This window comes from Macrotis lagotis, chromosome 1 (assembly GCF_037893015.1).
Source record: "Macrotis lagotis isolate mMagLag1 chromosome 1, bilby.v1.9.chrom.fasta, whole genome shotgun sequence".
NCBI lineage: Eukaryota > Metazoa > Chordata > Mammalia > Peramelemorphia > Peramelidae > Macrotis > Macrotis lagotis.
The window spans coordinates 492370528-492442616 of NC_133658.1; the positions used below are offsets into that span (position 1 = coordinate 492370528).

Sequence of the window (72089 nt, forward strand, 5' to 3'; positions counted from 1 at the left end):
GGATGTATAGGAATTAAGTGGCAGTAGTTTTGATGATTTTTAAGAGATAGAAAAGGAAAGGAAAAGGGAATATAAATAAAAGTTATAGTTTTTTAAAAATTACTGAAAAGGGAATATAATGACAGAAATTAGGGGAAATGTATATTGGGTAGAGATTTTACTATATTTCATAATTAGGAAAAAGTCTATTAAAATAGAGTAAAGGGTGGAGCAGACATTACATGAACCTCACTTTTATCTGAAGCAGAAAATGAACAGTTGAACATGTACACACATCTACATATATCATATATACACATATATATCAGATAAACACACATATATAGACACATAAAGTTTGATGTGCTAATACATTCATATATATGATTAGAATAAGAATATTGCTTACAAAGAAATAAGAAAAAATCTTTTAATGTAAATCTATTGCATAAGAATGAGAAGTAGGTTGTGCTCAAGACAAATATTTTAAGAACTAATTTTAATTTTACAGACTTGGGAGATACTTTCTCATAAAACATATTAAGAATTATGATATGGGGAGCAGCTAAGTGGCGCAGTAGATAGAGCACCTGACCTGGAGTCAGGAGGACCTGAGTTCAAATCTGGTCTCAGACACTTAATAATTACCTAGCTGTGTGACCTTGGGCAAGTCACTTAACCCCATTGCCTTGTCCAAAAAAAAACAAGCAAAGATACTGGAGTGATTTGCTGCCATTTCTTTTTCCAGTTCATTTTACAGATGGCAGAACTGAAACAAACAAAATGAAGTGATTTGCCCAGGGGTACATAGCTAGTAAATTTCTGAGGCCAGTTTTAAACTCAGGTCTTCTTGACTCCTCATGACTCTTATTTCAACCTACCACCATATATTCCCTGTGGATACATCAATAAGGAGCAAAAAACAAAAACCTAAACACTCAAATATTCAAATTGATCCATGACCTCACTGAATCTTTCATTGATGATACAGCTCACCTCTCATCCCTGCCTGTCCATCCCACGCAACTCTTCTCCATGGTTATCTCCCATAAATTTGCCACAAGAGGTTAGTCTAATGTGCTGGCAACATTCTTTGCTTTTTCCTGTCAGGAGGTCCAAGGAGATCAGTGGAGCAGGATACAAGTTCTTACTTTTACCCCCAGTCCTCTTTTTTTCCTTATCATAAATTTCTTTAATATTGTCCTTTTGCCTTATTCTGTTTTTGGAAGAGTTGTCCTATTTGTAGGTCCCTTCATATGTATGTAAAAGAGAGATTAGAAATATGATTTCTCTACATGTGTTTCTGCTTAGTTCAATTATCTGCCTGTGAAGAATCACTTTTGACCTAGGAATGCAGGGGTAAAAGAAAATAAAGATTTCTCAAATGAAGTTACAACACATAAGAAAGTGATAGGAAAGTTAAGAAGAGTCTAAGGTAAAACTGCAGAGAGAGAGAGAGAGAGTGAGAGAGAGAGAGAGAGAGAGAGAGAGAGAGAGAGAGAGAGAAGAGAAGAAAGTTTTTACCTAGGTCAACCCAGGCCAACATTTGACTAAAAATGTGTTATTTTAGTTCCTCTTATTTTACATTTATTCTTTCTTACTCCTTAAAGAAGAAGCATTAGCCAAGGTTACATCACTATGAGTTTTGAAAGCCTAGGAGACAGAGAATTAACAACTTCTGTTGAGAGAGAGGTTATAACAGATTTTGAAGATAGCTGAGCAAGATAAGAAGCAAAGTCCTAGCAACCTGTTTGACCAAGCAAAGAAGTGGATCAGAGGCAGTCAAGAGGATGTAGAAGTAATTCATCCATGAGCTGATAATGTTTTGTCCCTTTTGTTGGGGGGAGGGTGTCGCAAGGCAGAAGGGGTTAAGTGGCTTGCCCACGGCCACATAGCTAGGTAATTATTAAGTGTCTGAGGTCGGATTTGAACTTAGGTACTCCTGACTCCAGGGCCAGTGCTCTATCCACTGCGCCACCTAGCTACCCTGTCCTTTGTTTTAGAAAAAGACCAGGACATTAGGGAGGTGATGCTGTGACAAGCACACAAATTGTATTTGAATGAGGGATACCTTACTTTCTCTTCCAGAGTCATCTGAGTTCCAGTGACCAGATATGGATCAAGACAACTGGAGGTGATCCTGGATGAGAGGCAATCAGGGTTAAGTGACTTGCCCGAGGTCACACAGCTAACAAGTGTCTGGTATTAGATTTGAACTCAGGTCTTCTGACTTCAAGACTGGCATTCTATCTTCTGCCATCTAGCTGCCCTTAATAGTAGCATCTCCCTGATGTAATGATCTTCAAAAACCAAGGACCAACATCATCATCATCATTATCCATGAACTTTGATTAATTCAAAAGTGAACTTGGTAAATCAAATGTTTTGCCTTAACTACCTTAAAGAGAGAGAGAATAGAAGCAAGGGCAGGCAGCCATGAGGCTTGGGTTAACCAGGCCTACATGGTAAAGCCCATGGAGCTCCACATGAATTAAGGAAGAGCATTAAGGCAGAATCAACTACCCAGCAAAACTGAACATCCTCTTCCAGGGGAAAAGATGGACTTTCAGTGAACCAGGGGAATTTCAAATGTTCCTGTTGAAACAACCAGAGCTGAACAGAAAGTTTGATCTTCAAATACAGGACTCAGGTGAAGCATAGAGAGCAGAGGAGAAGGGTAAAATATGAGGGACTTATTGATGATGAACTGCATGTATTCTTGCGTGGAAAAATGATACTGATTATACTCATATGAAACTTCTCATTTAATAGAGCAGGTAGAAGGAGTTTTTTATAGATGAAGCACAGGAGAGAGCTGAATTTAAAGATATAATATATTGTCAAAAATGGAGTCAATGACTAAAAGGGAAATGCACTGGAGTAAGAGAAAGGAGAGGTGGAATAGGCTAAGATATTTAGTATAAATATAAATATTTTACAATGAGCTTTTGCAATGATATGGGGGGGGGGAAGGCCAGGGGGGATGAGGGAACCTTCACTCTCATCAGAAATGGCTCAAAGAGGAAAGAGCATACACACTCAATAGGGTATAGACATCTAGAGTAAAAAGGAGAGAAGGGGGAAAGGGGGAAGGGGGGATGTGGGTGATAGAGGAGAGGGTAGATTATAGGAGAGAATAGTCAGATATAACACATTTTCTTTTTTACTTCTTGCAAGGGGCTGGGATTGGGTGGCCTGTCCAAGACCATAGGGTCAGGTGGTTGCTGGCTATCAGGTGTGGTATGTGGGCCAAGGGCCACTCAACTATCCTACAGCATGTTTTAGAAGAGGGACAGAGTGAAAAGAAAGAGAAAATATAATATATGGTAGTGGGGAGGAATGGATGGAGGGAGGGAATTATAATCAGCAACAGCAACAGTGAAAAAATATGGAAGCAACTTTTATGGTGGACTTATCATAAAGAATGTGATCAAGGCAGCTAGGTGGTGCAGTGGATAAAACACCGGCCCTGGAGTCAGGAGTACCTGGGTTTAAATCTGGTCTCAGACACTTAATAATTACCTAGCTGTGTGGCCTTGGGCAAGCCACTTAACCCCATTTGCCTTGCAAAAAAAAAAATCCTAAAAAAAAAATTTTTAAAAATTAAATAAAGAATGTGATCCACCCAAGACAGAGCTGCTGGTATCAGAACACAGACTGAAACACATTTTTTTTTTCACTTTCCTTTATTTATTTATTTTTTTTAGGTTTTTGCTTTTTAGGTTTAGCAGTTCTGTTCATGGTGGCAAAGAATTGGAAATCAAGTAAATGTCCTTCAATTGGGGAATGGCTTAGCAAACTGTGGTATATGTATGTAATGGAACACTATTGTTCTATTAGAAGCCAGGAGGGATGGAAATTCAAGGAAACCCAGACCGATTTGCATGAACTGATGCTGAGTGAGATGAGCAGAACCAGAGGAACATTGTGCACCCTATCAGCAACATGGGGGTGATGACCAACCTTGATGGACTTGCTCATTCCATTAGTGCAACAATCAGACACAATACTTTATTTTTCTTCCTTAGGGATATGATTTTCTCTCATCCCATTCAAATCAGATCAATGTATACCATGGAAACAATGTAAAGACTAACAGACTGCCCTCTGTGGCCAGGAAGGGAGAGAGAAGCAAGATTAGGGGAAAAAATTGTAAAAATTCAAAAGAATAAAGAAAAAAATACCCCTTCATTTTAGGTTTTACAGAGGATGGTGCTTGGGAGTGGTCTTTTACACCTTAGAGCAGGTAACTTCCCATGGCAATCTACTGCTCATCCTTCCTGTCTCAAGTACTTGATATCCAATTTTAACAGGTCATTTCCTACCTGCCAGTGTCCAGGCCATGGTTAGGTGAAGGGGAAAATGGGGAATAAGATACAAAAAAAACAAGGTCAAGAGGACACAGGATACAATCAACAGTGTCCAAGGCGGGGAGAATCTCAAGAGTGGGAACCTCCAGCCATGACAGATTTTGTTTCTGTTAATTCACAATTCTCCACATCACAATGTGCGTTCCCTAGTTCACTTCTCCCAATAATAATATATACATCTATGCGTACTCCATGTTTGTGAAGAAATGTTCTATTGTGCCTTTTTCCTATTGTATTTTATTATTTTGCTTTGAATCATGACTCTCAGTAGAGTGCCTAGAACCTAGAGATTTGTGTTTGAATAGGGTGCTAGATGAAGGGAGCGTGCAGGTGCTAATTTAATAATGACTTCAGTTCTTTTGTATACCACACACAAACCCAGGGACCCCTTCCCCTCCCACAATGAACTCCTATGCTGATTGAATAAACCAACACTCTGGAGTTCCAGGGAAAATCTCCACAACAAAGCTGTGACTCAAGCCTAGAGCTTCCCTAACATAGATTAATAGAGTTCCTTCTAATAATATTATTCAATCTACAAAGTAATTATTTGGAATTAAAACCTTTTCAACACCACAAACACAAACATGAAAGACTTATTGCTTAACACATGCATTTTAAAAACCCATAAAACAATAATCCATAACTTATTCAACTGTATCTTAGGGTGAAGACACTTTGTTGGACTTCTGTGCAGATATTTTACCTTCATCTCTGACCTACATTGTCTATAAGACTCACAAGCTCAGATCTCCTGGCAAGTTAGGGCATGGCATTAGATTTCTTAACAGTCAGCAAGAGCAGCTTCCTGCCAGTTTCTCCTGGAAGCATTTTCTCCGTAGAAAAGCTGTTTAATTATAAGAAGCAACTTCTACTGGACAACCAGCACTGACTAAGGAATTCCTGACTTCTTGAATTCAGGGGAATAAACATTCATTTTATTTTACTTAGATCTATGTAGAAGGGAAGAATTTATGAAAGGACAATTTTGATGAAATGAAATTTAAAAGAGTTTACACAAACAAAATTAATGCAACCAAAATTAGAAGGAAAGTAGGAAATTGAGGGAAAATTTACAGCAAATTTTTCTCACAAAGGTCTCACTTCTCAATTGTATAGAGAACTGAGTCAAAATTATAAGAAAATAATTCATTCCCCAACTTTAAAATGGTCAAAGGCTATGAATAGGCAATTTTCAGAAGAAACCAACATTATCCATAGTTATATTTAAAAAATGCTCTAACTCACTGTTAATAAGAGAAATGCAAATTAAACTAACCCTGAGATCCTACCTCACACCTCTTAGACTGGCTAAAATATAGAAGGGAAAAAAAATGACAAATGTTGAAGGGGAAAATCAGGACACAAAGGCACTGTTGATGGAGCTGTAAACTGATCAACTATTCTGGAGATCATTTTTTAAAAAAATATTTTATCAGGGGTGGCTAGGTGACGCAGTGGATAGAGCACTGGCCCTGGAGTCAGGAGTATCTGAGTTCAAATGTGATCTCAGACATTTAATAATTACCAAGCTGTGGCCTTGGGCAAGCCACTTAACCCCATTTGCCTTGCAAAAACCTAAAAGAAAAAAAAATTATTAGGGGCAGTTAGATGGTCCCTGGAATCAGGAGGAACTAAGTTCAAATTCAGTCTCAGAAACTTAATAGCTGCCTAGCTGTGGGACCTTGGGCAAGTCACTTAAATTTTTTAAAAATTTGCCCTAAATTTAAAAAAAAATTTAAAGAATTGACAATAGATGCGGGGGCAGCTAGGTGGCACAGTGGATAAGGCACAGGCCTTGGAGTCAGGAGTACCTGGGTTCAAATCCGGTCTCAGACACTTAATAATTACCTAGCCGTGTGGCCTTGGGCAAGCCACTTAACCCCATTTGCCTTGTCAAAAACCTAAAAAAAAAAATTGATGCTGAAAAAAGCTTTTAGAAATATTTTATTTATTTTTCATGCAACAATTGTTTTCAACAATCTTTTTTTTGCAAAGTTTTGAGTTTTACATTTTTCTCCCTCCATCTCTCCCTCCCTCCCCCTCCTCAACAGCAATCTAATATTAATCAAATCTAAATGGAAGGAAAAAAAAACATAAGACAACTTTTAAAAATTGAAGATAGTAAGCTTCGGTCTGCATTTTAACTCTACAGTTTCTTCATTGGATATGAATGTATTTTCCATCACAAGTCTTTTGGTATTGTTTTTGATTATCATACTGCTGAAAAGAACAAGTCCATCACAGTTGATCATCACCTAATATTGTTGTTAATGTGTATATTAATCTTCTGGTTCTGTTCATTTCACTCAGCTCATTTCACTTAACAAGTCTTTCCAGGCTTTTCTAAAATCCTGTCCCTCATGATTTTTTTTTTTAGGTTTTTGCAAGGCAATGGTTAAGTGGTTTGCCCAAGGCCACAGGGCTAGGTAATTATTAAGTGTCTGAGACCCGATTTGAACCCAGGTACTCCTGACTCCAGGGCCAGTGCTTTATCGACTGCGCCACCTAGCCGCCCCTCCTCATGATTTCTTATAGAACAATAGTGTTCCATCACATACATAGACCATAATATGCTCAATCATTCCCCATTTGATGGGCATCTCCTCAATTTCCAGTTCTTTGCCACTACAAAAAGAGCTGCTATGAATATTTTTGTACAAGTGGGTTTTAACCTATTTTCATGATTTCTTTGGGTAGTGGTATTGCTGGATCAAAGGGTATGCACAGTTTTATTGCCCTTGGGGCATAATTCCAAATTGCTATCTGGAGAGCATTTTTGAACTATTCCCAAAGGCCAAACTGTGCAAATCCTTAATGCATACCAGTCATACCACTACTGGTTCTATGTCCTAAAGAGATTTTTAAAAAGGGGAGTTGGGAAGGAACTAATTGTGCAAAAGTATTTGCAGCAGTTCTTCCTAGTGGCAAAGAATTGGAAATTGAATAGATGTTCATCAATTAGGAAATGGTAAAGGAAAAATAGAAATAAATCCTAATCATCACCTCAAAGAAATTCTAAGATAAAACATATAGAACTTTCAGCCAGATTAATCCCAGATTAAGGAGAAAATATTGCAAGCAACAAAAACAAAATGACTATTCAAATACAACAGAGCTGCAATCAGGAGTACATAAGACCTAGTAGCTCCATACTATAAGAAGACTGATCTAGGAACATTATATTTTGAATAGCAAAAAAAACTGGGGTTGGAATAAAAAATATATCTTACCAAACAAACTTGTGTATAATCCTGAACCAAAAAAAGGATATTTAACAAATTAAAAGAACTTAAGTATCTGAGTAGGGAAAGATTGTACAATCTTCCACTGTTGAAGGATATTAAGGACAGCTGTATTGACCTGACCTATTCCTTGGTTCTGGTTGTGGGGGAGAAGGAGCTAGCAGTGGTAGCAGAGGGGCTCAGAAAATAACAGTAGAGGCATTTAAAGCTAGAGGCATCATTCTCCACATCTCAGGACTAGAAGTTGAGGTGTGATCTGAACCATCACTTCTGGCTTGCCCCTGCCCCTAGGGACAAGACAAGGCCCTAGCAAGGAAAAGCAAAGCAAAACAACGGATCCTGGTCCTAGCCTGAAAGGATTAAGTCTTTGAACTACTGCTCTCCATTTACATAGCCCTTATTACCTCAACTCAGCTCTATGAGCTACCCATTCATCTACACATACCCCTATAAAACCTTATCATCTCATTTGGGTTGCTTGTCTTCCTTTGTGAAACTAGCCCTCTCTTCTGGAGTGTGATCCTCCAACTAGATTCTCTTGCCTCTTGCTGTTGCTGCTGTTGTGGCTGTTCCTGATGCTGCTAATCTCTCCCTCTCTTAGTTTGTGCTAACCAGAACAATACTTAAATAAACCTTTTTTTGTCCCTAAATGCATATGGGTCAGAGCTGGTACTTTTGTGAATTTGTCACACTTGAACCAGAAACTAAAACACCCTAAAACATTTTCCAAAAATATTTTCAAATCTCATATTTAATTTTCTTCAGTTGGTTCCCTCTTTATGATCTGAGACTCTGGTGTTCTATAGGTACATCTGAGAGAATCTGAGTAGCATTTTGCTGATGCCATTGACTTAAACTCACATTATTCTGATGTGTTCTCCGAAATTAAAATCACAGTTAACAGTATTTCTTTTATGTCATTGATACTCTAGGGATTGGTGCTCCATTGTCATTCAAACAATTAAAGAATTATTCCCTTTTTCAAAGGTATATTTAAGAACACTATATAGTAAGAAGTTTTTCCAATATTTGAAAACAAACTCCAATACCTGCCTGGATCCTAGGGAAAGTGAGCTCAACCTTAAATCAGTTGATACAAAGTATTTGCTCAATCAAGATCACTTCTGAAAGCCAAATAGCTGCCACTCCCACTTGTCTACCTTAGAATCCCTGCTCTTCTAAATCAGGATAGTTAGGTGGCACAGTGGCTAGAACACTAGCCCTGGAGTCAAGGACCTGAGTTCAAATTTGACCCAGATACTAACTGTGAGACCTTGGGCAAGTCACTTAACTCCAAATACTTCTTATCCAGAGCCATCTCCAGTTGTCCAGATCCAGTCACTGCACCCAGTGAACTCATAGGAGAAAGTGAGGCTAATAACTTTGCACAGCCCCTCTCACTCCAATTCATGTGCTTGTCATGTTATCACCTCCCTGATGTCATGGTCTTCTTCAAGAATAACATCTCACTGGACTTGCCCATCTATAACATGTCAGGGAACTCCAATTCCCAGATGGCTTACTCTCCCAACTTGTCAAAACTCATAAGCTTTTAAATTAGGTCAATACCTCTACTATTAAAAGAAAAAAAACAAATAGTAGCATAGAAGAAAGGCCAAAATTCAAGGTTCCAGGCTGTAAAGATCTTTAGGCATATCCAAACTCAAAGTATCAGAGCATCCTCCTCCTCAAACCCCTTGTACAGTTGCTCTTTTGTCAGTCTTTCAGTGTAGTTTAGCAGCCAACCCAAACTGGTCTGGTTATTAGAGCAGAACTAATATCAACACATACTCCAAAGTCCACAAGGGGAATTGTGTTTGGCTGAGCATTCTCGTTAACAGCCAATTGTTATGAGAAACAAAAAGATTCAGCAACTTAACTATATACCAGTAGGGTAAGAAAAAATAAAAAGTTGAGGGTGACCCAGTAAAGCAATTGCTACTTTGAATAGAGAAGAGGGACTATTGATGAGCTTACAAGTTTCCATACAGCAACCTATTTCACATTTCAAGAAATAAAATTTCTGCAGAGAATATATTAAGCAGTGGGTATGATAAAATCTAAGAAATCTAAGAAAAACTCAGGAGAGAAAGGGGAGTTCAGTCAATCAATAAACATGTATTAAACAACTACTATGTAAGTGCCATCCCTGTAGTAAGCACAGAAAATTCAAAGAAAGGTAAAATTTAATCTCAAGGGATGGACAACATGAAAACAACTATGTACAAACAAGCCATACACAGGATTACATAGGAAATAAGCAACATAGGGAATATGCTAAAAATAAGACAGATTGTAAAAGGCTTCCCATAGAATAAGGTGAAATTTAAACTGTGGATTGAAAAAAGCCAGGAAAGTCAGGAGACAGAGATGAGGAGGGAGGGCATTCCAGGGATGGTCACATCCAGGAAAAAAAGGTTGGAGTATCAAGAACAGCAGAGTCTGTACAAAGTCACCAATCTCACTTTCTGCTCCAGAGCCCTCTGATTCCAGTGGCCAGATATGAATCAAGATACTGGAGATGACCCTAGATGGTCTTTCAAAGATACATCTTTCCCAGGTCACAGTTTGACTTAGGCAATGTCCATCCAATCATTAAGGTTAGGTAAGAGAGAGATGAGGAAAAGAGGGTAAAGACCCTCAGGGTTTCTCGGTGATTAAGGCAGGTCAGAAAACAAAAAGAAAAAAGGGTCTCTTTTGCACGATTCAAAAGAAAAATAATCTGGGAAAGTTAGACCCTTAGGATTTCTGTCCAGAACAGAAACAATTGCTATTTACATTCACTTTGAACCAATTAGGGCTCAAAAAATGACCAAGTAGGCCCATTATTGGCCAATCAAGGAGAACCAAAGGAATGTGCCATCCTTAGGGCTATGGCTATGAAGACTTGTAAACCCCAAGAAATCCTGTCAAACTTTGGGTAGAGCACTCACAAATAGGGTGGGGAAAGAAGAAAATGAAGAGATCAAAGGACAAACATCATCAGCAAAGCCGCCAATGTGACCCAATCAAAGAATATATAGGGAAGAGAGAAAGTACAAAAAAAATTTGAAGACCATGGAATATGTTACTTAGTAGACTTATGGATAAGAGAATAACTTCTGAATAAACATGAGATAGAGAGCAGAAAGAGGTGAGATTACATTTAATTTACATTACACTATACTTCAATTACATCAAATTAAAAAAAGGTTTGTCCAAATAAGGGCAGTCAAGATCAGAAGGAAAGCAGAAAATTTGGGGATAATTTTTATAGATAGTTTCTCAGTTAAAGGCCTCATGTCAAATACTAAAGAACTTTGTCAAATCTAAAAGAAAATGAATCACTACCCAAGTGATAAATAGTCAAATAAGAATCCTATGAAAATGCTCAAAATCATTATTGAATGGAGAAATGCAAATTAAAACTTTGAGATATAATTTTATACTTAGATTGACTAAAATGATAGGAGAAAGTGATAAATATTGAAGGGGATGTGGAAAAATTGTGACATTAATTCACTAATTTGTCTCCCTTTCTTAAGTCTATCACTACTCCAGTCTACCCTCTACTCAATTGCATAAGCTATTTTCCTAATGCTCAGGTTATAACAAGAGAGCAGAGATGAGGTAATTAGGGATATATAGATGAGATAGATAGCTTAAAGACTGGAGCAGTGATCCATTGTTTTGCTTTGGGTTTTTTTTTTGGGGGGGGGTTAGTTTTTTGCAAGGCTTGACCAAGGCCACATAGCTAGGTCATTAGTAAGTGTCTGAGGCCGAATTTGAACTCAGGTTCTCCTGACTCCGGGGCTGGTGCTCTATCCACTAGCTGCCCCATTGTTTTGTTGATAGGGGTTTGTCTTGTGGCTGGGGGTAGAGATTTACTGAGTACTTCAGTGAGGGGCAAAGTATTTTACTAAAATTTTGTTGATCTCATAGCTTGGAGAGTAGGATAGCGGAGGGAGGGTGAGTGTTAATGTAAGGTATGTACCATGCAGAGGAAACAGATTAATTATTGATCATATTTCTCTTAACATTTCTACTACTTCAGAAATATGTATAGAATAATTTTACACATGTATACTTATTTGTGTCTAATGGTGGCCATTTTTACAGGAGTTGGGGGGAAGAGGAAAGAAAAAAGGAAAAAGAAAAAAAATTACATGATGTCTTTTTTTTAGAAAGGCAATGGGGTTAAATAACTTGCCCTCTATCCACTGTGCCACCTAGCCACCCCAATATCTTTTCTTTTTAATTTTTATTTTTTCCCAATATCTTTATTAAATATATCTCTTTGTGTCTAATGGTAGCCTTCTCTAGGGTGAGGAAGAGGGGAAGGTAGAAATAAGGGGGGGGAAGAAAAAATTTACATGATAACCTTATTATATATATTTAAAAGGAAGAGTAATAATGGATTTGCAATTTTATATGAAATCTTTTTTAATTATACTGTTATCCCCTTGCTTGTTTTATCCTATAAAAAAATAAAAATTTAAAAACTCTTTTACAGTATGTCTTTCTGTGTCTTTTTCCTTCCCTTCCCAATTCTAAGTGACTTCTTTCCAAGATTTTTGCCATATATATTTAAATTTATATATTCTTACATATATGTTCTTTTTCCCTTCAGAATGTGAGCTCTTTGAGGGCAGGAAAGATGTTTTTGCTTTTTTGGGGGTGTATATATTCAGTGTTTAGCAAAGTGCTTTGCTTAATAAAACTTAATAAATATATTTTGTGTACTTGATAGCAGAGGAATTTTCTCATAGGAAAGGATTACTAATCACAGCACTTTTAACCGATGTAAGTACAGTTTCAGGTGCTCTGAGTATTTTGAAACCAGAGGAAGCAAATAAAAGTCCTTTGTCAGAGGAAGTTGGAAGAGCTAGCTGTTGAAAGTTTCTTTAATCATAGTGTTCTCTCTGAATGGGAGCATTTGGGTTTTTAGTTGGTAAAAAAAAATTGTAACCAGTTTCCGTAGTGGACCTTGTTTCAGAGGACCCTGTAAATAGAGCTGATGACTAACTGGCATGTAAAAAAAGTGTTTTTCAGAAAACAAATCCTGTGGGGAACTGGTCTGGGTATTGGCAGCATGAAGTCTTTGTAGAAGAAGTTTTTGCAGAGTCAGAGGTGTGAGTTACCTTTCCAATATATGTCATTATGTCATTCCCATCACATATTCTCTCTGTGTGCATCCTGGTAAATACAGGTGCCTTGGACACATTTGCAAATAGGGGGCATCAACCCCATAATATTAATTCCTGTGGATGTCCACTCCTCTCATTTATTCATGGAGGTAATGCCTCTCTTACAAATTATTTATTGTTAAGGCTGACTGGAAAAAGTAAATCTTTGTTGAGGTGGGGAGAGTTGAAAGCTATGGTTTGTAAAAAATTCTCACCCTCCCAAACCCAAATATCTAGATCTTGAGATGGCTAACTAGGAGCTTAAAATAATAAAGATCCTGTGGGTCACATATGGATCATAAATTTAGAACTGGAAGGAAGGAACCTTAGTGTGTGTGTGTGTGTGTACATATATATATACATATATATATATATATATAATCTCTATATTCTACAGAATACAAAACAATCTCAGTGAAATTGGAAACTTGGTAAGGTTGTTACTGTTGAGTCAGCTTTTGAAACCAAATCTTCTTGACTCATTCCATGGAATAAGTTACTACACACTATTTTAACTTTGTTGTAGTTGAAAATAGGTAGCCTTCCTGTGAGCCAGACTGAAGGAAAACTATTTAAGAGACCTCCCCTAAATTAACGGGGGGCGGGATTCAGCAATTGGGAAAATTAAATATAATCACTCATCCAACACCTTTTAACCACTCAAAGTGTTATATAGTGCTTACATTGTATCGCTATGTATTTTGTTAAGAGAAAGCTGCCTATCCTCCCCCCCCCCCCCCCATCTGCGTCTTTAATAAAGACAACCTGTTTTGTTTAAATTACTGAGTCCGGATCTTGGTAAAGGATTAAGAAAATCCTTTTTCTTTCCATTCCCTCCTCTTTGGTTGAAATTTAAGGCGATTTCTTTCTTCTTCCCAGGGGAACCATGGAGAGCAGTGCTCTCCTTTTAATTACGCTTTGTCTGGTCTTTGGAAGACCAGAGGGTCCTGTAAAAAGAAATGTGAATGCGTTTGTGGGTAAGAGCAGAGAGAAAAATGTATCCTATCTCTGCGGGACAGCTCCCAGACTTTGCTCAGACAAGGTGGCTCTCTTAGTCAAAAGGGGTGGAGATCTAGAGGGTGCAACACCTTTCTTTTTTTTTTTTAATGGTAATTTTAAAGGAAAGGCTCTTCAGTAAGGGCGGTGACCCGAGCTTGGAGATTCCAATTTTCCCGAAACACCGCCCGGGGCGAGCGCACAGGCACGCGTGTCTCTCCACTCCACCTTGGTCTCCAACCCCCCCGGGGGTGGTTTCGGGGCGTGGGCGCGGGGGCTGGGGCAGAAGCGTGAGAAAGGTTCGGAGCCGGGCCGGACCTTGCCCCCGGGCACCAGCGCGGGGTGCAACTCCCCTGGGCAGCGGGAGCGGAAGTGACGCCAGCTTCACCTGCCGGCCCTGGGGAGGGCTGGGAGAGGGAGAGGGAGAGGGAGAGGGCAGCGGCACCGAGGTGTCGGGGAGCCGGGCTGGGAGCGGGGCCGAAGCGAGCCGGGCCGGGCTGGGGCGCGGAGAGCCCTGGCCATGGAGCTGCTGCTGGCGCTGGTGCTCCTGGGCTGGGCCACTGGTGAGTGGGGCCGAGGACGGCTCGCGGGGAATTCCTGCGGTCGGGGAGGCACCCCGCCTGGGTACAATGGGGCCAGAGACAAAGGAGTGGGGCTGCGCCCCCGGGGAGGCTGCTGGAGGGGCTTTTCCCAAGGGGACTGTGGACACTTGGCGCGGTGCCTGGGGACATCTCGGGGAGGTGGTCATAGTGGACCCCGAAACCTGGTTGGGTCCCGGTGGGAGAGTTAAGAGGCCCCGAGGGAGCCATGGAACAAAGACTTGTTCGAAATCCTCCCTTAGAAAGAGTTCAGGATTGACCCCCTCATGCAGAAGCGCAATTACTTTCTCCTTTTGGAAGCCTTTGGACCGATCCCCACCCCGACCCCCTTTCTAGGACGGGTTCCCCAAAATGGGTGTTGTGCGTGATGCGTTTGGCTGTCCTGGGGAAACTTGGCGTGGAGGGAGGGGCGCATTATCTCTCTAGCTGGGAAGCTCCATGTTCCGGCACTAGCAAAGGCTGCTTTCCTTCCGTGAGTCTCCCGGCCAATTTACTCCTTTCTCTCTTTTTTTTTTTAACTTCAGTGGCATCGTTGCGTTTCCACTGGTTTTCAGTTTCTCTGGCCCACTTTTGTTTGTCACTTTATCGTTTCGGTCTGAGTCACCTGTGTTTTAGGCCCTGGAAAGGTAAAATTGCAGATTAATTACGCTTGCCATTTTAAAAAAGATCTCTATGACCTGCTGGCACCTGCGATCCAACAACTGTTTTAGAGAAAGGTACTGAGTAAAAAATTAGCAGGAATTAGATTAGGAAAGATCTGAGCGGGAATCTTTTCTAATAAAAAATACAGAGATACTTGAATAATGGTTTAATTCTGAAGAAATGAAAGGGAAATTACTTACAAAAGGATTGGTTTCTCTAGGGGGGAGGGTTAAGGTATCGATGTAGTAGAAAGAGGATTTGAGTTGTTTTATTTCTTAATTTCTAAATAGAGTTCTTTGTAGATAAAATACCCTGTGGGGTTTTAGAATTCCCCTTAACAATTTATGCAGAACTTTCTTTGCGGAGGGAAGCATAATATTTACATGTTATTTTATACGCATATATAAATACTTAGTGGTTTTTGTTGCCAACTCTTTTGAAAATAAAATAGTAAAATGGTTCAGTTTTATTTTGTCTGACTTCCATACTTCTACGCTTTTATGATTTGTGTTTTGCCGAACACCTGGAAGATTAAATGTTAGGAATATTTTCCTGAAGAATTGGGATGTCACTTTTTTGTTTCCTGTTGCAATGTGAAATCTATTGTTGCTTTCATGACTATGAATATTACTCATGGCATGAAAATTCTATTTGGAAAGCAATCACTGGCTTAAATTTTACTGTCTATTTTTTACCTAAAGTTGACTTAAATTAGTTGTTAAAACTAGGGGTTACCTTGTACATTAGAAAACTACTCATTTTTGAAATAACTTTATTTTTCATTCTTTTCAGTATTTCTTTGAAGAATCTTTAGGTGAAAAGCAGTCATATTTCAAGAATTGAAATGGGAAAAATGGCAGATCATTTAGAATGTTCAGTCCTTATGAAATGTTTTCATTAAGTTTAGCCAGTTGATTGTCTTATTGTAGATATATTCCTAAAATTCAACATTTTGCTACTCCTATTTTGTATTATATATATTAAAATTCACATTCTTTTTCTTGGAATTGGAAACCTCAACATTTCATACAGCAATATGAAATTGTCATTGTTTAAGGAAGAGACCTTAGATCATCTAACCCTTCTTTATAGATGAGGAAACCTGTTGTAATTTATCAGGTTTCAAAGGCAGTAAGTGGAAGGAGAGTAATTCAAACTCATGTCTTCTGACTAAAATCTAAAGTCCTTTCCATCAGACCAACCCTGCCCTTTTTTTTTTCAGTTTCCTGGTGGCAAATTTAGAAATTCCCTGGTGAATCATATATATCCAACGTAAACACTATTTTGCCTAGGTAAAACTATAACCACTAGAAAGTGGTTCATAGATTAAACTTAATCAAAGGACTTGTTCACATCTCCTTTGTGCAGCATTTCTAAGAACTCTTTCTTTCTCTTCCCTTGGATTCTATGACACTATTCTTTTGAGTTCTCCTACCTTTCTAAGCAAAGAAATGATATCTTGGTACCTTGGAAAGAGCACTGACTTTGTTGCCAGTTTAATTGGCAGCTATGTGGCACAGTGGATAGAAAACTGAATCTGAAGTCTGGAAAACAGATATAGCCTCAGACACTATGTATCCCATATGATTCTGGAGAAGCCACTTTACTTCTTAAGAAGTAACCTAAGCTTCATTTTCCTCCACTATAAAATGAGAGAATAATAATAATAGGACCTACCTTTTAGCACATAGTATGTAAATACTTAATCCCTCCCCCCCAATCCTTCAGAATACCTGTTTTCATATTTTGCCTTCACCTCTATCTTCAATTATCATAGATTTCAATTTTCTCATCTGAAAAATGCAGGTGATCAACTGGATTTCAATTGCCTAACTGAGGTCCTTTCTAGCTCTAAATTTTATTGCTAAGTTATTCTCTCACATCATCTTAATTAGACATTGTCTCCTTTTTGAATCCACTTTTATAGCTTTAGTGATCATTTCTGGATGATTCTCTTATCTATATTTAGCTGATATCTCTCCCTGAGATTTAGTTCTCCATTTCTCCTTGTCTACTGCATATCTCAAGTGAATTGCACAAATATTTATTTAAGGATCTAATATGTATACATACTTAGTCCCAGGGAAGGATGAGAAGATTACATATATCTCTCCTTCATGTATTTCATCATCTATTGGTAGGATCTGACATAAACATAAAGAATGAATACAAAATAGTAGTTATAAAAAAAATGGATGAATACACTGTGCCAAGATGCAAATGTAAAAGAAATGATCATTTTGATGTCAAGGAGCTTACATTTTAATGGAGGAGATAACACACATAGCAGAGTGATAGCCAGGGGAAAGTTGCATAGATAGGGGCCAGCTAACTTTTTCCTGTAAAAGACCAGATAGCAACTATTTTAAGTTTTGTGAGCCAAAAGACAATCAAGGATGTTATATAGGTACTTAGAACAAAAGAGAACAAATTTCCACAATTTTTTATTGATTAAATTCAAAATATTATAATAGAGTGCAACTTTTTTTAATAATACTGGTCTATAAATAAAAAGAATGGAATTCTTTTGATAAGAATAATACTTAATTGAGCTTCAGTAACTGTTTATCATAAAAATCAATAAAAATAATTAAATATTTGCCCTCAAAGAAGGGAAACAACATGCAAATATATATATATATATATATATATATATATATATATAAAGCAAGGTATATTCAAGATAAATAGGAATAATTTTATATATTTGTGTATATATATAAGTAAATTATGTTCAGGATAAATAGGAATAATAAACAAAGGACTAGAATTAAGAAGAGTTGGAAAAGGCTTTTTAATTAAGAGCTATTTTAATTGGAACTTAGAAGAAATCAGAAAAACCAGTAAGTAGTGGGTAGAGATGAAGTGGAGGATTCCAGCCTCAGGGGACAGGCAAAGGAAATGCTGGGAGCCAAGAGATGAGTATCTTATTCATGGACCAGCAAGGATCCCAGTGTCATTGGAGTGAAGTTTATGATGTAGGAAAAAGATTTAAGAAGACTGGAGATTTCTTAGGAGACTAGGTTATAAAGGCTTTCAATTCCAGATAGTATTTTGCATTTGATATTAATCAAGAGGCAATATTGGGAGTCTCCTGGAAGAGGTGTTATGCACTTTAGGAAAATCACTTTGATGTCTGAATATATGATGATAAGTGAAGAAAGACTTAAGGCAGGCAGACCCACCATCATGCTGTTGTAGACTCAAGTCATCCATGAGGTCTTACACTAGAGAAGTTTTAGTTTTAGAGGAGAAAGGTCTTACACTAGAGAAGTGGTAATTTATTTTTGTTTTTGTCTGAGGTTTTTGCCAGGCAATGGGGTTAAGTGGCTTGCTCAAGGCCACACAGCTAGGTAATTCTTAAGTGTCTGAGGTCGGATTTGAACTCAGGTACTCCTGACTCCAGGGTCAGTGCCACCTAGCTGCCCTGAGAAGTGGTAATTTAAAAGGAGAGAATGGAACCATATTGAAGAGATGTTACAAAGTGAAATCTATAGTCTTGACAGGTTGGACATGGGGTTGAGAGACAGTGTATAGTCAAAAATTGACACCTATGTTGCAAGCTGAGGGACTGGAACCAAAGGTGTATTACCCTCTACAATAATAGGGAAGTGGGGGGAGGGAAGGGCATGGAGAGAAGATAATGAATTTGGTTTTGGACTTACTGAATTTTAGATGTCTTGACCATTCAGTTTTAGATGTTCTGAAAAGCAATGAAGAGCAGAAGAGTGGATGGGGTAGAGCAGAGAGGATGGGTAGATTTAAAAATTATCAATATACTGATAGATACTGATAGATGGTAATTAAATCTATGAAAGCTAATTGGATTGCCAAGTAAAGTGGTATAGAGGGAAAACAGAAGGTCTATGTATAACCTGCAACAACACAATTGAAATGGAAATTGAACTTTCCAAACCTTTAAAGTATTGGGGGGAAAATGAGTGGTAGTAGTTATTTTAACTGAATTTTGGAGGATGATGGGAAAGTTTCATAGAATAATATTTGAATAGTACTTTAAAATCAGGGACATTCCAGGTATAGAAAATAACATATAAAATCATATAAAGTACATAAAAATATAAAGTCATGTATGCTCGAAGAGTAGACTAAAAGAGCAATGATAAGGTTATATTTATATTAGAATGGTAGGAAGTCTTCTAGGGCAGAATGCTTGTTGCATATCAACAAATTAAAATTTTATTGGGATATGTGTAACACTACGTGAAAAATAAAACAGAATACAAACTATATCAATATGTGACTTTCTAAGTCATTTTGCAGGCCATATAGAACTTTATGAAATGTAGTAACCCCTAGCTTTTAATTCACTGATCCAGGTCTTTAAATGCTAGGATAAGAAGTTTGAATTACAATTCCAGTAGGGCTTGGTTTAATTCAGGAAACATTAAGAACTACTGTTTAAAGCACTCTGCTAGGTAATGGCATAGTCTATGCCAGCTAGGAGTTCACATTCTATTAGAAAATTTGGTATGTATACAAATAAGTAGAAAATAATAGATCATTTGTGCAGGGCAGGGGTAATGGGTGGAGAGGCAGAGGATAATAACTGGAAGGAATTAATGGGAGTATAGCTTCTTATCATAAGATAAAGTTTCAGAGACATGGGTTGAATGACTACACTACATGGAAAGCTTCAATCAGTACAAGACTAGATTTGTGTATAAATCTAGTAGAAATGACAAGATTTAGCAAGCCCAGGAAGGTAGTAGTAATGAGTGGGTCACTGGAATTATGGAGAAAGGTAAAAGGGTTGTAGTAAGATGTTAGCTTATTAAGATCTGCAAACATTTCACTGAAACTTAGCAGGGTATCACTCTATTAAATTGATAGAACAAACTACCTCTCTCAGAGCATCTAACCCAAAAATCCACAGAAAGACCCCTGAAGTCCTGAAGAGATCCTGGAACAGAGAAGTTTTGGACAAAGTAGAGGACTGGAGTTCAGCTAGCATTTGACCTAGAACTTTGAGAATAGTTCCAGTACTTCTTACCTCTCAGCCCCAGGACCCCAGGGAATGCTTGTGGACCTTTGAGGTTTTCACCACAATCTTTCCTGACACTCCCAGTGCAACCTGATGGTTTGGCTGCCTGAGACCTGGGAAATGAGTCCCAAAAGAGCCCAAACCCAGTCAGTCCTAACCTAGCAGAGAGTAGTCTTAGGACATTCCAGGCAAGGTTCAGTACAAAACCAGGGAGCTGAGCCCCATTTCTGGAGAAGAGTCCTAGGCAAAAGCTAGCCAGGCCAATCCCTGAAGCCTGTGAGGGAACAGAAAGGACCCAGAATCCTGTGACAAGGAAGCCCTAAGCATAGCCCAGCAATGAGCCAACCATTGGAGCAATTCTTTCCAGTTAATAGTTCATTTTCGTTCCCTCCTTCCCTCCCTCCTCTTTCTCTTTCTCTCCCCCCCACCCTGTTTTCTCCCTCCACCCTTCCTCCACCAAAAAAGTATCTAATTATTATCTTCTATTTATTTGTAACCCAACATTAGAACAATTTTTAAATTACAGTTAATTCCTTCCCAGTTTTAGTGTGTGTGTGTGTGTGTTTTCATCTTTCTTTTTCTTTCCTCTTTCTTTTCTCTCATTTCTCTCTTCTCTTCCCTCCCTTCCTCTCCCAATAAATTAATTATTATCATCTATTTACTTATTTGTGTATATACTGTACACACTACCTAGCTTAGCACAGTTCCTTAAACATAGTAGGTTCTTAATTTTTGCTGAATTAAACTTTTTTTTTAGGTTTTTTTGTTAGGCAAACAGGGTTAAGTGGCTTGCTTAAGGCCACACAGCTAGGTAATTACTAAGTGTCTGAGACTGGATTTGAACCCAGGTACTCCTGACTCCAGGGCTAGTGCTTTATCCACTATACCACCTAGCCTCCCCCTGCTGAATTAAACTTAACCCTACTGAATTATAATTCAAACTTCCTATCTTCATATTTAAGACCCTAGACAAATTGGTACCATTTTACCATTAACACTGGATTATTCATATTCATTATTACTATTCTATTCTTCAAGCAGACCAACATGCCTTTCTGAGTTTATTCATGCTATTCCAGAACTATGCCTGAAATGTACCCCACCCTTCCTCTGCTGTTTCTGTTTGTGCTTAAAATTTCCCCTAAAATATCAATCACCTTGGAACAAATTTACATTCTCAAAATAAGTGTCATAACAGAACTTATGCTATAGAGGGAATTCTTATTCCATATATGTATAAATATATGTATATTTATATGTATGTATTTATGTATGTATATATGTATGTATTCCCTATGACTAGGTGGTCTCTTGGAGCTCTTTGCAATTATGTAATTCTGATCCCTGTTTATGAAAAGTAAAAGGAGTGGTATGTTGAAGGGTTCTGGCCTAAATGGTAGGGGTTTGTGGGGGAAGTGTTTGTGTGAGAGCCTTTATTTTCACTGAGATCAGGTCAGCAGTTTAGGAGTTTAGCTGCAAAATTTCTATTTAACCTCTTTTTAGGGAAATGTTAAAGAGAAATAATTTTATGTTACATTAATATGTTCTTATCCTAGTAAAGAACTGTTTATAAAAAAGAATTTCAAATAGAAAAGTGAAGATCATAGATTTAGAACTGGATGGAATGATTTGGAGTTACTTGTTTTCATCATATCTTGTAGCCAAGATCTGGAAATGAATTCCATCTCTATGACCCTCCACCATGCCTTTCTAAACATTAAAGCAGGAGTTTTAAACCTCTTTTTTACATTTCATGAATTATTTAGACAGTTTGATGACCCCTATTCTTAGAATGTTTAAATTCACAATGGATGAAAATGCTTAACTTCCTTATTGAAAATGTAATTTTTCCTCCAAACCTAAGTCAAGAATTTATATGAACCTTTGGCTTAATATCTCTGAAACTGTATTTTACTGAGTCAGACATCAATAAATCAGTAAATATTTAAGCCCCTACCATGTGCCAGACACTTGCTAGGTTCTGGGGCTTCAAAGAGGCAATCCCTAGTTCTTGCCCTCAGGGAACTTTTACACTCTAATAGGGGATGCAACATACATAATAATAAGCTTTATAGAGGAAATAGGAAATAATTAACAGAAGAAAGGCACTGGAGAAGGGTTTCTGTAAAAAGTGGGATTTTAATTGAGATTTAAAGGAGGCCCGGGAGGTTAGTAAATAAGAGAGTGGGAGGAGGAGGTTCCCAGTAAGGGGGATTGGGAGCTCTCCCTTATGTAAGGGAGAGGTTTAACCTACAAATTTCACCCTAACTTACTCTTTCAATGGCAACCTCAGAAGTAATATCTGTAGATGCCAGTTTGAAGGTCCCTCATTAGTTCAGTAGTGCTCTTTGGAGCATTTTAAAAACATACTGAAATCTATTTCACAGACTTCCAAGTAGATTTTCTTCTCAATGGTTTGGCGATTTTAATCCCTATGGCTTTTTCACAATATCAATTTGTACAACAGTACAAAGATGAACTATGCTTTGTTTTTTTCCCCAGTTATATTTTGTGAAAATTTTAGCATTCATGTTTACAAGATTTTGAGTTCCAAATTTTTCTTCTTCCTCCCCTCTTCTGAAAATGGTAGGTGGTTTGATATGGTTGATACATGGACAATAATGTAAATCATTTCCATATTAAGTCTCAGTTGTGGCAAAAGAAACAGATCTGAAGGAAAAATAATAAAAGTAATTGAAAAAATTTGGAGTCTACCAGTTCTTTATCTGGATATGGATAGCATTTTCTTTTATGAATCTGTTATACTTTATCTTTTATCATTTTGCTGAGTAGAGCTGGGTCATTCACATTTGATCATCACAGTGTCACTGATACTTTGTAGATGGTTTTTTCTGGTTCTGCTTATTTCACTTTGCATCAATTCATACAAGTCTTTCCAGGTTTTTCTGAAAATTTCCAATTCATCATTTCTTATAGCACAACATACTATTTTCATTATTTTCATAAATCACAGCTTGTTTAGCCATTCCCCAGTTAATGACCATTCCCTCAATTTCTAAAATTTTGCTACCACAAAAAAGGATTGCTATAAATACTTTATATATGTAGGTCTTCTCTTTTTTATGATTACTTTGGGATATAGACCTAGTAGTGGTATTGTTAAATTGAAGGGCATGGAGTTTGGTTTCTCTGGGTACAGTTTCATATTGCTCTCCAGAATAGTTGGATCAGCTCACAACTCTACCACCAGTGCATAAGTGTCCCAATTTTCCCACATTTTCTCCAGCATAAATCATCTTCCTTTTTTGTTACATTAACCATTCTGATAAATTGTGAGATGTCATCTCAGAGTTCTTTTAATTTGCATTCCTCTAAAGTGATTTGGAACACTTCTTCATATGCCTATAGATGGCATCTGAAAACTAATTATTGGCCTTTGACCATTCGGGGATGATTTGTGTTGTGCTTTATTATTTTTACTGTCTCAACTTTATATTTTTATAGATGAAGTGATTAAAAAGGCATTGGAATTTATTAAATAACTTATAATTTATGCCACTGGGAAAGGAAATAATTTTCTGTACAGCAAAATAAGTACACATTTATTCATTGATTCAATACTAATCCCAAACCAATAATCCAGTCAACAATCAGTATTTGAATACCCAAAGGCAATACTTAAGAACAAATAACAGCCACTTAACCCCATTGCCTTGCAAAAAAAAAAAAAACCTAACTTAAAAAAAAGCCCTTGAAAGTGAATTTGGATTTAAGTGAGGGTGCTGTGCAAAGTAAACAATCTCACTTTCTACTCTGGAGCACTAATGTAGAGCAAAGGAAGATGGAGCCAAGGGAGGGAAAAGCATAAATAAAAAAATTGTTATAACATACTCTTCATGCCCACAAGTAAAGGATTAGCTTTGATACTAGGTCTTCAGAGATGCATGTTTTAAATTTCATTAAGGGGAACACTTTTATTTCAAACCACTATATGTATCTTGTTTCATTTATCAATTTATTTGACTTTAATAATTACATAATTTGTACAATAATAAAATATGCAAAATAAATAGAAAATTACTGTCAGATTCTAAGGGACATGGCAAGTAACAATCATTTCATTTAGAACAGAAATATTGTATTCCAAGGACAATCAAATTACAATAATATCGAACTAATATAAAATCTAATTCTTTTAGCATCCCCTTTTTTCTCTAGTTTATTTTTGAAATTATGAGTAATTCCAGTTTTCCTGCAGATATATATACTCTGCATGTCATTCCATGTAATTTACAATTAAACTGAATGTCATTTCCTTGAAAAGTAGAACGATTACAAAATTCAAACATCCAGGAGGTTTTGTTTACTAATTGTTTATATACCATAAATATTTTGCAGTCTTTCATCTTTGTTTAAAACAACATTGAACAGAATCTGAACTTAATCTCTAAAAGTAAATTCAGATCATTAAATAAGTAAACTTTGAAAAGCAATCATGACTTGTCTTAAGCTTTTTATGAGAAACCTTTTTTTTATTTCATGAATTGTGCTTTGTCACAAAGGACAATTTAATTTGTTGATTTATTTCCATAGTAAGATAGAAAATTAAGTTCATAACTTTTGTTTGTATTCTATTTGAATGTCATATATTCATAGTATATGCTTTTTATATCAATATTATGTATCAGGAATTTTATCTTAATTCTTGAGGCCTGGTCTACCATGATTGTTGATTGTTGGTCTTCTTCTCTAAATAAATTTAAGTGAGGGGGATTATGCAAAATTTCACTTACTCCTCAGGAGTCACATGGATCTTGGCCTTTTTGAACTGATCTTTAACTGGTCTTGATTTGACTGACTCAAAGGTTAGCTAAGAAAGAGATGAGGCTAGGAATAACCACTTTTACCTAGCCAAAAAGGGGGGGGGGGGGCAAAATAGAAGGGGAAGACTCTCAGAGTCCCTTAGTGATTAAAGCAGATTTTGGAGGAATCCAATTTCTTTCAGTTCCTCAAGTACCATCTTCTAGATGAAATCTTTTCTGATTCTTCCCCAGCTCCTTGTGTGGTATCACCTCTCCCAAATGCCATATATTTGTTTTGTGGCTATAATCTGTCTGTTGGTCCCATTCAGAGGCTAGCTGACTAGTGGACTTTGTATAAACCTATATATTTACTTGTCTCTCCTTAGTAGTATGAAAGCATCTTGAGGGAAGGAATAAATTTCATTTTTGTTGTATCCCCAGGGTTTAGCATTGTACTAAGCACTGTTGTTGCTATTAAAAGCAAAGAATGAATGACCTCTTGTGCATGTCAAAAAAAAAAAGATCTATCTGTTTGGGGAAGAAACTCAGGGTTTCTGGCCAAAACTGAAACACTATATTCACTCTGAGTTCCTCAGGGCCCAAACTGGGACTTAATGAGACTTGATCTTGGACCTTTTGTTGGCCACCCTCTAGATATCTGAGATCAAAATCATGCACCTGCAGGGATGGGAAGGAAAGGAAGGAAGGTCCAGCACTCTGCAGTCCTTCTGGCCTGTGGTGGGGGCCACTCCTACTACTTATGAAACTGTTTGACTTTTGCATCCAGGAAGTAATGCCCTTACTTGAAAGTGAATTTGGATTTAAGTGAGGGTGCTGTGCAAAGTCAACATTCTACTCTGGAACTCTAATGTAGAGCAAAGGAAGATGGAGCCAAAGGAGGGAAAAACATAAGTTCAAAAGATATTACATAGGAAAAGACTATTCAGTCAAGGAGAATTTTAAGGAAAGAATTGTTTTAGCTATATGAGAGCCCCCCCCCATTATCTTTTGACTTTGTCTTAAGGATATAGGCTAATTAATGAAATTGCCTTTTAGATAACAGGAATTAAAATGTTACCATTTTTTTCCAAGCACTTCTAAAAACATTTATCTATCCATCTATCTATCTATCATCTTTATTTATTTATTTAGAACATTACAATTTTACCCTCTAATCTCGATTCCCTCCCCCTACATTGATCTAAGTTGAATGTGATAAGAAAGAAATCATATCCTTAAGGGAAGAAAAATAAAGAGATAGCAAAATTATATAATAAGATAATGGTTTTTTTAAATTAATGGTAACAGTCTTTGGTCTTTGTTCAAATGTTACTAACATTTTTAAACACCTAACATAGGTATTAGCTTGAGTTTGAAGATTGCTACTGTCTTTTCAAGGTCTTGGAATCCTTTTTTCTTTACTTGATTTTAAATTTATATCAGATTCAAATTTTACCTTCTCTGAGTTTTAATTATTTTAGCTATGTTTAATAAAATAAAGTCTAAGATCAATTTCCTCTGACTATTCTTTCTAATTTTAAAATTATGCTTTACTATTATTTTATAGAATTTTCATTCTATTTAGGATACAATGCAGTTTTACATTCTTTAAAAGGAAACTTCTAAACATTTGAAACAACAGTAAATTCATATTGTTAAAACAGAAAATACAAGACTCACAAAAAAAATCATTGCCTCAGCCTGAGAGGAAGTAGAGGGAAGTCTATAATTTGTTTATAGTAAACACTTACACAAATCAAACTAATAAAATGGTATTATGCTTTCTATTTTAATAAGTCATTTAACATAGTGGAACAGACTTCATGCTTCCACTGTGAACAAAAATACTTTGCATATCCTGGGGCAACATGGAAAAGTAAATAAATGTCTATTACTTAGAAAGTAATTAAATTGGTGGTAATTTTTGTAAGTGTAATAATAAACTGTCAGAAAATATATCAAAATATTGAGTACTGATATTTAACCTTCTCACCCCTTCTGCCAGTTTAACTGGCAAAATCAATTTCTCTTTTATAACTTTGAAATATTTTACACATTTTGTAAACGAGTCAGTTGTTTTAATTTGGATTTTTTTTCCTTGTGGTGCAAATCTTGTCATTTGCTAAATGCCATAATGTTTCAGAAAAGTTAAGGATAAGAAAAATCTTCTTGAATTTGACTGTTTTCTTAATCCTTTGCATAGCTAAATCCAGAGTTAAAAGCTCCTTGGAATTGGGCTTAAAAATTTAAATGTTTAGGAAATTTAGAATATCATCTTGCAGAAAACTGTTACTCTAACAATTGATTCGTTGTTGTCATTGTCTTGTCTAACTCTTTGTGATCTATGGATCATACTATCCATGGGATTTTCTTTTTAATTGAAATTTTATTTTAGTCATGTTGAGAAAAAGGAATTAAAACTAAGAGGGAAAAACCATCAGAAAGAAAGGAAAAAAAACATACAAGATGTTTCTCTGCATTCAAAATCCATAGTTTTTTTTTTCTCTGAACATGGATGTTATTTTGCTTTTTTTTAATTTAAAGGCAATAGGGTCAATGCTCAAGGTTACACAGCTAGGTAATTAAGTGTCTGAGACTGAATTTGAACTCAGGTCCTCCTAACTCTTAACAGTTTTCTCAGGATTGTCTCTGATCACTGAACTACTGAGAATGACTGCATCCATCATAATTGATCATCTCACAATATTGTAGTTAATGTATACAGTGTTCTTTTAATTCTGCTCTCTTCAAGCAGCATCAACTCATGCTCATGTTTCCATGCTTCTTTAAAGTTCAGCCACTTATGATTTTTTACAGAACAATAATACTCCATAACATTCTTATACCATAACTTGTCCAGCTATTCCCCAATTGATGGGCATCTCCCTAGTTTACATTTCTTTGCCACTACAAAAAGAGCTGCTATAAATGTTTTTTAATATATCAATGGGATTTTCTTGGCAAAGATTCTGGAGTAGTTTGCCATTTCTTTCCCCAGTGGATTAAAGCAACAGAGGTTAAGGGACTTGCCCAGGATCACATAATGAGTGTCTAAAACTGGATTAGAACTCAGATCTTCCTTACTCCATGCCCAACAGTTTATCCACTGATACACCTAGCTACCTCCTCTAAAACTGATTACTGCTAAGCTAATTGATATTTATAAGTATTATCAGCAAGAATGGGCAAAAAATACAGCACACTTTAAAATATTTTCCTACTCCAGTAAAAATGATGTTTGTCAATATGGCACTCAACTAGAATACAAATGAAGTTATGAACTTGATTTGCTATCTTACTATGGAAATAAATCATCAAATTAAATTATCCTTTGTGCTAAAGTACAATTCATGAAATAAACCAAAGGGCTACTCATAGAAAACTTAAGATAAGTCATGATTGCTTTTTTTTTTCATGATTGCTTTTCAAAGTCTACTTATTTAAAGACCTGCATTTACTTTTAGAGATTAAGTTCAGGTTCTGTTCAATTTTTTTTTAAACAAAGATGAAGGACTGCAAAATAATTATAATATATAAACAATTAGTAAACAAAACCACCTGGATGTTTGAATTTTATAATTGTTCTACTACCTTTCAAGGAAATGACATTCAGTTTAATTGTAAATTACATGGAATGATGTGCAGAGTATATATCTGCAGGAAAATTGGAATTACTCATTTCAAAAATAGACTAGAAAAAAAAAGAGGATGCTAAAAGAATTTTGGGTTTTACATTCAATATTTTCCTAAGATTACAGGGTGTTCTCATTGCATTTGATTTTGAATAAATACTTTTTATGATTTAAAAAAAATGTTTATCTATGCTTTATAAGGATTTTTGGCATAAATGATGTGCTTTATTAAACTTTCAAAATCTGTTGGAGAAAATCATGTGGGTTGAGAATTTTCTTTTAATATTATTATAAGTTTATTTTCTTAATTTTTAATTATTCTTGCATCCCTGTGTCTTAATTTTGAATTGTGAGGTTTTGTACATTCAAATAAAAGAGTATGTTAACAATCTCCCTTAACTGATAAGTTACTTTGCCTGTAGAAAAGGCCTTTGGTACCTGAGATTAATAATTGTAACCCTGCTATTGGAGGAAAGAAAGGGATCATCCATTAAGACATGAAATTTCTGATCTATCCCTTTCGTTCTACATTCATTCCCTAAATCAAGACATTAAAATGTAGGTGAGGATACAGAGATCTGCAGTCTGACTTGTAAGTATAAGGGGAACTGTGCAAGATGGGAATAGACAGAAAGTGAAAGCAAAGGTATGGTATGCTCCCAGAAGGAAGGAAAACAGTCTCTTGAGGTCTTGAATGGATTTAAGTGCTCAGCACAGATGAAGTAGGGTGAGTTTAAATGGGTTTATTTATCTGGGTTAAATAGGAGCAGGCTCTGGGGGCAAGGAGCTAGGAGTTTGGATCTGGGGTCAAAGTTTGGTATTGGTTCTGACTCATGCTCATGCTGGGGAAACACCTGGACTAGTGACAGCTGGTTTATAAACTTCCTACACATGGGTGTGTCTCACTTGGACAAGGTGACTACAGTATCTACTTGGCTATTAGAAATATATATATTAGAAACACAAGGAGTTTGATAAAATGTTTCTTCTGTTGAAAATCATTTGTATAGTTTGTTGGTTATTCATTAAATATCCTTAGTCTTTTCAAGTAACCAGCTACTATTGTTTTCTCAGTTCTATTTTTTTGTTTCCAATTTATGTATTTTCTGGTTCCCAAGATTTCCTCTGTTATACTTGTTTTGATTTGTTTAGTTTCTAATTTTTAAAAATGTATATTTACTTCACTAATTTTTATTTTGTTAATGTTTTTAGCAACATTTTTTTAAGACTGCTTTAACTGTATTCCTTTTTAGGATCTGATTGCTAAGAAACTCTGATTTCCCTGATTTAGGATGTTGAATCAGGATTAAAAGTGTGATCAACCAATCAGTCAGTAAATATTTATTTAGCAGCTCCTCTGTCAGTGCAATTAGAAATAAAAACAATCTCCCTCAGATTAATGGAGGAAGGCAATCCACAAAAAGAAGCTGAGAAGGCTGAGTAGAGGGATAGAGGAGGAAGAAAATACCTAATGTGATTTGTGGGAAGTGGTGAGAAAAAATATACTGAGCCCCCTCTCTCAATAGAGACCCTGGGGGTATGACCCTCTACATTATAGAGTCCAATCAGAAGGGCAGAGGGTATTAATGAGATGTGAATATCAGGCAAATTTACTCTGCTAGCATGATTAGATTTTCCAATAATGAGTTACCTGGGAAAGGGAAGGCATGGAGAGTTCCAGAGAAATTCAAAAGCAGTGAATCTGATGGGACTTGGGAGTAACTTGGTCCCATTCTTTCAACTGACTTGAGACTTGCTCTTTTCTTTCCCCTTGTTTCAACATTTGCTTTTGCCTTCTATTTATTAGGGATAGGAAAAGAAGCAAAGGCAGCCCTTGACCTCCAGGAACTCCCAATCTAATGGGGGAGACAACAAACAAATATGTTCAAACAAGCTATATTAAACAGTTCTTGACATCCACTCCCCCATCTACAAGTGCCTTTCCCCCCTCAAAATTACATTGTATTTATTGTGTATGTGTAAACATACATGTATTCACATACATGTTGTCTTACTCAATAAAATGGGAAGCCCTCAGGGTCAAGGGCAAGGACTCTCATGGTATTTAATAAATGGTTGGTCAGTTGCTTCAATCATTGAAGGTACTGAGGATATTTAGTCTGGTGAAGACTCATGGGGGACAGGAACACTATCATGTGAAAGATTTGGATTCATACTGCAGAACTGAGGAGCAATAGGTGAAAGCTACAAGGGGCAAATTTAGGTTTGTTGTCATGAAACAGCTTTCTAATAGTTATACATATATCTTGATAAGTGGTGGGTTCTAAAGACTTTTACTAAAGACTTTCCAACAGAAGGTAGAGGTCTACTTTTATAGTCAGGCTTCCTTTTTGTGCATAGATTAGATGCTTTGGTCCCTTTCAATTAAAAAATTTTCTGATTACCATTGCATTTAATCTAATAATAAATAGGAATAAATGTAGCCTTATGTTGGGGGTTTGAAATAGCATCATAAATACTAGTTTGGGGTGGCATATGGGTAAATAGCGATTGTTTCGTACTTCAGACTTGATAAGATTTAACAATTTGATATGAAATGACAGGGGAAATGGTAGTCACTATATTCAGTTTGCCCTGGGTAGACCACATCTGGAGTTTTGTGTTTAATTTTGGATTCCATATTAAGGAACAACATTGGGGGAAAAAGGAACAACATTGAAAACTTCCACATCATCCAGAGGAGGGCCGACAAAATGATGAAAAACTTTGAGACTATACTCTATATGAGTCATCAGAAGGAATTAGTTATGTTTAGTCTGGAAAAGGGAAGATAAAACTTGGGACTAGAAGTTGAGGGAGAATGTGATCTAACATGACTTTGACTTTTGAATGGTTGTCAAGGAAGAGTGACTATTTCTTATAATGGGTACAGTTTACAAAGAGTCACATTTAAGTATGATAGAAGATAAAAAAAAACTTTAGAGCTATTTCCCCTCCCCCCCAAATGAAAACATGGCTAGAAAATTACTTGGTATGGTATCAGCTTTATAATTTTGTCCTGCAGGTCCCATTCCAGAACCGAAATTGTGTGATTCTGTGGTCTCATACCCATGGTTTTACATCACACTCATTTGCAGTCCCCACCTAACCAAATATGTAAATTCTACCTAAAAAGATAGTGTAAAAGATCTTTCTTTATGAATATCCCACATGAATTTTCAATCAAAATCTAACCAAAATAAATACTATTTTATCCTGGACCTCTTCAATGATAAGACAAATAATAACAGTTTGATAATTGCCTATTTAAAAAAAAAAAGAAAAAAGTGAGTGTGTTATGATGTATGTGATATAAAAATCATACATTTTACATTATATTTAATTATGGTTCTTTTTGTTTACTTGTGTCACTTTGTATGTCTTTTTGTCTTTTTGTTCCCTTTGCCCTCCCTCTTGAGTATTTTATTGTATAGTTTTTCTTTATATTTATATTTTTCTTTATATTTATTTATATATATTTTTTATATTGAAGAGAAATTTTTTTAATTTATTTTATTTTTATTAAAGATTTTATTTTGATTTTTACAATTTTCCCCCTATTCTTACTTCCCTCCCCCCCACCCCCCCCACAGAAGGCAATTTGTCAGTCTTTACATTGTTTCCATGATATCCATTGATCCAAATTGAGTGTGATGAGAGAGAAATCATATCCTTAAGGAAGAAACATAAAGTATAAGAGATAGCAAGATCAGACAAAAAGATCTCAGGGGTTTTTTTTTTTCTAATTTTAAGGTAATAGTCCTTGGGTCTTTGTTCAAACTCCACAGCTGTTTCTCTGGATACAGATGGTATTCTCCAGTTCAGAAAGCCCCAAATTGTCCCTGATTGTTGCACTGATGGAATGAGCGAGTCCATTAGGGTTGATCATCACCCCCATGTTGTTTTTAGGGAGTGCAGTATATTTCTGGTTCTGCTCATCTCACTCAGCATCAGTTCATGCAACTCCCCTCCAGGCCTCCCTGAATTCCCATCCCTTCTGGTTTCTAATAGAACAGTAGTGTTCCATGAAATACATATACCACAGTTTGCTAAGCCATTCCCCAATTGAAGGACATTTATTGATTTCCAATTCTTTGCCGCTGTTATGAGTATTTTTGTACAAATGATGTTTTTTACCCTTTTCATCAACTTGAAGAGAAATTTTTGAGAAAGATATCTCAAAGATGAAAAAAATGGTAAAGGTATTGAAAATAATTCTGACTGAAGTAAAAATCAAACTATACATTGGGAAACAGTCACCTTTTCTGCATTGACTTTGAGAGATGTAAAGTATATAAGAGCCCATTATGTTTATGTTTCTGAACTATGAAAGAGCATTTGATTCACATCTAATCCAAGATCATTCAGAATCCCTTAAAAGATATAATAAGCCCATTCAGACCATCTGATCACAAAAAAGTAGAATATAAAACTATTTCTCCATATTAACATACATTTGGATGAAAAAAATCTATATTTGTCCATTAGTGTGTATATATCTGCAAGAGACCTCTTTTTTAATATCAGTATTCTACTAATGTTATAAGGCAACAGTCTTCAAAACTTAAAGGTTAATTGTCACATGAATATCGACTGTGGAAAGGCTAAAAACAGGTTGCAAAATTATGGAGAACTTCAAAGAACAGGGATAAAAGAGGTCAACAAGGAAAGATATGTTAAGAGAAAATAGTCTATTGAAGTGGCAAATGTGAGAGATGACAATCAGGAGAAGATCTTGTATTTTTTTATGTGGAAAAAGAATTATGGACAAAAAGTATGCAGTCATCAAAGTAAATAAAAAGCAGAACCTTCTTTGAACTTTTGACTTCATTGTACATAATTCAAAATGTAATGATCACTGTAAAAATGAGATTTTCATATTTAAAGTAGAACAGAAGAAAAAGGATTAATAGAATCTATTGTATACAACTTGATCTTTTTTTCTGATTTAGTTCTTTTTATTTTATTTTTAGGATTTTGATCAATGGATCCAAGGAAACATTGTTTTCATGATATAGTGTCATTCACTTTTAAGCCCAGAGATGAAAGCACTGAAAAAAATCCTTTTTAACAAACACATCTCCAGCCAGAAACTTTTTGTTATTTAGAATCCTGCTAAAATTTTACCCCACCCATTGTTTCCAAATACTGTAAAAAAGTTATAATGTGAACACTTATTCACCATCATGGAGACTGCCTCTACTTCCCTGGCAGCTTAAATCCTTGGTTTCCTTATGAATTAGAGTAAGAGAATTGTTACAATTTCACCAAATTCAGTCATTGTAAACTGAGATAACTCTTGGCTAGTGTTGATTTTGTAAGTGTTATTCATGCTTGTCATTTTTCAATGTAAGGCAGAATTCCTTTTTTTAAAAAGTTCAGACAAACAATTTTGGGATGGAATAAAGACTAGATTTATGATTTGCCTAGTATGACAATAAAGTTTGCTCTTTCAAAAGTATAATTCATATTATTTTCAAAACTGCCTTACTTTTCTATTTTCTATTTTCTTCCTGAATTTCCCTTTGTTGTCTCTTTGATACATTTTAAAAATGCCTCAATTATCTTTTTTTTTTGTGGGGGCAAGAGCCTTGCCATCACTATTCCTCCTCCAAATAAAAAAAAGAAAAACAATATTTGTAAAATGAGCATGATCAAGAAAAAAACAATTCACATATTTTCATGCTTTCAAATGGATGTCCACATGTACAACTTTTACCTCTATTATCAGGTGGTATATATATATATATATATATATATATATATATATATATATATCATCATTGGACTCTGAAATATGAGGTCTTAAAATCTCAATATTATTACTGTATAATCCTCTTTATTCTCCTACATTAGTTCATATAAGTACTCCCAGATTTCTCAAAACTGTCCTTTATTTCTGAAAATAAAATATAGCTTTATGCCATAATTTGTTCAGTCACTGGACAACAAAAATAGCCGTTCTAAATTTTTTTCCCTTTTATCTCAAGACTAAAAGTGCTTGCTTGTTCTTTATTTCTGATCTGAAGCTGAAGTGACTGATTAAAATGCTAAGCACTTCCAAGCTAATGTCATTGTTCATTCCTTTTTTTTTTGAAGGATGGTAAATACCTTGAAGCTATTTGTAGACAAAGCAGATATATTTCTCCAATTATTTTATTCTTTTTTAAGACATATAAAATTATAGTATAATAATGACTAAAATTGCTTATGATTAAAAATAGTTCTAGGATTGTAATGCTAAAAAATTTTATATGGTTGTCTATTTTGTCTCTACAGCCAAATATTAGCTCCAGGAATATATAAAACAAGTCAGTATCCTAGCAACATGTTATTCTGTATCCTAGCAACATTTGGTAGCCTCTTTCTACAGGGACATTGTTAAATACAGATATGCATAACAATCACATATAAACTATTGGTAGATGAATAAGAGATTATCCTCACTTTGTAATATTTCCAAATCTCTAGGTTCTTTGCTAAATAAGAGAACCTTATTTTTTTGTTTTTTGATAAATGAAGGAACAAGCTAAATTTTGTACAACACATAAGTTAGATTAAAAAACCTAATAAAAGTGTGAGGAAATATCGGGCACTGAATATGTGCCCAGCAATAGACAGGTTTTTCTAAACAGATTTAATCACACCCTAAATTAGCATACTTATCCCTCCTATCCTCACTTCAACACTCAATTATCTTCTCAGACTTGTCCCTTCCCAGACTGATCTGTATCTGAGCATTCATATCACTACCTTTCTCACCACAAAGTCAGCAATGCTTTTGATTTTTTATTTTAGGTTTTTGCAAGGCAAACGGGGTTAAGTGGCTTGCCCAAGGCCACACAGCTAGGTAATTATTAAGTGTCTGAGGCCGGATTTGAACTCAGGTACTCCTGACTCCAGGGCCGGTGCTCTATCCACTGCGCCACCTAGCTGCCCCTAATGCTTTTGATTTTTCAACTAGCATTAATTCTTAATGCTGCTCTCTCTCTAGTTAGTGTAATAGTGCCCATAAAAGAGAGTAGTTTCAAAAATAAAAAGAGAAATAACCTAAAAAAAGAGTGAGGCAGCTAGGTGGCGCAGTGGATAGAGCACCGGCCCTGGAGTCAGGAGTACCTGAGTTCAAATCCGGCCTCAGACACTTAATAATTACCTAGCTGTGTGGCCTTGGGCAAGCCACTTAACCCCGTTTGCCTTGCAAAAACCTAAAAAATAATAATAATAAAATAAAAATAAATAAATAAAAGAGAAATGACTTGCCACTGTATGGTAAATAAATTTACTTTGGAGATGGGATTTATTTGTGTGATGAGAAATTGTTCTTGGGTTTCAACAATCACCTTTTCTCCCAAGTCCATACCTGCTCGCCTTCTTCCCCCACCACCACCACATGCTCATTCTTGGGCTTCAGAAAGTTATCTCAGGTACCTGTGAGACACAACCCTCTCCACCCTGTAGTTAGTCATCCAAAAGGACCCTTAGTTCAAAGAAAAAACATGTAATGAAATACCATAGTAATAAAAATAATAACAGACCAGTCACCATGAACTTGGAGTTCATTTTCCCATAAATACCTCCTTCAGAGAGAAGAGTAAATATGGCTAGAAATCATATGTGGAGGGGGTAATTCAGTGCTGACTGCGTGTCATTTCCCTCCCGATGGTCTAAGGCTTTCTTGCTCTTTATAGTACCACCTTTTATTCTGTCTCAGAATGTTGTGGTTTTTTCCCCTTGAATAGTGGCAACACAGCTCTATCACTTGTTCTTTAAATCCCTCTACAACCCCCTAGAGGGAGTTGGTGTAAACTAGGCTTGACAAAAGAAGGAAAAAATAGATTGGAATCATTTCTTACTTGGAACATAATGATTACTAGTTCCTGATGCCAAGTGGCAATATAATAAAAGGAAAAAAATATTCCTTAATGAAAATACAAGACTTATTAGATATTTTTTCCTTTTAAAAAAAACATTGAATAAGCTATAGAGCTGAGATATACAGAGTACCATATTTACATTTATAAATATTCATAGTATAGGACTTTGCCTGTTTTTCTTTCTTGAGATGGTATATGTATTTTTCCTCTCATTAAAGATGACAACATTCTAGAAAATAAGTATTTGCACAAGCCACTTCTTAGCTCCTGTACTTGCTAGGCTTCTCACCTAGGCAATGAGACTAGACTTGCCCCAATTAACAGGACAGGTCAGACAATTGAGGGATGTGCTGACACAAATCATCAGCCTTGAACCTTATAATCACCTGAAGTATACCTCACTGTTTACTAAACCTGGGCTCATTCCCAATGGCTAGCAGAGTACCCTGTCTTCTAATCTCCCCATTCCTGTGATCCTGAACCCCCAGGCTGTCTCTCAGTCTCAGCTGTCCACAGCCTCATTCTAATCCTCTCAGCCCTACTCCCACTACAGATCTGCCTTCCCTTTCCATTGTGCATTCTGGAGTACCTATTCCATAATTAACAAACTTTTTAAAAAGTGACAAAAACAAAAAGCACGTTTTAGAAAAATATTTTGCTACATTTTTCCTTTATGAATTTTGAACTCAGCAAAATCTATTGCTTATAATATTTTCTTCAAGTATACCATATATACTTAAAAATTATAAAGCCTTAGACTGAAAAGTATGTCATAATCAGTTTAAAATCAGATAATAAGCATTTAAGTGTCTACCATGTGCTTGACATTTATAGACTATAAAACCATTCTTAGTACCAAATTCATGTGCTGAGACTTTGATAGAATTATTGTTATTCTACTTGGATAGCAATCCAGAGAGTTTAAACTTGATTGTATAGAATAAAGATTATCATTCAATCTTCACTGACAGTTTTTAGTTTCTAGTAAAGATTGAATACTTCCCCATAATATACTTAATTTTTTTTAACAAAGTGCACAATTCTTAGATACTTAATCTGTATACTACATTTTTTTTTAGATATGTCTGGAAGTGTTACTATAACCAGTACTGAAGAGATGTTTGAAAAAGCCAGAGGGGAAACAGTTCATTTGCCTTGCAAATTTACTCTTGACCCTAAAGACATAAACCCATTACTAATTGAATGGATTAAATCATCACCTGATAGCCAAAACAGTGACCAAGAGGTAAGTATTAATAAACATTCCATAGAAATCTTTCTGAGCATTTACTGTGCATATAACATGTCATAATTTGGGGACATTGGGAAAGGGTCTGGATCCATTCGTGATTTAATCATAGTAATAAACTTAGCATGGAAAATCCTTCCACTGATAACAGCTCATTTATTATTTAGATTTAGATAGTTGCCTGGGGTACTGAGAGATTGATTCTTAGACTAACCCTGTATCCACAGGGCCACTATTGCTTTCAAAATATAGCCTTAGAAATGACCTACATGTCTAGTGAGTACAGATGGTAGGTACAGATAATCACAAATTAGAAATGAAAGAGACCAACTGCCCCATTTTACAGATGAGTAGACTGAAATCCACTGAGATGGTGCCCAAAGTCTATCCACATGGGGATGTCATTGCCAGAATATAATTCCATATCTACCAAGTCCAGTCCAGCTGTTCTTTACAATATTCCATAATTAGTCCTCATCATACTACAGCACTCCAATGTGGGATAAAGGTGACTCCTAAAGGCTTTGTAAACGAAGTATTAAGTTTTAGCAGCTTTAATCATTTTAGAAATGTTTCCAAGAATACTGTCAGTGACTGACTCTCTTTTTTTTGTTTGTTTGTTTTTTTAGTTTTTGTTTTTAGTTTTTTTGACTGACTCTTTTAAGGAGCAACCTAGCAAATTCGGAGAAAGGCTTATCAAGAATAGATAGGGGCTGGGGTGGTTAGGTGGTGCAGTGGATAAAGCACCGGCCCTGGAGTCAGTAGTACCTGGGTTCAAATAAGGTCTCAGACACTTAAAAATTACTTAGCTGTGTGGCCTTGGGCAAGCCACTTAACCCCATTTGCCTTGTAAAAAATAAATAAAAAATTAAAAGAATAGATAGGGGCAGATTGATACAGAAAAAAATAGAAAGTCCTTTACCAGTGAAAGTGGAAGACTAGCTCTTTTTAGGAGTGAATTAGTTTAATTATTTGTCTGGTGTCAATAAATGTCCTTTCACATAAGGTTAACTGAATGGTTCTAAGAATATAAAGTCCTATTGTGCTTATTTTTTATTGATTAAATTTCTATTTAACTAGGTAGAGCAAATTTCAGTTTTCAAGGCTCCCCTTCATCAGATCTCTTAATTATACAAAATTACTTTACAAGTGCAAGTGCAATTACATAAGTAATTCTGTTTAGCAAGATATGATGCCATAAAACAGAAGTTACATGCTCCACAGAACTTTGATATTTACGTGGAAGATGGTCTCTAAACAAGATCCAAGAGGAAACATTCTGCATCTTTGTTGAAGTCTTCAAGATGTTTGTATTTATGGATAATTGCATTTAGCTCTAAGACATTGTAATATTTTTAAATCAGATCTATTTATTCAAAAGAGCTTGACCTAACAATGCATGTAGGAAAAACTGGTGAAATAGGCATATTGTGCAAATTATAACATGCACTTAGTCTTTCATTCCATTGCATTAGTATATCAGTACATATATCAAGGATAGGCACTGCAGGTGAATAAATATTGGATCTAGAGTTAAGAGAAAGCTGTTTGGATCTCATTTGGGAAGTAGAACAAATATATTGAACATATAATTGCAAAGTGAATATGTTCAATAATTCTAAACTGCTCAGATGAAAAAAAGAAAATTTAAAGCAAAAATATTTTACCATTGATCCTGCATGGTCGCAGATCTTAAAACATTCTGAAAAATCAGATTTGTTGATGACCCAGAGATGCTTGGTAATATTAAAAGTTTGAAGCACATTTTAAATGATGCACAAAAACTAGCATAATGAATATAATTGAGGAAATATGATTGACAGTGTAAGTGGGTAGCTGTATAGTGAAAAGATGGAATAATATATGAACTGCCGAAGTCTACTGCTATTCAAATTATAAAAAAGATCTAGAGAAAATATAGACATCCTTTTTAACTTAAAAAACTTAATTTTATACTGAATTTAAACACCCAAAGAGCATAAACATATTTCCCAAAAAAAAGTGTTCTACATGAAATTGTGACCTTTTTAAAAATACTATCATTTCTTTCAAAACTGTCCTGCTTGTTTTCTCAGTTTCTTTTGTCCTTTAAAATGTGACTATGACCTTTTTTTCTTCCATTACTGCTACTTCCCCACCCACCCCAATTTAAAATGATAGCAAAAAAAAGAAACTTTGTCACCTATAACTATATATAATCAAGCAAAAGTCTACACAGTGACCATGTATGAAATTTGTCTCATTGTATAACTTGTGTCTCTCACTTCTGTCAGGTGTTAGAAAACATTCTTTGTCATAGACCTTCTGAAGATATGGTTAGTTATTGAATTGATTAGCCTTTCAAAGTTGTCTTTAACTTGTTGCTATCTTTATTTCATTTGTTCTCCTGGTTCTTATTCACTTCACTCTGAATCATTTTATACTGTTCAAGAATCCCTGAAATTGTCTCAGTCATAATTATTGCTATAAATGTTTCATTATATCCATTTGCCACAATTTATTCAGTTATTTCCATATTCTTAATTTTGAGTAAAGATCTTTTCCATAACTATGGATCTTTAATGTGTCTTTTTAATGTTCCAATACTAGATGTTAATAGCATATCATCAGTAAATAGTGGCTAACCTTGTCATTAACAAATCCCAAGGAAAGCTAGGTGGTTCAGTGGTTAGAGGATGGGCCCTGGAGTCAGGAGGACCTGAATTCAAATTTAGCCTCAGACACTTAATACTTACCTGAGTGACCTTGGGTGAGTCACTTAATGCCATTACCTTGCAAAAAAAAAAAAACAGAAAAAGAAAAGAAATCTCCATCTTTTGATTTGAGCCTTATATAAGATGTTTCATTTGTTTCCAAAAGCAGGATTTCTAGCATGACACTTGTTAAACATTTGATATCCCTTCTCAATACCAAGTGTATAACCAGTGTATATCCAATGCCCTAAAAGTTTTTTTGTAGTCAACTATGTCACAGTCCTGAATAATTAAAAAGAAAATTATTATGAGCTGAATTTTTACTATAAACACAAATAATTAAAAAATCAGACCTATCTTACGGATAAAATCTTTAAAGCCCCCAAATTTGGACCATTAACACTACTCAATTAGGGAGAGGGTCTGAAGGCAGGGCAGTGTGTTATTATATCAGCCTTACATTTTATTTTAGCAAAAATAAAATCAACTAAATTGAAATAATCAACAAATAAAAAATTTGCATGCTCCATGCTACCTTCTGAATTTATAAGAAGCTTCTTCATGACCGTTAATTTTGCTTCCACATCTTATGTAAGCATCATAAGTACACACCTGAATTGGCTAAAGTCATATCTATATGTGATACTGTAGGATATGTACAGTTACAATTATGTACATGTTCTAGTTCTATTGATCTTGTGTCACTTCATATGTATTTCCATGTTTCTTTCTATTTCTATTTTTTATTTTTTTCTTTTATTAAAGATTTTACTTGAGTTTTACAATTCCTCCCCCACCAATCTTACTTCCCTCCCCCCACCCCACCATGGAAAGCAATCTGTCAGTCTTTAATTTGTTTCCATGTTGTACATTGATCCAAATTGAGTGTGATGAGAGAGAAATCACATCCTTAAGGAAGAAACATAAAGTATAAGAGATAATAAGATTAGACAATAAGGTATCTAGTATTTTTTCCCCTAAATTAAAGGGAATAGTCCTTGAACTTTGTTCAAACTCCACCGCCTCTTTATCTGGATACAGATGTTTTTCTCCATTCCAAACAGCCCCAAATTGTTCCTGATTGTTTCACTGACGGAATGGGCAAGTCCATCAAAGTTGATCATTGTCCCCATGTTACTGTTAGGGTGTACAGTGGTATTCTGGTTCTGCTCATCTCACTCAGCATCAGTTCATGCAGATCCCTCCAGGCTTCCCTGAAATCCCTTCCCTCCTGGTTTCTAATAGAACAATAGTGTTCCCTGACATACATATACCACAGTTTGCTAAGCCATTCCCCAATTGAAGGACACTTACTTGATTTCTAATTTTTTGCCGCTACAAACAGGGCTGCTATGATCTATTTCTATCTTTACAATGCTATTTCATTGTTTAAATATAACATTTATTCTGTCATTTGCTATCCATTACTTTGTCTTCAGATAGAATTATAGCATGTGCCCAGTTGTTTTTTCTTTTTCTGTTATAAATAAAGCAATTACAGAAACTGTATAGCAAAGACCCTTTTTTGCTTAAATGATAAAATGTAAGAATAGAATCACTGTCACTTTTACAACTTCATTGAATATTGTTATTGCTCTCTAAGAAATTTGCAGTAGTTTACAATGACACAAGAAAATAATGGAATCCCGTTTCCTTGCAGCCTCACCAATATTTAATTTCATATTGAAGGGCTATTTTTTCTTGTTTTGGGAGAAAAATCAGATATAAGTGCTGTTTTGATTTGCATTTTCCTAATTTAAGCATATTTGTCCCTAATTTATCCTCCTGCCTTTAGAAAAGAATTATCTTTTCTTGTTTCTTTAACCATAATCTCCATTGAGAAGGGAATATTCTCTAAGGAGAGGCTGCAAGGTGACAAGCAACCAACTTTCTTCAGATACAAGTGGTAATTTAATCATTTCAGTCATGTATGACTCTTTGTGACATTTGGGGTTATCTTGGCAAAAATACTGGTTTGCTATTTCCTTCTGCTCATTTACAGATGAAGAAACTGATGCAAATAGTCAAGTGACTTACCCAAGGCTACATGGCTTAGTGTCTGAGAACACATTTGAACTCAGGTCTTTTAACTCCAGGTCCAGTAATCTATCCATTGTACCACTTATTTGCCCCAAATACAAGTAGCATAGATGAACACAATTTCTTTTAGGAAATTTATATTCATATAAGCCATTAGGAAGAAGGGGCCTTAGAATTATCTAGTTCATTCCCTTACCTTTACAAATAAGGAAAATGAGACCAAGAGAAATGTAACATGGAGCTGATTAGTGGAAAACTGAATTAATTCCTGGCCTTCTGATTCTTAGTCGATTGGGTACAGGTAAAAGAATTACTGAATTATTCCAATGAATTGAGGGAGTTATGGGTTCCAAGTTCAAATTTTGGTGAACTTCTCTTATCCTCAGTATCTTCATCTATAAAATGATAAGATTTCAGATCCTGATACTCTTTGAGTATGTTTGTTTACATTACATTTTGGAAAGCTTTTTTTTACATGTTTTATGATTGAACAAAAGACTGACTTTGCATTTCACTTTTTTACATATTTTTAAAAGATGTAAATTTATTCTAAGAACTCCTTTTATAAAATTGTCATATGACTATAATTTTTTTATCTTATAAATTCCTTCCAAATATGTAGAGCACAAACCATTCATGTCTGCCCCCACTGTAAGTGAGGGACTTTACTTGTTTTCAACTGATGTTATAAATGTAAAGTATTCTGGTTGTCCACTTGTCATCCTTTGCCTTTTCCACATGCTCATCTTCTCTTTCTAGAATGTAATTGATGACATCTTTTTTTCTTCAATATTTATATTTGGTAGATTGCTTTCTGAATTAAATAGTTTTTTAGAATATTACCCTAGGATAAAGAACTTATGGATCCAGGTCCTGCACTGCATATTGAGTTTACAAAATTTGATTGAATACTTAGAAGTAGGATATGTAGCAAAAATTTAAGATACAGAAGGTAAACTTATAAAAAAGAAGAGTAACAATAACTAATATTTAACATTTATGTAGCATTTAACATGCCAGGCACCATGTAAAGTGTTTCATATGATTCTCATCTAATCCTCACAACAACCCTGGTAGGCTGGTACTCTTAATAGGCCCATTTTACAGATCAAGAAACTGAAGTGAATAGTTTTTTTTTTTTATGGTAAGGTGTTTTTTTTTTTAAGTCACTTGTCCTAGGGGTTACACAGTTTGAACTCAGATTTTCCTGACTCCATGTCCAGCACTCTACCAATTGTACCACTTAGCCACCTCTAGAGATATTTTTGTTAACCTACAGTGACATTCTTGTAAATAAAATAGGGTGGAAATAAGAATAGTGAAATAATTCACTAAATTAACATAGCTAATTCCGAGTTTGGTATTTTCTCAACTTGCTTGGTTTCTATATTTTAGAGCCTTTGTAAAAGCCATGTTTGCTTAGTATAGTGCAGGAGAATCCAGATGAAACTTTGTTCTATACAGATTTTTGCCAGCTGATATTTAGAATTATGAATTATAGCAAAATTTTAAATAATGAGGAAAGTAAAAAAGTCCTTGATTGTTAGTTTATTTTTGTACCCTTTCTGTGAGACCATTAAACTAGAATGACATTTTTTTCCATTATTAAATTTTTGGGGGGAGGAGACCTGAATTATTTTTATTTTAGATTTTGATAAAATGGTTATAATTAAATTGAACTCACTTGAAAAGCCATTAGAAAAAAAAAAGAAAAAAAGAAAAGCCATTAGAAACTAAAACTGCACTAAAACTTTTGGAACATCCTTTGCTTCTTTGAGGTAATGATACAAATTGAAACTCCTTTCTCCTACTAGTCTTTGTTGCCAAATCCAATTACCTTTTCTCAATTCTCATTCTTCTTGACAATGTTATTCATTCTCTTCTCCTTAATGCTCTTCTTCTCTCTTAAGTTTTCAGGACACTACACTTTCTTGGTTTCCCTCTACTTGTCTGAGCACTCTGAGCACTCCTTTTCTTTTGCTGGTTCCTCCTCCAGATTATGCCCTCTAACTGTAGGTGTTCCTCTGGATTCTATCCTTTGTTGTCTTTTCTCTCTTTACACTGGTAACCACACTTGGTAATGTCATCAGCCTTCTATTGTTTTAATTACCATCTTTATACTAGTGCTTCTCACATCTGCCTATCTTGCCTCCAATCTCTCTGCTGACCTTCAATCTTCAACTACCTTTTAGACATCTTGAACTGGATAAGTCAGTAGACCCCTATCCAAAAAGAACTCATTATCTTTTTCCAAACTCTTTTCCCAAACCCTACTTTGTCTATTAATGTAGAGGGCAACACCATCATTCTGATTGCAAATTAGGAGACATCCTTGACTCTCTCCATCTCCATTCTGTTGTCAAGGCCTATCTCACCTTAGTAACATCTCTTTAATATGTCCTTCTATCATCACCACCACCACTCTATTGTAGACTCTCATCTTCCTGAACCTGGATTACTAAAATAGAACTGTTGTCTTCCCTGTCTTGTCTCTCCCCACTCCAAACCATTCTCCATTTTACTTTTAAAGTGCTTTTCCTAAAGCAAACATCCAATCATGTTATCCCATTATCAGTAAATTGAAGTGGCTTCCTAAAGCCTCCATACAAAATTCAATGTCTTTCATTACCTAGCCCCCTCCTGCTTTCCAGTCTTAAACCATTGCTGACTTCCTGGCTCTTCTAAGAACAAGTCACTCCCCATTTCCCAGCTCTGGGCATTGTACCTGGCTGTCTCCCAATGGAACCTTCTCCTTACTCCATTCCAACTGCTGAAAAATCCCACCAGCTATTGGATGCCTTTCCTTAATCCCAATGCCTTTCCTTTGCTAATTATTTCCTATTTATAATGTATATAGCTTATTTTGTGTATATTTGCTTGCATGTTGTCTCCCTCATTAGATTTTTTTTTAGATTGATATTTTAGTTTTCCAATGATAGTTTCCTTGAGGGACAGAACTGTCTTTTGCATCTTTTTAATGTTCTCATTCCTGGCCTATAGTCTTCCTTAATGAATATTTATTGAATTAAATTAAATATAAATCTTGAATGGGATGGTGGGGTTTTTGCTCACTTGTTGAAGAAAATATAGATTTCTCCTTTGCCCCCATTTGAATTATAGTGTAAAGAGCACTAGATTTGAGTCTTTGCCCTCTTTCTTCCTAGTTGAGTAACTTTAAGTAAATAACTTTACCAACCTGGTCTTCAGTTCCCTGACTTTCAAAACAAAGTTTAGAGCAATTAAGCATTAATATCTCTTCTAACTCTAAATTTGTCTTCTCATGATTTAAATAATTTTATCACTTTTAAATTTATAAATTTTAAAATCTTGTTTATTTTTATTCCAATTTTAGCATATTTCAGAAAAAAGTAATAGCTTTCCCATGCTACTGTAGTTTTTGTTTTTTTACTGTTATGTGTATTTATTTACTATAAAGCTATTGTATTAACAAACCTAATAAAATAGTTATTTTTCACTTTCATTTTAGATAATTATATTTTCTGGAGGCAGCATTTATAACTACTCTAAAGATCTGAAAGGACGAGTTTATTTTACAAGCAATGATCTCAAATTAGGTGATGCATCAATAAATATAACAGATCTACAATTATCAGATATGGGTACATATCAATGCAAAGTGCAAAAACTCCCTGGCGTTGCAAACAAAAAGATGCAACTTTCCGTGCTTGGTAAGTGTTTTTAAGATGTTTTAAAATAGTAATGGATATTGCCATAGGATCTTAGTTAAACTCTTTCTAGTTTTAGTTGTAATTTTGACCATTTTAAAGCTTCTGTGATTTTTTTTTGTGCAACAGAATGTGTAAGTACCTGTTTCCTGAATGCTAAAATTAAAATGTTTGTATACAAAGGATTTTTAGGGGGGTAAAGAGGAATCTAAAGTTATCTGATTTATAGAGCGCTTGAGGTATATTAAAAGTGAATGACTTTTCTTAAATAACATCTGCCTGATCTCTACATAGTTTATTTTTATTTATTTAAGGCAATGGGGTTAAGTGACTTGCCCAAGGTCACACATCTAGGTAATTATTAAATGTTTAAGATCAGATTTGAGCTCAGGTCCTTCTGACTCCAGGATTTGAGCTCAGGTCCTCCTGACTCCAGGGCAAGGTAGGATTAAGCAATATGAGAATTACCAGATAAACAGGCTGGTTTTAGAAGAGGCAGAGAAATGAGAAACCAAATTGCTAATGTTTGCTGCATTATGAAGAAATTCAGAGTTCCAGATAAAGCATCTATTTCTTTGCATTGACTCCTAAATTAGTAATAGTCTTTGGTCTTTGTTCAAACTCCACAATTGTTTCTCTGGATACAGATGGTATTCTCCATCACAGATACCCCAAAATTGTGCAGTGAAGACTAACAGCACTCCTCCAGAGGCAATATGATTTAATGGAAAGGGCAGAGACCAATAGAAAAACTAGACTATGGTTCTAATCCATTCTCTCCCTCTAACTAGCTGTGAGACCTTGGAGAAAATTCCCTATTGTATATGGGCTTCAGTTTCCTAGAATATATATATGTTTATTCTAGATAACCTCTGAGATTTCAGAAAACTTGAGATTCAAAATTAGAAAGCTTTTCTTGTATTTTATCATTCTGTGGTTATGTATGGAACAGGTCCTAATTAACCTGAAAATTTGAAACTTCTCTAGTTTTTCTACTAAACCTCAATTAAGATAACAAGATTTTTCACTAAATATTAGAGGAGTGAAATTTAAGATGTGCATAGTTCTAATGTAGAATTTCTTTTTTTTTTTTAGTTTTTTTTTGCAAGGCAGTGGGGTTAAGTGGCTTGCCCAAGGCCATGCAGCTAGGTCATTATTAAGTGTCTGAGGTCAAACTTGAACTCAGCTCCTCCTGAACTCCAGGGCCATTGCTCTATCCACTGTGCCACCTAACCGCCCCTTCTAATATAGAATTTCATGAATATTACTTTGCTATAATACTTTCTTTTAGGGAAACTTTCCTACATGTCTATAATCATGTAGAAATTCCATCTGGCCATTTGCTTTGATAATAATTGTCTTTTGCATTTATTCTTTTATATACCTGGAAACTGGTTTTTCATTTACTTGATGAAACTTAGTTCCCAAAAAAAGATTAGGAGAGAATTTGAGGTATCTTGTATATTCTTTTTCTTTGTTTTTGTTTTTGAACAAGGCAGTGGGGTTAAGTGATTTGCCCAAAGTCAGACAGTGAGGTAATTATTAAGTGTCTGAGGTTGGAGTTGAACTCAGGTCTTCAGGACTGGTGGTCTATCCCACTATGCCACCCAGCTGCCTCTATATTCACTTCTAAAAAGTCATCTAAGTATTTCCTAAGCATTTACTATGGGGACTACAAATAAAAGCAAAAATACAACTCCTGTGCTCCAAGACTTTTAACATTCTACTTGAGTAAGACAGTGCATAAAAGGGAAATGAATAGCAGGAAACAATTGGAATATAGTGGTAAAGTCCAGAAATCAGAAACAGCCAGAAGAGTGAATAATGGCTGACCTGGACTTTCCTCAGAATAGGTTTTCAGGAGGAACCCCTCCACCCCCTAATTGAAAGAGTAGACTGTAGGAGCTGAGGGATGATCCTAAGTAAGAAGCTGATGGGAATTTTCATGAGAAAGAAGCAACTGTGGAAGGAGTGTTCACATCATGTTATACATCCATTGCCCTTTTTTTTTCTTAATTACCCTTTTAAAATAATTGAGAAAGTAAGAGGGACAAAACATTGTTTTTTTATACAGGTCCTTAATATTTTTTTATTATTTTTTAATATTTATTTTCTTTTTAATTTTGTTTATTTAAGGCAATGGGATTAAGCAGCTTGCCCAAGGTCACACAGTTAGGCAATTATTAAATATCTGAGGCTGAATTTGAACTCAGGGACTCCTGGCTCCGGGACTGGCGCCCTATCCACTTTGCCACCTAGCTGCCCCACATTGTTTTATTAAAGACAAGTGAAGTCAACTTTGGATTTTTTTATTTAGCATGATTGCTATTCTATGACACATAATTCTCTAATCAGTGAAATAGTTGTTGAGTTTTAGAGTAATAAAATGTGAATACTTTTGGGGGCTCAGAAAGGACAGTTCTCAAATCAATTTGGGGAGCTAAAATGGTTACTGTGTTTTCTATTTGCCTTCAACATCATCATGGAGCTTTGGAAGAAATTTTATAGGATACCAGAGTCTTAAATAACACTAGTCCAAATTATTTCCTGCTCTGTTCATCTTTCACTGAATAGCAAAAATATAATTAAGCTAAGAAAAACACTTTGGAATAAATAATAAACAGCTATGTAGATGTATCTTCAAATTTTTTATTTATTAATATAATTTTTATATGTATGTATTCATAATACAAACACATATAATGCACACTGAAATACTCAAGTGAAAGAAGAGTTCAATAAAATTAATTAAACTATTCCATTTCTTTTTCAGTTAAACCTTCAGGGACAAGATGTTACATTGATGGATCATCAGTGATTGGCAGTGATTTTAAACTAAAATGTGAATCAGAAGAAGGTTCCCTTCCTTTATACTATTCATGGCAAAGAGTGCCCATCACAGAAAAATTTCCTTCTGTGATAGCAGGTATTGCTAATGTTATAATTTATGTGTTTATATTAACAATTAAACAACATCACTTATTAACATTCATTGTGGGTTGGTTTTTTTCCTCTTAAGTTTTGAGTTCCAAATCCTATCCTTCCCCCTTCCCTGATATGGTAAGATGTAGGTTGTCCATGTTCAGTCATGTCAAATGCCTCTATATTAGAAGCAGAAGACAAAAATAAAGTGGAAAAATAATGTGCTTCAATCTGTATTTAGACATTTTTCTCTGGAGGTGGATAATATTTTTCAATATGAGTCTTTTGGGATTATCTTGGAACAGAGTGCTTGTTATCTCACAGCCCTTAGCCTCAGAGATCCTGTTTTTGAGAGCTGTAGTCCTCCACTTTTAAGTGTTTGCTGCTCCTGCAAGGTCCCTGAACCAGGGCTTTCTAACCACCTTGGGACTTTCTCATGGAAGCCTCCTGCCTTGGTCTTGCAATCTATTCCTGTTCTTGATAACTATTTGGAATTGAAGCCTTTCCTACACTAGTACTTTCTTTGCTAATGGGCCCCCTTTCTTTCTAAGCTCACTTCACATGATCTTCTGGCTGACCTCTTAAGCATCTCTGGAATGGAACTGCTCCAGATTCTTGATCATTATTCAGTCTGGTTGCACTCTTCAAAGTTTTGCTAAACTAGTTATGGGAGGTAGACAATCAGCCTTCATATGATTATCACTAGTTTGCATTTCTTATTGGGAAAATTCCATTTTATATTCTTTGACCATTTTTCTTTTGGGAAAATTGTTACTTATTATTAAATAATTTTATCAATTTCTTCTATATACAGTTATCCCTTCTACCTAACAGGGGTCAGGGTAACAGTATCATTTTGATATGGAAAATCCACATAAAAATTTTACGTTCTCACTTTGAACTGAATTATTATGGTAGTAAATGATAAACTTTATTATACAAATCTTTACATATATCATATGCATTTCTCAGTTTCTAAGCTTTTTCTGTTGTCTATGGCTTCCGCAAAACTTCCCCAAAATACCAATTTCTTATGACTCACAATGTATTGAAACCATTATGGGGAAAGGATAACTATTTTGATTATCAGATGAGAAGAGTGATGCAGTGGCTCTCACTGTGTGGCTTTCGGTGAGCCATTTTAATCTCTTCTGACCTTAGTTTCTTCATCTGTAACAAGAAGCCTATAGGGTTGCTTCCAGCTTCACATCTATGTTACTTCTTATCAGAAAAATCTGTTGCAAATATTTTCCCCTACTTAATGATTTCCTTTTTCCTAAGTGCATTGATTTTGCTTGTTTACAAACTTCTCAATTATATGTAATCAAATTTGTCTTTTTTATCTTTCACAATTATCTTTATATCCTTTTATATCATGAATTCACTCTCATAAATGTGATAGTTTTATTTTTCTTTTCTCTGCTAATAAAAAAGTTAATATGACCTTTTTTTATTTAGGTCAAAATACTTGAAACTTATTTTAACATAATGTATTAGTTGGTAATTATTAGTGTTAATATAATGTGTTAGTTTGTAATATAAACCTAATTTCTCTAGACTACTTTCCAGATTTCCAAGTAGTTTTTGTCAAATAGATTGTACTTATCCTAGGGTTCTTCTGTATTTTGTTTAAAGATTTCTTTACTCCTATCATTACTTTCATTAAAAAAAACTTTTCTGCAGTCTTTCATAATATTTAGCTTCCATTCCTAAGTAATCAAGATGTATTTTTTAAAAATAGGTAAGAAAATCTGTTTTTCTTCCTATAGATCCCAACCCAGCCATTATTTCTATACGAAATGCCACTCCAGAGTTCTCTGGCACATACAGCTGTAGTGTAAGAAACAGAGTTGGTGCTGATCAATGCCTTTTGAGGGTGAATGTTGTTCCTCGTAAGTATATTCTTTTCCTTTGGGGTGGGGGGATGAGTATATTGCCTCCACCTATGATTTTGCTACCTTTTCAACAAGCCTATGACCTATAATTTAATAATCTTACAGAGAAGCCTAGGCACTAAGTAGTGACCATATTCATATCACCACTCAGAGGCATGATTTGAACTGAGATCTTCTGCCAATGCCAGCCATCTATCTCCATACATATTTCTCATCTTTTTGGCATTTTGTAACAAGGCTTTATATTTCTTCATTTTGTATTCCATTCCATAAGATGTACCCATTAATGGAACAAATTTTGGGATGGTATGACTGTCTTTTACTTTCCTAACTTAAAGAGAATGTTTTATTAATAAATTGTTCTTTGCATTGCAGTGATTTTTATTGGTGGGGGAGGGCCTCAAATTAACTTTTGCTCCACTATCAGAATCCAATGAAAAAAATATGTACATGGAAAAATTTTTCCAGTTAATCTATTAGATAGGAAGAGAAGTTAAACTACTCTTTACAATCATTTCTGTCCAAAGTCCTTTTAAAAGATGTTCTGAATTATTGTAGCTTCAAACACTGCTGGTACAATTGCTGGAGCTATCATAGGAACCTTGTGTGCCCTCTTGCTGCTGGGTCTTCTAATCTTTTGCTGCTGTAAAAAACACAAGGAGGAAAAATATGAAAAAGAAGTTCACCATGATATCAGGTAACTTTTCCCCAAAAAAGAAAGCTTCCATAAGAGGTGCAATTAACTACAATTTCAAAATCTTAAATATTTTAATCAATAATTCAATCTATAGTTTTTTTGGGTTGGGTTTTTTTTTTTTAGGTTTTTGCAAGTGGCTTGCCCAAGGCCACACAGCTAGGTAATTATTAAGTGTCTGAGGCCAGATTTGAACTCAAATCCTCCTGACTCCAGGACCAGTGCTCTATCCACTGCGTCACCTAGCCATCCCTTATAGTTAAATATTAGTAAAAATTTGATCACTGAGGTCTTTACTTTAATTTAGCATCAGAAAATTTAGAATTAGAAAGAGCTTGGGAACAGCTTGGTAGCACAGTGGATAGAACACCTGCCCTGGAGTCAGGAGGATCTGAGTTCAAATTTGTCCTCAGACACTTGATACTTGACTGTGTGACCTTGGGCAAGTCACTTAATCCCATTGCCTTGTGTTGGGGGAAGAACTTGAAGGTATTCCCTTGTTCTTTTAATAGGTAATATCTAGTTGACTCACTATGGGTTGGAGTGGGTGAATAAACTGGCTACACTCACATAACTATTTATTAATATAGAAAATATTTGAACATGGGTCTCCTATTCTTCTCTGAGAATAGCATAATGATGTAATCTTCGTATGACCTGGAAAGATGTCCCTGGTCTAGGAATCAGTGAAGTTAGTTGTTATTATTATGTTAGTTGCTTATACTGTATTTGCACAGCAAATTATTTAACTAAGACTTTTTAATTTTATCAAATTGAAAGGGGTTGGATTTTTTTTTTGAGCATAGCTTGCTGGTTTGAAATTCAGACATCCTTAGTAAAAAGATCTTAGAACTGTGCATTTACTCAATTTGCTCAACTAATTGGAAGAAATTCTTTTCTTAAACAGATGAGAGTATAGGCTTGTAAATAGAAGCATAATTCATGAATTTCCAACTTTCTCCCCAATATAGTATAATTATTATAATATGTTTTCAAAGAGAGATTGAAGTTTATATAATTATAAGCTTATTAGGACATTTAAAAATTTTTATATCTGGGCTTTTATTTCTAGAGAGGATGTTCCTCCTCCAAAGAGTCGTACATCTACTGCCAGAAGCTACATTGGTAGCAATCATTCCTCTCTGGGATCAATGTCACCTTCCAACATAGAAGGCTATACCAAAGCTCAGTATAACCAAGTACCAAGTGATGACTTTGATCGTACTCCACAGAGTCCGAGTTTTGCACCAACTAAGGTAGCAGCATCTAATCTAAGTAGAATGGGAGCTATTCCTGTGATGATACCAGCACAAAGCAAAGATGGATCAATAGTATAGAACATCTAAAACTTTCTTCAGATGTTTTTCTTCTTTGGAAAAAGGAAAAAGCTGCCAACCTAAAATCTTTTTGAAGAAATAATAATTTGACCTAAACTAATAAAAAGATGATCTTCTAGAAACTTTGTTTGAAATTGACAAGTTTGAATCCTACATCAGACACTTAAAAACTGTGAGCAAGTCATTTAACCTGTTTTTACTTATTTCCTCAGCTACTCACAGGGTTGTTATCTGGAACATACTACAAATGTAAACACTTTGTGAATTTTAAAGTATTACATAAATATTAGTTATTGTTATAAAGAAGAGATCTGATAGAATCTCCCAGGGAAGGAGGATACATGATTGAATTTCCAAATGAAGTTTTTTCCTTCAGTTCCTTTAGAAGCAACTCATTTAACTGAAATATATTACATATATGTATATATGTAACAAGATTTACTGTTACTATTACTGCATTTTCAGTCATTTTCTGTAGCAAACTATATAAACATTACAAAAATTTGAGAATTGCAAAAAACTAAAATAATTTAAAATGTAAAATGACCCTTGTTATAATCAATTTGAAGAGTATGTCTTGAACATCTCCTGAAAGAATACCTAGTATGATTAGCAACTGAGTTCTGTTATAATTAAATGCTACAAGAGAGTAGCTAGTTGTTTTTTGCTTTCTAGCTATATTTAGTTAGCAGATTCTACTAGTGCAGTGTTCTTTTTAAAGAAGTTATATATATATATATATATATGATGGTTTTTATTGAAAAGACATCCATACTATTACTTAGTATATGTCATGTGACCAGTATCATTTTACCCACAATGATCAGTGTGTTAAGGGAACATGGTTTGTTGTCATATATGCTCTTAACTTCTGAACTAACTAGTCCAGATTGATTGGATGGGGTTGTACTTAAACCCTCTTAATTTGGCTGCCTGCTTTAGGCTGTGTGTTTATGTGAATAAGAAAATTATTTAATGTCATCTACATAAGGGTTTTTGGTTTGTTTGGTTTGGTTTTTTCTGGCACTTTTTTTTTTCCAGAAATGTGCACACCTATATTTACCTTCTTGATTTGAATACCTGGGAGAGACATTTTTTTTAAAAAACCTCCAAAGTTTACTTTTTACTTTTTTCCTCCACAAATATTGTAAATATTACCTTACAGCTTGTGTGTTCTTATCTTGCAGGTGTAGCTTTGTATGATACTCATAGAGAAACTGAGGTTAGGGAAGATTTCCTACTTAGTTTTGTGAAAATTGGTAATTTTTAACAATCTTAAGAAAAAAAGTTTTTAACACCATCTTGGTAGAAAGAAGAGAACTAGTTTTGTTAGAAAAAAAATGTTTTCATTGCTTTTTTTCTTAAGATTTTTTATTAGGACTTCAGTTCTTTAGCAATTAAGAACTGCTTTTTATTAACTCCCAACACTTTTTCCCCCTTAGATTTTCATAAACTGTTTTGAGTATTTTGATTGTAAATACCACATATAAATAAATGTTATGAACTTTGCATTATGTACTGTATCCTGTGTACAACTAGATGGCTATAATGTTTAAATTTAATTTTTTTGTATCTGTATGATTTTTACCACAACCCATTAGAGCTACAATAAATTTTCATCTGTGCCTTTACAGCAAACTCATTTATCAAACATTTTTATGCCCATGAACTATTACATGAAAGGTGCTTAAGGATAAAGGTATTGTTTTTTATAAAGTACATCACTGTGATACCTTTCTATTTACCTTTTAATACTGCCTTTTCTACATGTCCTTTTAAAATATTGTTTAAATGTATTTAAGGAATTAGTTTTTATTGTTTCTAATACCCAGTGCTATTTTCTTACGTTCCTGGTTCCTGTGCTCTTAGCTGTGTTTTTATTTCTTTTGATTTTCAGTTAGATAAAATACTAGATCTAACTCTGGGAAATTAGTCAGGAATCAGCATTCAAATCCAATTTTAAATTTTAATTTAAAATTGAATCTTGTACACTTGGTATTTGCAAATGGAGGAATTCATTAATTTTAAAGATATTTGAGAGAAATTTTTCTGCCAATAGATGGGTCTCAAATTACTTAATATGTGTGGCATCTCCTTTCACAAGTAAAAGTTTTTAGATTTCTTTTCTGTTTCCATGGGTACAAATTTAAAGTATCTTTTGTGAGGTGTGACTGATTTTCTTTTCATTTTGAACTGTGCAGGCCACATTTTTGAAAAGCTATAATGTAGTATGAATAAAAGGCTGAAATTGTATGTAGCTGTTTTAATGTTAGTGAAGGAATAGTAAGCACAATTTAAACTTTTCTATGACTTATAGAAATGTACATATATCTTCATTGTATTCATGTTACTTTTATTAATCCCATAATAAAATGTTTTGGGAAAATTCTTTTGAATCTTAAAGGAAAAAACTCCAATAAAGCCAACATTTTCAATAGAATTTACAGCAATAATAGAATACAGCAATAATAACAACATAGCTGTAAATTTATACTGTATAAACTTGGAAGAATTATCATTAAATTTATGTTTTTGTTTTTCCTTAAATTGTCATCTCTAATAATTTGTTAAATTATCTTATAATAATTAATATAAGTAAGTATTGGGTTGAACTTAGGCCATTTCTAACAAATAACTTTTGTTTTGGCTAACACTTTCATGAGAAGCTATGAGTAAGGTTGAGTTTAAAGTAATCAAAAAATTTTGTGAAATTAAAATTCTTTGTATTCTGGTCTTTGTTAAGTATAAGTTTCAACTTTAAGTTAATCAGTCTTGACAATATAAGACTGAAAAGAACCATAATTGGTTAGTAAAGCATTTTCTCTAAGAACAAAATATTATGTGACAATTATCCATTTGCCACTGAGGAAAGATATTTTGGCACACATCACATTGAACAAAACACAGGAAATGAGTGTCAGACTTTGCATTAAAGTTTCTGGGTTTAGTATTTTAAATGAAGCCTTTGAAATTTTTTAATAGTTCCTCTAGTTTTATGTTCAACTTATGTACTTTTGAAATAAAATAATTCAAGAAAGCAGTTTTCTGTCTCAAATTTCAGTGTTGCATGGTTTTATTTTGCACGTTTTTTGATTCCTAAATTGTAATATTCTTTTCTATCATTCTTATACTAAATGATGATAGGACTATAAATTGTAAAATATAAAGGAATCTTGGAGTATATCATCTACATTTTATAGATGAAGAAACTGAGTCCAACAGAGGAGTGAAGTAGGTTGCCAAAGAGCACACACATAAAGCATTATTTGATAAGGATATTTAAAGTTAAAACAAACATCTGATTCACTTAGAGTTCTTATTTAGCTTTTCCAGTTAGCACCCCCCCATAATTTTCATAAATTGAAATCATGTTTTAAATTCTTTTTATGAGGGTGAGTCTTCCTTTATAGGTGAAATCACATTTCTGGGACCAAAACAAAGTTGAATGAAAGAGAGCATTTTAATAGTTTTTTTCTATGTTCTTGGCATAACTATAGTAACTAAAATGTATTAAGAATAAATTATACTGTGGCAGCTAGGTGGCGCAGTGGAGAGAAACCATCCTTGTATTCAGGGGGACCTGAGTTCAAATCCAGCCTCAGACACAATAATTACCTAGCTGTGTGGTCTTGGGCAAGCCACTCAACCCCATTGCCTTGCAAAAAATAAAAAAAATAAATTATTTTTCTACTTAGTTCATTTTAATAAATTTTGACTTCTATTTTGTGCTTTACCCAAGAGAGAAAATAAATGGCATAGAGGGGCGGCTAGGTAGCATAGTGGATAGAGCACCGGCCATGGAGTCAGGAGTTCCTGAGTTCAAATCTGGCCTCAGACACTCAATAATAATTACCTAGCTGTGTGGCCTTGGACAAGCCACTTAACACCATTTGCCTTGCCAAAAAATAAAATAAAATAAAATAAATGGCATAGAAAGCAACCTCTAGCCTTTTCCACAACTCTTCCTGTATTTCTTGCCCAGTCTACTAGGACTGTCCATTCATTATCCCCTCCCTTCTTGCCAATATGTCCTTTCTATTTTTCTTTTGCAGAATGCCCTAGGGAGTCCAGAGTCTAGGTTCCAGTAAAAGGCTTTGAGTTACTCCCTCTTCCTGATAGTTTTGGGACCAAGTCACTTTAATGAGAAAATAGTCACCAAGTACAATTCTTTTGGAAAGAAGATACTTTGGCTACTATATTCTCTAAACCTCTTAGCATTAACCTGCTTATCCTTGAATCTTTTCATTTGCCTTGCAAATGACCCTTCATGTATATTCTCTCCCCAATTAGAATATGAACATTATATCTTGTTTTTCTTTTTTGTATTTCCATCATTAACAGTATTTGGTAGTTGTTTTCTCATATTTTTATTCATTCCTCTCAAGAATAGATAGTAGGGCATGTCACAAACACAATTAACCATAATAAAAAATAATTCAATAAATTGTATTACTGTGGGTTCACATATCAAAAAAATAAATACAATAAAAACAACTAAGTCCTATATGAAGAAAAATGAAGGCTTACTGAATGGAGGGGACATTTGATTTGAACTTTAAAGAAGATAAGAATTTAACAGAAGAGTGAGGAAGAGGCAGCTAGGTGGCACAGTGGACAGAGCACCTGCCCTGGAGTCAAGAGTACCTGAGTTCAAATTGGACCTCAGACACTTAATAATTACCTAGCTGTGTGGCCTTGGGCAAGCCACTTGACACCATTGCCTTGCAAAACCTAAAAATAAATAAATAAATAAATAAATAATAAAAAGAAGAGTGAGGAAAATAAGCATTTCACACATAGGAAATAGCAGTGATGGATGATAAATTCAAGTAGATTCTGAACAAGAAAAATTAGATTACTGTTTGTGCTACTTCTCCAACTTTATCCATCTAAATTGGAAAGCCAATCACAGGCCCCCAAATTTAAGGTAATCTAGAAAGGACTTCTGAAGTCTTCTAGCCCAACATCCAATTTACATATGAAGAACTGAGTCCCAGAGAAGTTGGGTGAATATCCTGAAGTTTCAGTAAATGAAAAGCAGGATTTAAAGTGAACTCCCACACCAAAACCAGTACACTTATCCTTTATAGCTTCAGCTTAATGACTTAATTTGCCCTCAGAGATAGAGGGTTCCATTTTTAGATGGTCTTAATAGTTAGCAAATTTCATTCCTCTACCTTATTAATGTGGATTCTGCTTTAGTGTCAAACAAAACAAATTTACTCCCTCTTCCAAATAGCAAAGCATTAAATATTTGGTCATAGCTACACTCATCCAGACTAAACATTTCCAGTTTCTTCTGATTTCATATGGCATGACCTTGAGGTCCTTCACCATCCAGGTCACTTTATGCTGGACATTACTTGATTCTTTACTCCCACAACCCACACATCAAATTTAAGGTCAAATCTTCAAATTGCCAAATTTATGGTCAGATCTACTTTGATAATATCTCATGGCCGCTTTACTGTCCTTTTATGTTGCTTCCATGATGCAAAACTTAATCATTGCTTAAAGTCTTTTCCCTGCTTCAGTTCAAAGTAATCAGTTATTGAAATGGTCTTCCTAAAGTCCAGGAAATGTAAAAGCATTTCTTATAGTAACTCTCCCCTCTCCTTGATAAACCTCAGGAGTTTTAGGCAGCTTGCGGAGCTCATTTTCTGGAGTTCAAATCTGGCCTGTGATACTATTTGTGTGACCTTATACAAGTCTCTTAATGCTGTCTGCTCAGTTTCCTCATCTGTCAAATGAACTTGAGAAGGAAATGGCAAACCTCTTCAGTATCTTTGCCAAGAAAATCCCTAAAATTCCTGAAAAATGACTGAAGATAAACAGCTCCCTATTACCACTAAGATCTATAAACAACTCTTTATAAATTTCAGTCTGGCCCCATTCTATTCTAGATTTCTTGCAGTCCTGCACACATAATAACCTTTTTTCCCCCCTGTGTCTTTTCCCAGGCTCACTCTTATCACTGGAATACTCTTCCCTTCTCACCTGCCTCCTAGCTTCCTTCCAGGCTCAGCTCAACTCAACTTTTATCTTCAAAAGACCTTTCCAGATCTTATCTCCCCTGTCCCCAAATGCTAATTATTTCCTTCTGAAATTAACCTCCATTTTTGGGTGAGGTGTTAACAGAGCAGTGGAGTTAAGTGACTTGCCCAAGGTCACACAGTTTGGTAATTATTAAATATCTGAAGTCAAATTTGAACTCAGATCCTCCTGACTCCATTGCACCACCTAGCTGCCCCAGTCTCTATTTTCAATACATGTTGGTAGTAATAAATTTCTTTGATACAATTTCTCTCTCCTTCCTCCACGAAAGAAAATTGTCAGGGCGGCTAGGTGATGCAGTCGATAGAGTACCAGCCCTGGAGTCAGGAGGCCCTGAATTCAAATCCAGCTTCAGAAACTTACTAATTAATTACCTAGCTGTGTGACCTTGGGCAAGACACTTAACCCTATGGACTTGGGAAAAAAAAAGCCTGTTATTTCCTTAATCCTTCCCTCCTTTAAGAGGAATTATTAGCTTTCTTTAAAAGCTATTCCTTGAACATGATTTTCTGTAGCTTCCCTAATGCAGCTTCTTGGTGAACTAAAATTTTAAAAGAAGACCCAGCCATAGACTATCAATATCTCACCCCACTCACCCCGCCCTATATCCATTCAATTGCCACAGCCTGTCAACTTTTCCTTTGCTGTGCTGACATCATTCTTGTGCAGGCCCTCATCATCTCATAACTTGTAATATTGCAAGAGTGCCTACCTCTACTCTCCACTTAAATCTATCTTCCATTCAAGTACCAAAATGATTTCCTTAACACAGGTTCTACCACGTCACCCCCCGCAATTCTCAATAACTCCAGTGCTCCCCTTTTGCCTTCAGAATCAAATTTTAAATCATGCTTATTATTCAAAACCCTTCCATAACCTAGCTGTTCTCTCTGCCCCTCCCTACCTAGATGGTACAGTGGATAGAGCACTGGCCTTGGAATCAGGTCAGGAGTTTGAATCCAGTCTCTGAGGTTTACTAGCTATGTGACCTTGGGCAAGTGATTTATCCCTGATTGCCTCTCCATTCATCCTGATTCATATCTGGCCACTGGAGCCAGATGGCTCTGGAGGACAAAATGAGGTTGGTGACTTAGCACAGCACTCCCCCCACCCCAAATCCAATTCAAGTGCTTGTCATGACATCATCTCCCTGATGTCATGGTCTTCTTTGAAAATGAAAGACAAACATTATTACCTTTCCAATTTCTTAAACCCCATACCTCCTCCCCAATTGACAAATGATCAAAGGATATGCAAAGGCAATTTACAGATGAGGAAATCAAAGCTGTCCATAGTCATATGAAAAATTGTTCTAAATCATTACTGATTAGAGAAATGCAAATTAAAGCAGCTCTGAGGTACCATCTCACACCTATCAGATTGGCCAATATGACCAGAAAGGACAAAGTTCAATGTTGGAAGGGATGCGGGAAATCTGGGACATTGTTAGTGGAGCTACAAACTCATCCAACCTTTCTGGAGAGCAATCTGAAATTATCCCCCAAAAGACAATAAAAATATGCATACCCTTTGTTCCAGCAATACCATTATTGGGTCTTTACACTGAAGAGATCATGAAAAAGGGTAAAAACATCACTTGTTCAAAAATATTCCTAGAACATTGTACACCCTAACAGCAACATAGAGGTGATGATCAATCTTATTGGACTTACTCATGACATCAGTGCAATAATTGGGCACAATTTTAGTGCACCTACTACAGAGAATACCATCTGTACCCAGAGAAAGAACTGTGGAGTTTAAACAAAGACCAAGTCTATTATCTTCAATTTTTTTTTATAAAAAAAGTATCTTATGTACTACATAATTTTACTCTCTCTATATTCTCTCCTCAAGGATAGGATTTCTCTCCCAACACATTCAATTTAGATCAATGAATAGCATGGAAACAATGTAAATGATTACCAGACTGCCTTCTGTGGGGAGATGGGGGAGGGAAGGAAAGGTGGGGGAAAAACTGTAAAATTCAAAACCTTGCAGAAAATGATGGGTAGAAACTACTATTGTATATAATTGGAAAACAAATAAAATATTAATTTAAAAAACCCTTTTCCTTTCCATATAATTCTAATCCAATGACACTGGCCTCTGCTGTTCCAGAAATGAGATACTCTAATAAGATGCTATAGAATTTTCTGTGGCTGTCCCCCATAATTAAGAACACTTTCCTTCCTCTACTCGTTTCTCTGTGTCTACGAGTCACAGCTAAAATCCAGTCTCCTACAGGGAAGCTTTTTCTGGAATCTCTGAAATTTTAATTATTTATTTCTTAATTTTCAAATTATTTACCTCCTAATTTTCCTGTATATACTTGATTCCTTCATGATATTATGAGCTTCTTAAGGATAGGGACTTCTGCCTTTATATCCCTAGCACATGGTGCTTAATGCTTCTTGTTTGTTTGAATTTTTGATGACCACAGGAATGACCATATCATTCACCATTTTGTCCTGATGACTGGTAACATTTCCCCATGGAGATGAGATGAGCTGCATTTACAGTTCATCCTAAAATATAGCAGCATCCCTAGCATCTGTTATGTTTCAGGTGAACTAAAATAAAGGAGAGGTACCTGTCATCATCTGCAGATGAGCAACAGTAAAAGCATATTTGTTTAATAGGGAAAATATTATATTTAAAGGAAATCCAAACAGTTAAGATAAATAATTAATATATGCACCAAGTTACATAGCTTCTAAATATTTAAAGGCAATCTCAGGCTTTACAGGAAAAAATAGACAAATGAACTATGATAGTGGGAGATGTCAATATACTCTTAGGTCTCTATAAATCTAATCAAAAGATAAAAAAAGAAGGTGAGGTCAAGAAAAATTAAATATGGTAGATCTCTGATTATTACTGAATAGGAACAGAAAAAATTCCCATGTTCTCAACAGTGCATGGCACCTTTACAAAAAATGACCTTGTTTTGGGACCAAGTCACCTAACTAGCAAATTTTAAAAAGCAAAAATTTGAAAGCATCTTTTATAGATCACAATAAAATAAATATATTCAACAAAGAACCTTTGGAGAAAGAATTAAAAATTAATTGGAAACCTCTAGCAATGAACTAGAAACAGATAACTAATGAAGAGGATTGCTAAACTTTTTTTTTAGGTTTTTGCAGGGCAAATGGGGTAAGTGGTTTGCCCAAGGCCACATAGCTAGGTAATTATTAAGTGTCTGAGGTCACATTTGAACTCAGGTCCTCCTGACTCCAGGGCCAGTGCTCTATCCACTGTACCACCTAGCCACCCCATGGATTGCTAAACTTTTAAATGAAGATAATGAGTTTTATTGTGCTACAAGAAAGGATGAATATGATGAATAAAGAAATAGATTTACATGAATTGATGCAAAATAAATAAGAGTTGAGATAATTTACAGAATGAGGAAAAAAAATTTAAGAACATTCCAAAGAAAAGACAATTTTCTCATCTTCTTATCCATTGCAGAAATGGGAGGTCCATGAATGATCACTACTTATAATGTCATATTTTTTCAATGTATTGATTAGTTTTGTTGTTTTTCTCTTTTGTCTCTTAATATTTGCTTTTAATTATTATTTATTAAAGGGATGACGGTACAGGTAGAGATATTGAAATAAATTTAGGTAGTTTAAAAACAGCCAAATTAAAATTAATTGAAGAATAGATCAAATGATCAAATGATCAAAACTTCAAAACTTGAGTTTGGAAAGGCAAAATCAGCAATACTCCAAATATTTGAGGTCAAGTGACTCAATAAGAAAAGTGTAAAATTGACCTGGTTCATCAAGGGGTCAAACTAGAGAAGGGAGAGGAGAATATAAATAGAAATGCAATGTGAAAGTTAGTTTGGAATTGCAAGACAGAGGGAGAGGTAGAATGACACTAGATAGTAATCAAACTTCTGAGCCAAGTGGTTATTGACTTCCACTGGTATTCCTGTTCTACCACCTCAGGTGAGATGAAAAGCAAGATCCTTCTCTTGCCATGATGGCTTCCATACCCTGCTGTTAGTGTCCTCAAGGATCTGGGTCAGCCCAGTTTTTCTTCCATGCCAATGCAAGGCAACTCCCACATCCTTCTGTCAACATGATCCCCCAATTTTGGGGTGGAAAACTTCTGGTGCAATGAGTAACCTCTTTGCCTTGAAGAAAAATGAAAAGAAATTTGATGAGGAGAAATTTTCTATGCTTACTTGATTTCTATCTCTTGAACAATCTCCTACCAAATCTCCAACTTTTTCAGGGAAGAATAATGAAATAGGGCCTTTCCTCTAACAATCTGATCATGTTCCCTTCATCTACTACTACTTTTCTCCACCTCAAACTCCAGTCTCCTTCAGGAAGAGAAATTGTAGCTTCAACTCAATAAAGAACATTTTCACATCTGATCATAGCCTCTGTAGATCATCATCCAAACCCTATTATATATCCCTCACAAACCAGTTCCTTATATCTGTCCCCTAAACCTCCCAAACCCAAATTCTAATCAAACAGCACCTTTTCCTTCCACTATGCTCTCTGAAATATCTGTTCCACAGAGAACAAACTTCATCCTAAATATTTTCCTCTCCAACTTCTGTCTTGATGACACATTCATTATGAACTAGCTTCATGGTCAAGGCTGAGGCTTGGAATACTCCATGTTCCACTTTACCACTTCCATGTTTTCTCCCTAATTCCATCTTGTAATAACCTCTCTTTTGAGATTCCTATTTATCTCTATTACTCAATCAAAATCCTAATATCTATGGCCTATAAATTTCCAGGTCACTCCCATTCCTTCCTCTGTGAGTTCATACATGATTCACACTTTTTCTTTCCTCCCCAACTCCCACTGGGGACCCTAGCATAGTGATTCTCCTTTAAATACCCTAACCACTCATTCAGCCCATATGCTTTTCATGACCTACTCCTCTATGCTATCTTAGCTACCCACAATGATGGTCATATTTTTCATCTTCCCATCACTCCCAAATGTGCCTCCTTTTTGTTCAAGAATTCCAAAATCCCCTTATCCAACCATGATCACTGTTGGCTTCCCTCATCTCCCTCTCCATTCTCCTATGAAATTTTATTCTGCATCTAAAGTGTGATACCTCAATTCTCTCCCAGACCACCTGTGCTGGACTAACCTCTCCTCTTTTTTTCCTCTTGACTCCTTGGTGAAACAATTCAACTCTACATTGCTCTCTTGAATTCCTATCCCTCTAACCATATCATCAGTTACACCCTGCTAAGCCTCTCAACCTTGGATTACTCCTATTTGCTGTCTTTGTTCCTTCATAAATTCTTCTGAAAAAGGTTAAAAATAATCTCACAATCATTCTTACTGGCTTACTGAAAATTTATATTATACAACCTTAACTGGGCCTTACTGCTCCTAGGCAATCTTATAACTCCCTCATCAATTTACTATCCTATCCCACTTTTCTGATTCATTCATTTTTTTTCATCCCACCTCAAATATCCCATGTTTTCCCTCTTAGCTGAGAGCCTTACCTCATATTTTATGAAAAAAAAAATTGAAGCCATTCACTGAAACCTCCTTTTCCCTTCTTCCTCAATTATCACTCAGATGCATTCTGCCACTACCTCATCATCATACCTGTCTCACATAATGTTATGGCATTGCTCCTCACCAAAATTCTTTTTTTAGTTTTTTTTGCAAAGCAATGGGGTTAAGTGGCTTGCCCAAGGCCACACAGCTAGGTAATTATTAAGTGTCTGAGGTCGGATTTGAACTCAGGTACTCCTGACTCCAGGGCCAGCGCTCTATCTACCTAGCTACCCTCCTCACCAAAATTAACCTTTCTTTTGTTCAAGTAATCCCATTCCATCTCATCTCTGACAACAGATTGCCCGATTTGCCATCTGCACTCTCTCACTTCAATTTTTCCCTTATCTGTAGGTTTATTTTGTATTTTTCCCACAAATGTGCCTATCACTTCATCTTGTTATCCTTCACTATCATCCTCCAACTCTTCTGCCTGTTGCAGCTAAACTTGAAAAAGTAGTTTATATATACTTCTACTTTCCTCTCCTCTCATTCTCTTAACTCAATACAACCTGACTTCTAACCTCATCATTACACCAAAATGTTCTCCTTAGTTATCAGATCCAGCGACCTTTTCTCAGGCTTCATTCTCCTTGACCTCTGTGCAGCTTTTAACATAGTGGATCACCCTTTCCTTCTTCATACCTGTCTCTCTAGGCTTTCAGGATGATACTTTCTCCTAGTTCTCCTACATATTCCTTTTTCAGTCTCCTTTGGTGGATCTTTATCTAAATGATGCTCTTTAACCATAGATATCCTTCAGGGTTTTGTCCTGGACCTTCTCTTCTCCCACTACATTACTTCACTTTATCTCATTATCTCCCATGATTTAATTAACATTTCTATGGTGGCAATTCTCACCTCTATCTTTTCTGCTCTAACTTCTCTACTGAATCCCAATCTTTCATATGCAACCTCCTTTCAAACATCTCAAACCTTATGTGCAACTGACATGACTTTAATCTCAACATCTTTTTTTAAAGATTTTATTTATTTTGAGTTTTACAATTTTCCCCTGATCTTACTTCCCCTTCTCCCACCCCCCCCCACAGAAGGCAATTTGTCAGTCTTTACATTATTTCCATGGTATACATTAATTCAAATTGAATGTGATGAGAGAGAAATCATATCCTTAAGGAAGAAACATAAAGTATAAGAAACAGCAAGATCAGACAATAAGATAGCAAGTGTTTTTTTTCCTAAATTAAAGGTAATAGGCCTTGGTCTTTGTTCAAACTCCACAGTTCTTTCTCTGGATACAGATGGTATTCTCCATTGTAGCCAGCCCCCAAAATTGTCCCTGATCGTTGCACTGATGGAATGAACAAGTCCATCAAGGTTGATATTCATCCCCATGTTGCTATTAGGGTGTATAGTGTTTTTCTGGTTTTGCTCATCTCACTCAGCATCAGTTCATGCAAATCCCTCCAGGCTTCCCTGAATTCCTGACCCTCCTGGTTTCTAATAGAGCAATAGTGTTCCATGACATACATATACCACAGTTTGCTAAGCCATTCCCCAACTGAAGGACATTTACTTGATTTCCAATTCTTTGCCACCACAAACAGAGCTGCTATGAATATTTTTGTACAAGTGATGTTTTTACCCTTTTTCATCATCTCTTCAGGGTATAGACCCAGTAGTGGTATTGTTGGATCAAAGGTATATGCTCATTTTTGTTGCTCTTTGGGTGTAGTTCCAAATTTCTCTCCAGAAAGGTTGGATGAGTTCACAGCTCCACCAACAATGTAATAGTGTCCCAGATTTCCCACAACCCTTCCAACAATGATCATTATCCTTTCTGGTCATATTGGCCAGTCTGAGAGGTGTGAGGTGGTACCTCAGAGAAGCTTTAATTTACATTTCTCTAATAAGTAATTATTTAGAGCAATTTTTCATATGGCTATGGATTGCTCTGATCTCCTCATCTGTAAATTGCCTTTGCATAGCCTTTGACCATTTGTCAACTGGGGAATGGTTTTTTTTTTAAATATGACTCAGTTCTCTATATATTTTAAAAATGTGTCCTTTGTCAGAATCATTAGTTCTAAAGCTTGTTTCTCAATTTATTATGTTTCTTTTGATCTGGTTACAGTGGTTTTATCTGTGCAAAAGCTTTTTAATTTAATATAATTGAAATCATCTAGTTTGTTTTTGGTGATGTTCTCCATCTCTTCCTTAGTCATAAGCTGCTCCCCTTTCCATAGTTCTGACAGGTAAACTAGTCCTTGATCTTCTAATTTGCTTATAGTATTGTTTTTTATGTCTAAATCCTGTAACCATTTCGATCTTATCTTGGTAAAGGTTGTGAGGTGTTGGTCTAATCTAAGTTTCTTCCATACTAACTTCCAATTTTCCTAGCAGTTTTTATCAAAGAGAGAGTTTTTATCCCAACAGCTGGACTCTTTGGATTTATCAAACAGCAGATTACTATAGTCATTTCCTGCTGTTGCTCCTAGTCTATTCCACTGGTCCACCACTCTTTCCTTAGCCAATACCAAGCAGTTTTTGATGATTGATGTTTTATAATATAATTTTAGATTAGGTAGGGCTAAGCCCCCTCCTTTTGCACTTTTTATCATTAAATTCCTGGAAATTCTTGACTTTTTATTTCTCCATATGAATTTACTTACAACTTTTTCTAACTCATTAAAGTAATTTTTTGGAATTTTGATTGGTAGGGCACTTAACAGGTAGTTTAGCTTTGGTAGAATTGTCATTTTTATTATGTTAGCTCTACCTATCCAAGACCAGTTGATATTTGCCCAGTTATTAAATTCTGGTTTAATTTGTGTGAGAAATGTTTTATAATTGTTTTCAAAAAGTTTTTGAGTCTGTCTTGGCAAATAGACTCCCAGGTATTTTATATTGTCTGAGGTTACTTTGAATGGGATTTCTCTTTCTAGCTCTTCCTGCTGTATCTTGCTAGACATATATAGAAAAGTTGAGGATTTATGAAGGTTTATTTTATAACCTGCAACTTTGCTAAAATTGCTAATTGTTTCCAGTAGTTTTTTTGGATGATTTCTTGGGATTCTCTAGGTAGACCATCATGTCATCTGCAAAGACGCTTGTTGATGCTTCCAGATAGATACTGCTAATTATTCTAAGGAACAGTCCATTTATTCCTACACTCTCTAGTGTTTTTAGTAGGAATGGGTGCTGTATTTTGTCAAAAGCTTTTTCAGCATCTATTGGATCATATAATTTCTGATAGGTTTGTTATTGATATAATTGAGTATACTAACAGTTTTCCTAATATTGAACCACCTCTGCATTCCTGGAATAAATCCTACTTGATCATAATGTATTATCCTGGTCATAACTTGTTGTAATCATTTTGCTAAGATTTTATTTAAGATTTTTGCATCTATCCTGGTTTAGGTATCAGCACATATTGGTTTCATAGAAAGAGTTAGGCAGAGTTACATCTTTCCCTATTTTTCCAAAGAGTTTATATAGAATTGGAACCAATTGTTCCTTAAATGTTTGGTAGAATTCACTTGTGAATCCATCAGGCCCTGAGATTTTTTCTTAGGGAGTTCAATGATGGCTTGTTGAATTTTTCTGAGATAGGATTGTTTGGGTAGTTTATCTCCTCTTCATTTAACCTGGGCAACTTATATTTTTGTAAATATTCATCTATTTTCCTTAGATTATCAAATTTATTGGCATAGAGTTGGGCAAAATAATTTCGAATTATTACTTTAATTTCCTCCTCATTGGTGGTGAGTTCACCTTTTTCATTTATGATACTAGCAATTTGGTTTTCTTCTTTCTTTTTTTTAATCAAATTGACCAGAGGTTTATCAATTTTATTTGTTTTTTCATAATACCAACTTTTGGTTTTATTTATTAATTCAATAGTTTTTTTTTGCTTTTGCTTTTATTAATTTCTCCTTTAATTTTTAGAATTTCTAATTTGGTATTTAATTGTGGATTTTTGATTTGTTCTGTCTCTAATTTTTTTAGTTGCATGTTTAGTTCATTGATTTGCTCTTTCTCCATGTAAGCATTTAAAGCTATAATATATCCCCCGAGAGTCGCTTTGAATGAATCCCATAGGTTTTGGTATGTTGTTTCATTATTATCATTATCTAGGATAAAATGGTTAATTCTTTCTATAATTTGTTTTTTGGTCCACTAATTTTTTTAAATGAGGTTATTCAGTTTCCAACTTGTTCTGGGTCTATATCTCCTTGGCCCAATATTGCATATGACTTTTATTGCATTGTGATCTGAGAAAGATGTATTCACTATTTCTGCCTTTCTACAGTTGATCATTAGGTTTTTATGTCCTAGTACATGGTCAATTTTTGTATAAGGTCCATGTAGAGAAAAAGGTATATTCCTTTCTATCCCCATTCAATTTCCTCCATAAGTCTACCATATCTAGTTTTTCTAACAATCTATTTAACCTCCTTAACTTCTTTCTTGTTTATTTTATTATTCAATTTATCTAGATCTGAGAGTGGGAGGTTGAGGTCTCCCATTAGTAGAGTTTTGCAGTCTATGTCTTCCTGTAGTTCTTTCAGCTTCTCCTCTAAGAATTTGGATGATATCCCATTGGGTGCATATATATTCAGTATTAAAATAACTTTATTGTCTATGGTACCTTTTAGGAGGATAAAGTTTCCTTCCTTATCTCTTTTGACACTATCTATTTTTGCAGCTGCTTTGTCTGAGATAAGGATTGCTACCCCTGCTTTTTTCACTGCAGCTGAAGCAAAATATATTTTTCTCCAACCTTTTACCTTCATATGTATCTCTCTGCTTCAAATGAACTTCTTGTAAGCAGCATATTGCAGGATTCTGGTTTTTAATCCACTCTGCTATTTGCTTACATTTTAAGGGAGAGCTCATCCCATTCACATTCAAAGTTATGATTACTAATTCTTTATTGCCCTCCATGCTATCTTCCCTCTGTTTGTATTCCCCCTTCCCCCCTTTATGCATATTCCCCAGTATTTTGTTTCTGAATGCCACCCCCTTCAGTGTGTTTGCCCTCCTATATCACCCCTCCCCTTTCTTTCCCCTTTCCCTTTTACCTACCCTTCCTTTTGTTAGTTCCCATTTGTTCCCCCTCCATCTCCTTTTCTCTGTTCCCCCCCCTCCCCTTTTCCCCTTTTAATACTTGAAAGGTTAGATGTTTTTAAGTTAACTGAGTATGTGTAAATTGACTTTAAGCCAAGTCTGAAGAGAAGAAGATTCAGGTGTTTCTCATCTCCTCCCTTCTTCCCCTCTATTACTATAGGTATTTTGTACTTCTTAGTATAATGAGATTTACCCCATTCACTCCCCTCCCTCCTCCCGTCTCCTTCCTGTTCCCCCTTTTTAAGGAGGTAGTGTTTTTAAAATCATTCTATCTGAGTCATAGAAAGTTCTGAGTATCCATCACTTCTAGCTAAGTATATTCTATCTAATAGAGTTAAAATTCTTGAGAGTTATTAGAGTCTTTCTCCCAAGTGGGGTTAAAGCCAGTTACATCCCATTGGATAGTGGTCTCATGGATAGGTCATGAATGTCCATCACTTCTGGATAGGTAAATTATTCCCTGGTTCCAATTCAGCCACTAATCTGACTGATCCAGGGCTGATCCACCCTCTGCATCCAGATTCACCCGGACTCGCCCAAGACAAATCCTGAGGTAGATGTTCTTTCTCCTGGCTTTTCTTTCTGGGTTTTGTGGCCCAGATTTCTGTTAAGAGGTTTGTTTCATATGATATACTGGGAAAGATCAGGAGACATTAGAACTGTGCCTGTCTTCTCTCTGCTATCTTGGCTGGAAGTCCATGATTTTCTTACATAAATCTTATTTCTCCAATTTTTCTTCTGCCTCTTATTTGGTTTTTCAAAGTTTTTTTTTTGAGCTTTTCCAGGAAAACTTTTCAGCCCTGAGACTAATTCACATTTTTCTTTGAGCTTAATATATGGACATCTGACACTGTCCTCTTCTGAGTTTGGATTTTGAGCTTTGCTATCACTATAGTAATTTATGTCAGTGACTTTTTTTGAGTGGATTTTTTTTTGCCCATTTTTCATCCTATTTTGTGATTTTTTTTTAAAGATGAGTTCTGCTCCTGGGTTACAGAAGGCATTGTTCTAAGTTTATTTCACCAGGGGCCAGGGACTAGGTCACTGGCTTTCTGAACTAGGGTCTCCAGAAATAACAACTTGCCTGTTGCACTGGGGTCACCTGGTTTAGACCAGCTCTGGGGTTTCCAGGCTTGCCCACTAACCTGTTGCATCAGGGCTAGATTCTTCATATCTGGCCCAGTGTGCCATTGGTCTGTTCAGCAGGGACTTTAGCTGATGATCTGTGTTGAGGTTAGGAACCTCCAGCTGCCTTGTCTGCACATTAACTTCCCTTTTACCCAAATGAGATAGCCCTTTTCTGTAGTCCTTCTAAGCTATTCTGGGCTGGAAAAATGGTTTCACACTGTCCTTTTGTGTGTTCTGTTGCTCCCCAATTCATTTGGAGGCATGATTTAAAGTTGTTTTCAGATTGAAGATAACTCAGGAAATTTCTTGTTTTTTTCTCTGCCATTGTGGTTCAGCCTTTCATGAAGGGTTTTTTTTAATTTTCTTTTGGGTTCCTATTGTCATAGATCATGGAGCCAGCTAAAGATGCTTTATCTTTGGCACATATTTTCTGGTTTGTTGAAGGCTGAGAGATTAGGAAGAATCTGTATTGCTAGATTAGGGGAAAACTGTAAAATTCAAAATAAATAAAGTTAAAAGTTAAAAAAAATCTGGTACTACTAAAACTCTTTCCTTCAATTTTTTCATATGCTTGACTTTTTTGTTCCTCTAATTTAATTTTGTTGTTTTTTTTAAATTCAGTAAGAACTTTTTTGATAATTTAATCAGGATGACATTGAATATATAAATTACTTTAGATAAAACTGTCATTTTTATTATATTGGCCCTGCAACTCATGGGCAATTAGCATTTCCCCAATTATTTAAATCTAATTTTATTCCTATAATTTTTTTTCCTCCATAATTTTGTTTATACAGTTCATGGGTTTATTTTGGAACATATATTCTCAGGTATTTTATACTATCTCAATTTTTTTTAATGGGGTATCTCTCAGTATCTCTCTCTTTGTTTTTGTTTTTTTGCAAGGGTTAAGTGACTTGCCCAAATTTACACAGTCAGGTAATTATTAAGTGTCTGATGCCAAATTTGAACTGAGGTCCTCCTGACTCCAGGGTTGGTGCTCTATCCACCATGCCACCTAGCTGTTCCCTTAGTATCTCTTATTATAATATTTTGTTGGTGATATATAATGATGTTGATGAATTATATGGATTTACTTGATATTCTGCTACTCAGCTAAAATTATTATTTCAATTTTTTAGATGAGTCTTTGGGATTTTCCAAGTATATCATCAAATCATCTGCAAAAAGATAATAAAATAATCTTGTAATTTTTTAACATTTTAACATTTTATTACCTCATTAATTATTCTGGCTCTTTCCATTTTTTCTTCTCTTATTGCTATTGCTATTCCTGTTGTTATGATTTCCAATACAATATTTTTTGATTACTTGTTCTTTATTTTATTTTTTTTTTTGCATTACTACAATGGTCTTGTAAAAGGAAATATAATTACCCTGCCCCTCACAAAGATAGAGAAACCTCAGGAAAAATAAAGTGAGAGGGAAAAAAAAGTGTGCTTCA

The 72089-nt window shown here is 35.3% G+C and overlaps 1 protein-coding gene across 1 annotated transcript; it reads left to right on the forward strand.

Annotated features, from left to right (window-relative positions):
* The first annotated feature begins 14238 nt into the window (after positions 1-14238).
* CXADR (CXADR cell adhesion molecule) lies at positions 14239-55850 on the forward strand. The gene is made up of 7 exons (XM_074213828.1): positions 14239-14318; positions 37347-37513; positions 45737-45938; positions 48709-48861; positions 50627-50749; positions 51311-51449; positions 52519-55850. The coding sequence occupies exons 1-7, from the start codon at positions 14276-14278 to the stop codon at positions 52781-52783; spliced, it is 1092 nt and encodes a 363-aa protein (XP_074069929.1). The 5' UTR covers positions 14239-14275; the 3' UTR covers positions 52784-55850.
* Positions 55851-72089: the final 16239 nt, after the last annotated feature.

Coding starts and splice junctions, on each gene's coding strand:
- CXADR (XM_074213828.1), top strand. CDS start 14,276: ATGGAGCTGCTGCTGGCGCTGGTGCTCCTGGGCTGGGCCACTG. Junction 14,319..37,346: donor GCTCCTGGGCTGGGCCACTG/GTGAGTGGGGCC, acceptor ATTTTTTTTTAG/ATATGTCTGGAAGTGTTACT. Junction 51,450..52,518: donor GAAGTTCACCATGATATCAG/GTAACTTTTCCC, acceptor TTTTATTTCTAG/AGAGGATGTTCCTCCTCCAA.